The 63,340-nt window shown below is 33.8% G+C and overlaps 3 protein-coding genes and 2 non-coding genes across 11 annotated transcripts; 4 read left to right on the top strand and 1 right to left on the bottom strand.

The window, feature by feature from the left end:
* The first annotated feature begins 11,111 nt into the window (after positions 1-11,111).
* On the top strand, positions 11,112-14,757 carry LOC116015327 (FT-interacting protein 3). Its single transcript, XM_031255364.1, has one exon. It carries the CDS (start codon positions 11,359-11,361, stop codon positions 14,425-14,427), a length of 3,069 nt encoding a protein of 1,022 aa, XP_031111224.1. The 5' UTR covers positions 11,112-11,358; the 3' UTR covers positions 14,428-14,757.
* A 27,062-nt stretch (positions 14,758-41,819) lies between these two features.
* On the top strand, positions 41,820-44,592 carry LOC116015592 (uncharacterized methyltransferase At1g78140, chloroplastic-like). 7 transcript variants are annotated; one of them, XR_004097664.1, is made up of 7 exons: positions 41,820-42,099; positions 42,383-42,510; positions 43,004-43,103; positions 43,277-43,377; positions 43,463-43,603; positions 43,736-43,855; positions 44,433-44,491. XR_004097664.1 is itself a non-coding variant. In XM_031255699.1 (5 exons), exons 2-5 carry the CDS (start codon positions 42,408-42,410, stop codon positions 44,589-44,591), a joined length of 480 nt encoding a protein of 159 aa, XP_031111559.1. In that variant the 5' UTR covers positions 41,820-42,099; positions 42,387-42,407; the 3' UTR covers position 44,592. The 7 variants fall into 7 exon arrangements, 3 of the variants coding, with proteins under 3 accessions (XP_031111559.1, XP_031111558.1, XP_031111560.1); XR_004097662.1 differs by having other exon boundaries at positions 43,221-43,377; XR_004097661.1 differs by having other exon boundaries at positions 43,201-43,377.
* A 3,448-nt stretch (positions 44,593-48,040) lies between these two features.
* TRNAF-GAA lies at positions 48,041-48,113 on the top strand. Its single transcript has one exon. It is a non-coding gene; the product is annotated as a tRNA-Phe (tRNA).
* Positions 48,114-48,191: 78 nt separating this feature from the next.
* Positions 48,192-48,263, top strand: TRNAE-UUC. Its single transcript has one exon. It is a non-coding gene; the product is annotated as a tRNA-Glu (tRNA).
* Positions 48,264-55,567: 7,304 nt separating this feature from the next.
* On the bottom strand, positions 55,568-56,574 carry LOC116016066. Its single transcript, XM_031256232.1, has 2 exons — positions 56,259-56,574; positions 55,568-55,584 (listed from the first exon to the last, which is right to left on the bottom strand). Exons 1-2 carry the CDS (start codon positions 56,572-56,574, stop codon positions 55,568-55,570), a joined length of 333 nt encoding a protein of 110 aa, XP_031112092.1.
* Positions 56,575-63,340: the final 6,766 nt, after the last annotated feature.

Genomic DNA, 63,340 nt, shown 5'->3' with positions numbered 1-63,340 from the left:
TATATTACATGTGCATCATGTTTAATACTCCGTAACTTTTATCCTGTACCATGTTCATAATGTTTGTTCTATATGATCGTAAACTTAAATCTTAATGTACATAAACACTAAACTCCATATACAACATATCTATTTTCATTAATTCTGTAATAAATTCTTAATGTTCCTTCTGTATATATGTTCATAAAAACAGAATTTAATGTGCAAAAATATTACACTAAATTATGTACCTATGAATTTATTTTTTAAAAAATACTGCGTATATCAATATAGATATCATTTAAAAGATCTCAATTAGAGTTTTTTAATAATATATTTTTTATACACTAATTTTATTTGTATTAAAGGAAAAAGAAAAAATAACTGTTGGTTTAAAAAAAATTAAGAAAAAAAAATATGGGGATGCATTAAGTGCATACAACAACATGCAACATGGTCCACGAGCGATATAATTATTGGAAACAATTATCACCAAATCAAATCTTCAATGTTACATCATTTAAGCTTAGCCAGCACAAAGCTAAGCCGGCCTGAATTCTACACCATTATTACTTCATAGCATGTAATTTATTTAGAGAAAAATGCAATTTAGTTTATTTTATTACATACATAAAATACATTTAGAGAACAATGAAATTTTAATTTCTCAACTGTTTTTTTGCTAGCGGTACGGTTTTAGTCTCTAATTTTTTTATTTTTGCAATATACACCATTAATTTTTTTTAAAAAAAATACATTTCTAACCCCTGAAGCAACAAAACTATTAAATTTTATTAAAATTTCACTTAATACATAGATATTTTAAAATTTTATTATCTTTGTTCTTTATAACATTATCTTTGGTATCTAATCTGCAAAATAGAAAATTGATAACCATATTTCTTAATTTGTTCCTTTCCAATTGTGGCACATCATCCCTATTTCCCCTACACAACCCTGTTAAAATCATGTTATTTATTTTACAAATGAAGTATTAAGACTAAACAAGATTATAATTATAGAAAAATATTTAAAATGTACTAAAATACACATATACTAAGTAAAATTTTAATAGAGTTTAATAGTTTTGTTGTTCTAGGGAATTTAAATTATAACTTTTTTAAAAAGTTAGAGGTGCATATAACATGCAACAGTCAAAAGTTAGAGACTAAAACAACTAGTAAAAGAATAATTGAGGGACTAAAATTACATTTTTCCCATACATTTATCTTCTGTGTCTCTCTGTTTTTTTTTTTTTTTGTTTTTTTAAAGAAGAGAATAAATATATTATTTTTATCGTGTATAAGTCTAAGTGATATAAGTAAAAAAAAAAAAAAAAAAGTTTACCTTCTTCATTTTTAGAATGCATGAAATATGAAAAGCACAGTATTACAGTCCTTCAATTCATAGCCCTAATCCCATTTATTATTTCCTAGGGTTGGTGGGGGTCAGTCAGTTTAGAATAAAATACCAAATAAAAGAGGCCAAAAGTAGGCACATGTGACATGACAATGAATATGAAATAGCACTAATATCTTTTTAGGTTTCCTACCTTGATCGGATTAAAAAAAAAAAAGAAAAAAAAAAAAGACAAGCGTAATTTTAAGTTAAAAATTACATACTGTATATTTTAATTTTATTAAAAGAAGAAAAAATATAATTCATTTTCTTAAATTAATTCAAACACGTCACATTATCATTGTGTAAAAAATGAAAATATGTGTATTATTGCTCAATTAGAAAATTAAACGATCATCTATCTCTTATAATGAAAATTGTTAAATTTATAAAATATTTCATAATAATGGTATAAAATGAAAAAATAATAATAATTTACAATAAGTGTTAAAATTTTATGTATATATTAAATATACTTTAAATTTGACAAATTTATACACATAATTAACCAAATTAAATCATAGAAAGAATACAAAAATTAATAATAGCATTTTTCTGGTAATATAAGGATACAGTTGCTGTGAGCCTTCCTACCCATGACTGTGGAATTAGGACATTTTTCAGTGTCTTACCGCCCGTTTGGTTCGTTGAAAATATTAAAAAGGAATGAAATTGAAATTTCATGGAAAATAAATTTCAAGGAAATGGATTTCCTTGTTTGGTTGGTGAAAAAGAAATTACCGAGAATATGAATGTCATTGTTTGGTTGGGTTTGAACTACATCCATTTCCAATGTAAAATGTTTTCCATCCGATCAAACAACATAAAACAAAAATTTTCTCCACTTTTAAGAAAATATTTTCCAGCGAACCAAACACCGTACCCCCTTATAGTTAGTTTTAAAAAAAAATGTTTCTCTTTTATTAAAACAAAAAGATTTGGTAGCTTTCTAGCTACCTTGTAATTCATAGGATCATGTTAATTATGGTGTCTTTGCTACTATGATTACAAATGTTGTTTAAGTCCATATTGTGTAGGTGGTTTGTCCATATTGGTCTCATTATTTCTTCATGTTAATCATCATTCACTTATGACCTACACAACCTCTATTTCCATAAAGCTATATATTATGTCCGAAATTATTTTATTTTTAAAAAAAAAAACTTGAGAAAAAATGATAAAAAATACAGATCAGATCAACTTATAAGGCAGACAAATTCACAATGATTGTTAAATGCAGCTATATGTACAGTTCCATATGGTCTTTGCTGTTACTCCAATTGAAATATCCTTATGGATTTTGGAGTTGTTCTTCGTAATTAAGGATTATTTTAGTTTTTTAGTTTTGCCATTATTGATACGAGTATATTCCAAATGAGTTTAATTTACTGCATGGACTCTTAATTTTTTTTCCCGAAAAATAGTGTGTTTTCATTTTCTATTCTCAACTTTTATTCTCACGCACAAAATCTTAATGTAGACATTTGTATTGTGACCTACATGAAAAAAGTAACTTATTGGTTCTTGCCATATCAGTGAGCTCAAGTAAAATTTAGGAAGTAAGATTTGGGAGGCGATGTAATAGAACTTTTTGCTCCCTCACTTTTATTTCTTGACGTGACAACCATTAATAAGTTGTCTTCATTCTATGGGAATGTCTACATTACAAGTTTACGTGAGGAAGTAAAAATTGAGAGTAGAATTAGGGAGTTGAATTACTAATTTTCCATTCCAATAGCAAGTTGCATTATTTCATCATAGTTTCATAAAGAGTACATTTTTTATTTAAAAATTATTGTTGGATGTATTCTATGTTGAATACACAGTTGAAATATGTGTTATTTTTTACTAACAAAAAGAATTGCACAAAAATGGCCGCATACTTTTCTAGCATCTCATGTTTTATTTCTAAATGAGTTGATTATGATCCATTGACTATAGCAAAATTATTAACTTAGTTCTTGACTATTTTTTTACCAATTAAGTTCCTCAACTTTACAAATTTTAATCAATTTGATCATCCGTTTGTTTTGTAGTTAGACATCCGTTAACTTGGGACCAAATTGGTAATTTCGCTATAGTTAAGGGGCCATTTCAGTAATTAACTTTTGAGAGAAAATGGTGCATACGATAACCGAAATAGTCCCTTGACTATATCAAAATTACCAAGTTGATCCCGAGTTAACGGATGTCTAACAGCAAAACAAACGAAGGACCAAATTGGTTAAGATTTTTAAGGTTGAGAGACTTAATTGATCACAAAAAAATAGTCAACGACCAAATTAATAATTTCGCTATAGTCAAGGGACCATTTCCAAAATTATCTCTTTCTAAAATTTATATAAAAAATCTAAAATGGGTGAAAAATGATTGAAAAATTCATCTAACTATATGGTTGGATAGAACTTTTGGGCAAATGTTATACCATGCCACCATGGACCACCTTCCACCTTGAATTGTAAATTTTACTTTAAAAATTATGCGCATGTAGTTAACATATTATGTGCTTAAGTTAATAAATTATGTGTTGGTAATAAATTGAAAGCAAAAAATAGATTAACTACAAACATATAATAAGTTAACTGCATGCCATTAAAATATTATGTATGTAATTAATATATTATGTGTCTGTAATTAACATATTATGTACCTTTAATTTATTTACAAATACATAATTCGTTAATTGCATACACATAATATTTTAACTGCAAACATATAATATAAATATTAATTTGGACCAAGGTTCATAATGTAAGGTGAATCGTAGTGTATAGTATAATTGGCCACTTTTGCGAATTAAAAAAAGAAAAAAAGAAATAGTGGGATTATGAAAACTTGAAATGGATAAATTTTTTTGGGTAGGTTTGGTTGCTTTATACGGAGTATATAAGAACGAAGAGGATAAGAAGGACATCAATTTTTGACCGTAAAGAACAGGAGAAAGAGGAGGTGGAGCCGTGGAGGGAGGGGGCAATAAATTTTCTTTCTTTTAATGTAAAAGTGTTCAAATTTTTATTAGTAAAATTTGGAACGTCATTTCGAAATGTAGCACAAGAGAAAGTAAACCAAATAGAAATAGGAAGAAGAGATTGAGAGACTGTATATATTGTATCATATGATGTAAAAGTGAACAACAAAAGTTTGTAATATTTATTGCCTAAAAAAAGTTTGTAATATTTATGAAAGTATTATTGTATTTTTTTTCTTTTATTTTTTAATTGTTGATCTATTCAAATAACCGGATGTGTTCATTGCACATTTTTTATAAGAAGGTCTTATTCTCATATAATTTTAATCATAGGTCTAGGATCAGGTGTAAAGAACTCCCCAAGTGAAAATGTGTACAAATCTCAGTCATTAAATTTATTCAGATTTATTGCTCTTTAAAAAACAATTATACTTCGAATTAACAAAATTTATACACTTGAAAGCACAAAAATATGCACTTAAGGCACAAAAATGTGCACTTACGGTCAAAATTCTGCACTCAAATGCATAAAGATGCGCAACCGAAGTAATTTATGGTACCAAAAAGAGAAATTATTCAACTTAAGTGTTATTGAAGCAATTACCCTTTAAAATGGTTTGTAAATCTAACAAATTTCTATTAAAAATTTAGTTATACGTTGTTGAAAAGAATACGAAAAATATAACAAATACTGACCCAAAATTGTGCACTTGAAGACACAAAAATGTGCACTTGAAGGCCACAATTTTACACTCGAAGGCAAAAAGATGTGCAATCGATGCAATTTTTTGTACAAAAATGGAAGTTCTTCAACTTAAGTGTTATTTAAGCAATTATCCATACAAATCATTTGTAAATCTCACAAATTTTGTTAGAATTTTACTTATGCATTATTGAAAAGAACACACATATAATAAACACTGGCCCATAAATATGCACTTGAATGCACAAAAATGTGCACTTGAACGCAGAGAAATGTGCACTTGAAGACCAAAATGGTTCACTTAAAAGCAGTAAGGTAAGGAGAAACTATGCACTGAGATAAAACACATGCACTCGAAGAAGAGAAAATATGCACAGTAAGAAGGAAAATGTACACTTGAGGAAGGAAAAATGTACACTTGAGGAAGGAAAAATGTGCACTCAAAGACAAAGCACATTTGAACTAACTTACACATATTTACCATAATGCCACCACATTTTTTTAATTGTCTTCATTCTTGACCCTTTATCTTGACTAGATCAATGTATGAGATTAAATCTTTTTTTTTTTTACCTAAAGAAACATTCGCATATGATCCGTAATATATATATATATATATATATATATATATATATATATATATATATATATATATATATATATATATATATATATATATATATACACACATATGCGCGCACACACTACATTTGTAAATTTGTAATTAATAATTTAATCATACACAACTTTAACAATTAAATTGTTCATAAATAAAGAAATTAAAATATTTATTTGATAATCACATTCAATCTATCATGTAATAATGAGGACAAATAAGAAATCAAATTAAAGTTACCATTGTCGATTTGTAGTAGCTAGCAACCCTTCCAATACAATATCTTATTGTAGAGGTGATGTAGATTGTAGAACACTTTAATTAACCTAAGGTCATAATATAATGTACCTTACCTATGAAGTTTTATAGAGTAAAAAAACAGGACAGTTAAGAAACATATATAAATCAAATAATGGCTCCATGTTTGCCCAGTCCCCCACACCCCACGCCCACCTTTCACCTTTCTCCTTTAGGCTGTCCTATTAAATTAGTCTCTTTGTTTGATTGCATTATTATAAACCCAATATTTGGGCAATGGGTCCCTTCAACTTTTGAAAAGTTGGTAAATAGCTAATGCAACTATCTGTGGGTAAAGTTGAAGCCAGAGTATCTATTTGAATCCCATTCTAAAGTACAAGTGGTGACAAAGTGGCATTCTGCAATTCATGAATCATCATCCAATCACATTCCTAATACTCGATCTGCCTTCTTCGTTGGGGAAATGGTAGGGATTTTCCCAAAAAATAATTTTTACAATAGCCAAAGGTTTTAAAACAGCGCACCTTAAAAGAATAAAAATCACGCATCTAAAGTTTTAAAATAGCGCACCTTAAATTTCAACAATTCACGCACCTTAAACATACAAATTATGCACCTTAAAGAAGGAAAACAACGCACGAGGAAACCACGCACCTTAAGTTTTAGGTTCACTTACCATAAGTTTCAACACTGACGCACCTTAAGCATACAAGTCACGCACCTTAAGAAGAAAAATTACACACCTAAAGCAACCACACAACTGCACATGAAAAGGTCAATCGCATGGGAACTCATTTATATATATATATATATATATATATATATATATATATATATATTGGTTCAGATGCGGCCGTGCTCTCCCGTGCGGCCGTGCAGTCACACACCACTCAATGTTACGAAACTCAATGTTAAGAAACACACCACAATGAAACACAATGAAACACACCATAATGTTAAGAAACACACCACAGTGCATATTTGTGTGGTGTGTTTCTTAACATTGAGTTTCGTAACATTGAGTGGTGTGTGACCGTACGGCCGCACGGGAGAGCATGGCCGCACAGGAAAGCACGGCCGCACCTGATCATGACTATATATATATATATATATAATGCAATATGTTGCATTATCATATTTATCCATACTGTCATGCGGATGTTGTCACATCTCAAAGAAGAAAAAGAAGAACAGAAGAAAAAGAAATAGAAAATTGACTCTATAATATTAGCAAAGGTCGGCTGTAAATTAAACTCTTCTACTTTTTTTTTTTTTTTTTTTTTTAAATAAGTTAAACTCTTCTACTATGTTCCCAATTCAGCCAGTCAGGTGCACTATTCTTTTGAATGAGGAGCGTTAAGTTTCTGGTTTAAGAATACTGTTGATGTTATTTATTGGTTTGTGATGTTTGACCATTAACTGATAATTAATTGATTTAATTGATAGTTGGTAGTTTATTATGTTAATTATTTGAATTAATATCGTTTTTGGTTCCACGATTTTTGAGTTTTATTAATTTTTGTGTACAAAACTTTAAATTTTTTTCATTTTGATGTCTAACTTAGTTATTTTTATCAATTTTGATCTTTCTGGCCAAATTGACGGCGAAATGTTGCCGGATTTTATATTTTTAAATGTAAAATCATCACCTCAAGGAAGAATCTTCAATATCTAAACAAAATCACTATAAAATCATATAATGAAGAAGACAGACAGAAACTATACAGAGATCTATGAACTTTATAACATCGGCAATGGACAAACCTTTCCTTTTTTTTTTTTTCTTAATATGAATTTTTATTTTGTTTAGATATTGAAGATTTTTTTTTTGGATAATGATTTTGCCATTAAAATATAAAATTTGGCAACAATTCGTCGTCAATTTGGCTAGAAGGACCAAAATTGATAAAAATAACAAAATTATGCACCAAAATTGAAAAAATTTAAATGTTGTGCACCAAAAGTGATAAGGCCTCAAAAGTTGTGGGACCAAAAGTGATATTAATTCTAATTATTTTAATAAGTGAATAGTATTAGCAGGTTATATAGATGTGTTTAGTAACAAAATTTTTTTAGTACTGCTGGCTCTGTTATAATGCAGTATTTGAAGTATTATATAATGAATCACATTTAGGCCTTGTTTGGTAAATGATTGTTAGCTGCTAGCTTCTGATTGTAGAAAGGTTTTTGGTAAATTAGTTGTTAGTGGATGCCTGTTTGGTATAATTTCTTTTCTTAAAAAGCTAATTGAAAAAAGTTGTTTTGAGTAGCTTTTGGAATTTTAGCATTTTGAAGATATCAAAAACTTATTAACTAAACACTTAATATTGATTTTTAACCAAGTCAAACAACTAATAATTATCAAATAAGCTAAAATTGGCTGATAAGCCAATTATTTTACCAAACAGGACTTTAATGATTTAAGGTCCTTTTTAATTATTTTGGTTCAAACTTCCAAGTTCCAACCAGACACATTGAGGTGTTTGGGTGGCATGAATTACAGTTCAATGTCAATGCAATTCCATAAAAGGGAGAAACTACATTGTTTAGTTGGAAGGAATTACAATTCGCTCAGTTTAATGAATTGCAATTCATAGGTTCCCCATATAAATTGCAATTCATCAATACAAAGTAAAGGGAAAAGGAAGAAAATGACTTATTTACCCTTAAATATTACTACGTATTATTAATATTATTACACAAGGGCATACCAATTTATACAAGGAGATTCCAACTAATATAGCTAACCTCATGGTAAGCTACAGGAACGGGTCAAGACTCGTGCACGTGGGCTGCAGGGTTAGGCCAAATCCAGCCATTTAGGACCCAGAGATGGGCTCCGAGGAGTCTGGGGCTAGCCATAGAGGCTGGGCCTTGCACCTAGACTATTGGACACTTGCTTCTGGATACAACTGCCTGGGTAGCTTCATTCGGGATGTCTCTTACTTGCCTTGGACATCCCGATTTCTTTCACTCAACTTGGATCCTCCATCTTTCTTAAACCGGTTTTAATATCTCCATAAAAAAGCTATCCATTATTGTATTGATATTTATTTGATGAAAAACTTGTGTTAGACTTCTAGATACATTAACACTAGCAAGTAGATTAGCTTATCCACTAATTCATTTAATTTATTACAAAAAGTCAACACTATTGTTATTGTTAACCCATTTTACACACTATTGTAGAATTTTCTTTTGCAAAAAGTTTAAATATATATGTATAGCTGCCAAAACCTTGTGGTCAAGTGGCACCCGATGTCTCGATTAACACTCTCACATGAATGATGGGAGTGGGTTCGAGCCTTAATGGAGGCAACTGTTCACTTGTTGTGCTTCAGCAGTAGTACTAAATATATATGTGTGTACCTTATTGAAATATATTACTCACTTTATCTCTCATTTTATTTGTTTACCTCAATTAACAAAATTTTACTTAAATTATTCACAATCAAAATTTTTGTAATATTATTAGTTTAATATTTGTTTATATATTTATAAACTATTTCAAAATACTACTAAATACAAAAATTCAAAATATAAGAATACTTATAGAAAATTCAGAAATAGAGTGTAATATTATTTTTAAAAAATCTTAATAAACATTAAATCTTAAATTTGTAAACTGAGTTTCCGGAACAAAAGTCACAACATTAAAGTGCTCAAAAATTTCTTCTACTTTAATCCAAAGGCAACCACACAGTTTGACGTAGTAGTAAAATCATACCGACATACGTGTAATCTTGGAGGATAAAGTTTGACGATTTTAGCACAAAGTTTATGGTGCTGTTGACCTTTGCGTCCTCAATATCCATTTAATTATCCTCAAATTCAAATAAATAATATTTATTTTCCTTTTCATAATATTTATCTAACATGATTTATTATCATCCCCTAACTACCAATGCCACATAGCTTGTATTTTATGTTTTCTTTATATAAAAAAAAATGTATAAATTGACGCGCCCATCACAGTTGAAAACGACATTCCTCTTACTAGGAATGATATATGACTTTCTCCTTAGGTTCCACGAATATACCCGAGTAACATCTATAACGCTCCTATTTTAATTATTTACACTAATTAAAATCAAAATAATAAATAATCAAGATAAAAAATAAAGCAGAAAATAATTAATATTAATAATTAAAAAAATTCAATGTGTCAATTAGTAAGGTGTCTCTCGCGCCAATAACAATCAAACAACGAATGAGTAAGATTTTGAGTTTGTATCTGATACGTTAGAAACATTATAGTACTCAGTACAAATTTAAAACTTCTTTCTAAGGTTTTTGAATGATACATGATGCAAAATACATTAGAATCTGTATAGTAAACTTTCCGTTAATAATTATTATTGTCCAATATTAAGAATTATGTTCTTTGAAGAATGAGGATGTATCTTGTCTGAAAACAATGAACTCAAGAGAAGATGTATTAAATAAAAATAAGTAATGTAAAAAATGTAATAATGATTTTCTATAATTAGGAGACTGGTTTATAATTTTACCAAATTGAAAAACATTGGAAAATTTAAAAATGATAATAATAATTAGAAATCATCAAATACATAAAGAATTATATAATATGCTAATGTCATTAACAATTTAGAAGAGAAAACGAAAAAAAGAAATGTAAAATTTTTAAAAATTATAAAATTATAAAAAAAAAATACATATAGTATACAAGTTATTATTACAATTAATTACACCTCTCAATAATTTCTTTTTGTTAGAATCATACTCTTATAAAATATATTCTAGTAAATATGAATTACATTATTCTGAATACTTTTAATTTTGATTTATTTTTGTGATGGACCGACAAGGCGACATTTAAATTATGAGTCTTTTATTTAGACAATTAGCTATTTATAGTTCAGAAAATGCTATTTTTACCTCCAAATTTTTCCTTCTATACATTTCTCTCAATGAGGTGACTTTCATTCATTGAACGTTCATGAATTGACTGACCCCATTACTAATTGAAACATAAATGTAGCTATTAATCAGATGATGTCACTTAAAAGGGAAGTTTTTAGGAAAATACAGTGGGGATTTATAGTTCATAACGAAAAATTTCAATTAATTTGTGAATAAATTAGACAATTTTAAAGATCTGAATTTAATTGGCTGGGCGCCCCACCCCCATAGAATTAAGGAGAAAAGGAAACGTTAATTGAGTTTAGGTTGTTTAATTGAATTTCCTTCTCCTCTTTCCTCTTACCTAGTTACCTCAACAGAATCAAAGAGATATACGACTGGAATATTGCGGGGGACCATTCCCCAATTCAGTTTCTTTCTAACAAAAGTAGACAAATCCATACCCAAAAAACCACCATAGCCACCTAACAACGCCGCCCCGCCGTGGCGCCACCGAACGTTACGTTTCGTGCGCTCTATCTCTCTTCCATAACGCACAGTAACTAGTTTTAGATGGCGAGGCTTGTAGTTGAGGTGCTGGATGCGAGTGATCTTATGCCCAAGGATGGGCAGGGCTCCGCGGATCCCTTTGTGGAGGTGAGCTTTGATGGGCAGCGCCAGAGGACCCAGACCAAGAACAAGGATCTCTACCCCCAGTGGAACGAGAAGCTGGTTTTCAACGTTTCGGATCCCGCCGACCTGCACGCCAAGACCATTGATGTCACGGTTTATAGCGAGGGGAAACATGGTCACCATAGTAAGTTTCTTGGGAGAGTTAAGCTTTCTGGGTTCTCTGTTCCCTTTTCCGAGTCCGAAGCTGAAATTCAGAGATACCCGCTTGATAAAAGGGGCCTGTTTTCGCATATTAAAGGCGATATTGCTTTGAAACTCTACTCTTTGCCGGGTCTGGGTAACCCCAATCTTGGCCACCAGGCTCCGGCGGCGGCTGCGCCGCCGCCGGAGGTGCCCCAAGATTTTAAACCCGAGCCGATGAATACTGGAATTGGCGCTGACCCTAGAGAAATCCCGACCCCTCCACCTCCGCTCCAAGAAATCAACCCTAATTTGTTCGAGGAGGAGCCTAAGATAGAGAGCGAGACCAAGAAGAAGAAAAAGGAGCCGGAAGTACGGACTTTTTTCTCTGTCGGCGCCGGCGGCGGTCCTCCGCCGCCGCCGCCGGAGAAGCCGGTTACCGTCGAGCCCCGGAGCGATTTCATGAAGGCGGGACCGATGCCTCCTGGGTTAATGCGTATGCAAATGCCGGGTGGGCAAAGGCCGGAGTTTGGCTTAGTTGAGACTAGGCCTCCTCTAGCCGCAAGAACCGGGTATTGGGGTCGAGACAAGACCGCAAGCACATATGATTTGGTGGAACAAATGTATTTCCTCTTCGTTCACGTCGTGAAGGCCAAAGATCTCCCCGTGATGGATATCACCGGGAGTCTTGATCCCTATGTGGAAGTTAGGGTTGGGAATTACAAAGCCTCCACTAGGCACTTTGAGAAGAACCAAAACCCGGTGTGGAACGAGGTTTTCGCCTTCGCGAAAGAGAATATGCAGTCTAATATGATTGAGGTAATCGTGAAGGATAAGGATTTTGTGAAGGATGATTTTGTGGGGAGAGTTGGATTTGATATCCTTGAAGTTCCTCTTAGAGTTCCCCCGGATAGCCCCTTGGCTCCTCAATGGTATAGATTGGTGGGTAAGAAAGGGGAAAGGATCCACCAAGGAGAAATTATGTTGGCGGTTTGGATGGGAACACAAGCAGATGAAGCCTTCCCTGATGCCTTGCATTCAGATGCTTATGGTGTTAGCCCTCACAGCATGGCTCATACGCGATCCAAGGTCTATTTCTCTCCCAGATTGTATTATCTAAGAGTTCATGTCATTGAGGCTCAAGATCTTGTTCCTGCGGATAAAGGGCGAATGCCCGAGGCTTATGTGAGGCTACAGCTTGGCCATCAGGCCAGGACTACTAGGCCTGCTCAGAGGCACATTAATCCAATGTGGAACGAGGAGATTATACTCGTCGCCTCTGAGCCTTTTGAGGATTATTTGATTATAGATGTTGTTGATAGAGTTGGGCCTGGTAAGGATGAAGTGATTGGGAGAATGATGGTTCCGATAAGAGAGATTCCACCGAGGATAGGGGAAACCAGCAAGCTTCCCCCTCCTAAGTGGTTTAATCTCCTCAGGCCTTCTGTAGCAGACGAGGACGAGAAGAAGAAGGAAGTGAAGTTCTCTAGCAAAATTCACGTCATTCTCTGTATGGATGCCGGTTACCATGTTCTTGACGAGTCCACGCATTTCAGCAGTGATCTTCAACCTTCATCCAAGCTCTTGAGGAAGCCCAGTGTTGGGATTCTTGAATTGGGGATTCTGAATGCCCAGAATCTGCAGCCAATGAAGGGGAAAGATGGTAGGCTTACCGACGCTTATTGCATAGCCAAGTATGGGAACAAATGGGTTAGAACAAGAACGGTGCTCAACAACCTGAATCCCCGATGGAACGAGCAGTATACATGGGAAGTGTTCGATCCCTGCACTGTGATAACCATTGGTGTTTTCGATAATTGCCACATCCATGGCAAAGAGGACGCGAGAGATCAGAGGATTGGTAAGGTGAGAATTAGGCTCTCAACTTTGGAAACTGACAGAATTTATACCCATTTTTACCCATTGCTAGTGCTTCATCCATCTGGTCTTAAGAAACACGGCGAGCTTCATTTAGCTATACGGTTTACTTGCACCGCTTGGGTGAATATGGTGGCACAGTATGGGAGGCCACTGCTTCCCAAGATGCATTACGTGCACCCTATCTCGGTTAGGCACATTGATTGGCTTCGCCATCAGGCAATGGTCTTAGTTGCTGCGAGGTTGACTAGGGCCGAGCCGCCTCTCAGAAGGGAGGTGGTCGAGTATATGTTGGATGTGGATTACCATTTGTTTAGCCTTAGGAGAAGCAAGGCGAACTTCAATCGCATACTGGCGCTTTTCTCCGGGATTAGCGCTGTCTACCGATGGTACTATGGAATCTGCTACTGGAAAAACCCGTTCACGACCATCCTCGTGCACGTGCTGTTCTTGATCCTGGTTTGCTACCCGGAGCTGATCCTCCCCACGGTTTTCCTCTACCTGTTCGTGATTGGCGTGTGGAACTACCGCTTCAGGCCTAGGAACCCACCAGCCATGGACGCACGCCTTTCTCTGGCGGATAGTGTCCATCCCGATGAGCTGGACGAGGAATTCGACTCGTTCCCATCCAGCAGGCCTAACGAGATCGTGAGAATGAGGTATGACAGGCTGAGGTCTGTGGCGGGCAGGGTGCAGAGCGTTTTGGGAGACCTGGCAACGCAAGGGGAACGAGCTCTGGCCATTTTAAGCTGGAGGGACCCTAGGGCTACAGCCATATTCATCGTCTTTGCACTGATCTGGGCCGTGTTTCTTTACGTTACTCCTTTCCAAGTGATAGCGGTTCTCGTGGGGCTGTTCATGCTTCGCCATCCCCGGTTCAGGAGCAAGCTGCCCTCGGTGCCCGTCAACTTCTTCAAGAGACTGCCAGCAAAATCAGACATGCTGTTGTGAGATTTTAAGGTTGTAATTAGCAATCAATTTTTCTGGTTCAAGTGTAACATATATGTATGTATGTATGTATGGTTGAGTAAATAAATGGAAGGAATAAACTTGGCAGCAGAAGAAGAGACATATGGGGATAGCATAGCAGTGAAAGTGAGTCCCCTTTCTTTTCTCTCCCTCCAGAATCTACTTCTTGTGTAGTGTTCATATGCAGCAGGGGAGGGATTACAATTCCTTTTCTTTCCTATTCCATTGTAGATTAGATGATATTCAATATTGTATTGATTATTGGATTATGAGGCCATCAAATAAATTCATATCTCTTATTTCTTAACTTAATTCTTATCAGATTCTCCTCTTCCTGCTGATGATGATACAGTTCTCCACTTGAAACATGCTTAGTTTTTTGTCTCTGTTGTTAGATGAGGAGGCTGAATCCTTTATAATTTCACTTCCAAAACTGACCATATACCCACTTGTGTAATCTTCTCAGTGGCTGATGGCAAATTATACCATGGACCAAGGTATGGACTGTGATAGCTACTTCATGGTCCATGTTGAGATGTATTTAGAATGATACCTACTGCATGGACCGTGCTTCACAGAAAAATTTGGCTCTATATTCGATTTGAGTAGGGTAAAAGTGGATTCAAATTCTCTTAGTTGAGATGATGAATTTGATATATTATATATATTCAAAATCAATAAAGGATGAATGGAGAATTGATTTTCTAAGTGTAATTATTGAGTTGAAAGAAATGGAGTTAGAAAGTTCTTTTTTTTTTTTTTTTAGAACGGATTAGAAAGTTATGTACCCTTTGCCCCACATAGAAATTGGATGTCAGTTTGTAAATCAAAACTCAAAATAAGCTTTCCAAAGAGTTCAAATTGCGTAGTTAATTGACTTTTTCTCACTTCGCCCCGGGTTGCACGTCAAAATTCAAAATGAGCTCCAAAAGCTAGAAGCAAACCAAATTCTGTTTTTCACTTTGACAATTGTTAGAGAGTAAAATAGAGAACTTACAGTTTGAACCTTAAATAGAATTTAACTTATTGGTAGAATCCATTATTTTAGATCAACCAACCTCAAATGGAATTTAACTTATTGAGTGAAATTCATTATTTTAAATCAATTTGCAGTATAAATCACTTAGAACTTTTGAGCTGGTCGCAGTCGTGATACCGTGGACCATGACTGATACTGCAGTTGTGTTGAACTGATACTGCAGTTGTGTTGAAAGAAAACTGCAGTTGCGCGGAACAGAGGCCGTGTCATTCGTCTGGAACTGCAATTGTGTTGAACTGATACTACAACTGTGTTGAATGGATGAATGGTCTCTGTTCCGTGCAACTGCAGTTTTCTTTCAACACAACTGCAGTATATTTTCAACACAACTGCACTATCCGTTCAACACAACTGTAGTATCAGCAATGATTATGGTCCACAATGCATTGTGGACCATGGTCCACAATATAATTTGCTTCCAGGTCGAGGGCATTAACTCCAACGACAAAATGATAGACAAAGTTGTTAGATTCAAAACGTTTAAACTGCATTTAACAGGAACAAATAATGGGATACAATAGTAGTTGAGTGATGAAATAAAGTCAAGTTGAGTCAACTGCATACTGAAAGGGACTGAGGAGGGAAGGGGATTTATGATCACAATTATCTCATCAACCAAACACAACCACCACCATTATTACTATTGAGACAGATGAGATTCCGACAACATAAATACAGTTTCAATTCGTAGATACTAATGATGTTTGGTTTTTGAGAAAAAGTCAACTAACAATTAAAATAGCACATGCACTGATAGCCCTCTCGAAGCTTGGCTAAGCAAACTCCATTCCCATTCTTCACTTGGAAGCAACGCAGCTTGCAGGAAGAAAGATTACATCCATCTGATTCCATCACTGCCATGCACCTCCCTTCATCTTCACTCATTATTACACTCTCCCCTGAAAAAAATCAATGAATAACAAACTTAATTCACAAATTTATTAAAGAAGCTAAGTAAATATAAGCCACTTTAATTTTCTCTTTCTTGTTTGTGATTTATTTGTGTTGAATTATGGCAACATAATAATATAACACATACAAGAAATTCTATAATATAATGTTTGCATTGCAAGAATCTTTTTCTAATAATATAATACCAGAGATGATAATAATTGAATTTGTATATTTTAACTTTAATCTAATTAAAGTTGCACCCCCACGTGGGAGGGGTGGGTTTAAACCTTAGTGGAAGCGATATTGGCTCTCTGTGCTTCATTTGGTTGAAAAAGTAGCTATGAACAAATACTACATTGTAACGGAATCAATAGTACTCAAAAAAAAAATTACAAGAATATAATATGGTTAGGATCAAGCGGGCCACATTTTCACAAGGTGGCTCTAATACCACTTGTTTAGATCAAACGCTTATTATTACGCCAAAAATTATATTTTGTAGCGAAATGCGCAATTTTATTTCCTTATATACCATCACATTTTCGAGAGGCAGGGTACTGGACTTGGATTTGGCCTTGGCCTCCGCCCAACAATCTCCTTAGCTACCAATTATTGGACTTGACCCTTCACCGGCCTCTGCCCAACATATATACTGCTAGTCTAAAAGTCAGTTTCGCTACTAAGACGACATTTAAGTTATTTTGTGTGTGTAAGTGGAATCATAGACTAAGCAGATTTGCATGAATAAAGTTTGAAAATGTTTATAATCACTCACCTTGGTGTGCTATTTAATTAGTGGCTAAAAATGAAAATAGAAGGATTTTTAAACCTGAAGAGACAAGGATAGCCATTGATAAAACAGAAAAAAGGAGGAAATGTTGGAGCTTCATCTTCAACTTCTAAACTGTTGTATGAAGTGCGCCCTGATTTCTACAATTCTTACTTGTCTGTAAACCTACTTAGCTTGCAACTCGATCCAAAGTGTGTTGTACTAAGGTGCTATATATATGCACCAAAAACTCACACAAGTTGGAGTTTATATATGTTGAAATCCATTGTATAGTTATCATATGAAAAAAGTGAGATTAAAAATGTGTTATTTTCATTATCTTTAGACAAGAAGAAGAATATTTTAGATTTCCTGATATTAGCAAAATTATTGTTGGGCCACATCCTTTATGGTTGATTATGGTATGTATGACTCTGGGGAGAAAACACTTTTTTAGAAATTTATAAGTGTCTTTTAAGAGTAAAACTCCCACTACATATTTAAATTTTGTTAAAAAAAATGAATAAAACTTGTGATCCGCTTATTTTTCTTAACGGATCAGAGCATGCTATGTCAGTAATAGATGAAAATATGTAAAAAGTGAAAGCATGTATAGGAAAGTGTTACTCCACTTTTTGGGAATCAAGATTGGCAAGTGGGATTGTGGAGCTGGTAAAGCTTCAAAAAGAGATGTCCATGAATACCTTTTTGGCAAGTGGGAGTAGCTAAAATAACATTCAATTTGCCATTAATTAAGTGGCTGAATTTATTGGAGAGAGGGATTAGCTAATATAGGATAATTAGTTGATAAGCACCCATCAAACCTGGAGTGGCTTATTAACATTGAATTGGTTGTGAAATTGAAAGGACAATATATATCCTAAATCATTTCATGACTCTTGCTAATACTTAAGAACCATTACCAATATACTGTATGTCCAAATATATATAATGCATTTAATTTCTTGTTAATCTACCTAATGACCATGATACTGATTTGATTTGTCTTTTTTTTTAATTTTATCAGTACTTTTAATGTTACTCTTCACAATTATATACTTATACACTTAGCATTAAGAAGAAACCAAATCAAAAAAACAATAAGGGAACCAGTATCTCAAGCTCCTGACCAGTTTGAGAGTCCGTAGTCATAACAAAAGTATGAGCTATGAAGTTCACTCCAAGTGGCCAAATTACTCTCCGATCCACAATTATATACTTGATACTATCTAGTATATTTTGTATGATCGACTTTGAGGACAAAATGATCTTAATGGGCTAATCATCGAATCATAGTGAACAAGTAAGGAGGGCATGCAGTATAAGAGGCACTATCAAGCTTTAAGCAATATTTACAACTCAAGAACCAGAGTTCAACCCAAGTCGATCACCAAATTGTCACAAGGCATAAAAACTCAGCATGATGAGTTTCAATTACCGAAGAAAGAACTAGCAATTCACAACTTAATCATGGAAAATGATAAAGACTAATTTTATTTTGATCCTCTATCTTATGATTTTGTCATTTTTAGTCTCATCGTAGTACTATAAAATTCATTATTTTTAGTCCTAAATTATCTAATTTTAGCCATGTTGATCTCGGATAAGCTACAAGTTTAAAAGGAGGTTGAATAGACTATTAAACGTTTTTTGAATTTTTAAAAAAGAAGTTCAAGAGTATGTCTTTTACTTGTCTTGTTTATGCAAAATTAACAACTTGGTTTGTAAATTTTGTTTGCACATAAGTGTTTTTTTCAAAGGACAATTGTTTAAAGTTATAGATCCAAATAAACTTAACATCAAACGTAAAATGGCCTGTAAGAACCAAGTAATCAAACGAAATTGTGTTTCAAGAAACTCCTCCAACAAAGTACTACTCCCCATCAATGAATACTTCTCCCCCTTTTTGTCAGAATAATAGAAAAATTAAGATGCTGAGGGTTCCTCCTCATTGTCCTGTTCAGCAGTAGCATATGGTTCAACATCTGCCAGACTCAGTCGAAGTAAAACAGTAGCAAGATCAGTGCAAGCAATATCCAATTGTTGATTGATAATTCGACTGGCTACTTCTAGATCATTCACTGTTCGCTTTAGTTTGACAGAAATACGTAGGTCACGAACATAAGGGGTGAGATTTTCTTCATCAACATTCGATGGCGTTGGGACAAGGGATGGGGTTAGTGGTTCAACATCTTTAACATGCTTTCCACCTATCAGTCTTTAATCAACTCGATACTGTGTTGTATTTTTCAGTGTAATCTCATGGGGATACAACAGTAGTCCCTGAGCAGTTAGTATTCTAAGCCTGTCTCGCCAAAGCCCGTGAATTAGGCAGGACGGGCTAAAAAGCTCACCAAAATACGGGCGCAAAATATCAAAGCCTGCACTGCCCTTTTCGAGGGGCGGGGTGGGCTAAGCCCGTTTTGTCGGCACGAAATTTAGACGTCGGTTCTAACAACGTCTAATGCTATAGTTTAAAAAATAAAATAAAAAAAATTACATTTAGCCTATCCAAAAATATTCAATACAAACAATTGTCAGTAACAATTCATCCAAAAGTACCTATATTCTCTACATTCACCACTTGCAAAGGAGATAAAGTTTATACTCTTTCAAGACAAACGGATCCGAGTGTATCAACCTAAGAAGGAGTTCGTACGAGGACAAATAAAAGAGTTGTTATACACAAGCCAACTTGTTTGACACCAACTAGCTACAAGAAAAAATGATGATAAGTAGAAGAAGTCTTTTTGAACCAAGTTGTGCTTATATAATATTAGGAAAATGGTTCATGGTAGCACATATCAAGGAATTGGCATAGAATTTTTGGAGATTGTGGTAGGTTTTGGTTGGCTACCACTTGCTGAGTGACAATAGGAAAATTTGAGTTTCAAGTTGGCGCTCTACCCTTTTCATATATAAATGGAGAACCCCAAGCTTAGAAGAAAATTCTGGTTGAAAGATTTATGAGAGAGTTCATTAAAGCTTTACCAAATATTTTAAGACAAAAAAGAATCATCTTGATTTTGAAAGTCCAAGATCTAAACATCAATAATCTTTCTCAATTGAAAGAAGTTAGAAGATCATCCTAGGAATGCGACTTGGTGGCTAACCTTGGCTAGAGTTTGATTAGGCAGTGAATATTAAGTCAACGCGGTGTTCATAGCTTATTCCAAGAACTGGTAGCAATACATGGTGAAATTATCCTTGGGTTAGAATGGGAAGAGTGAAATATAAATGTTTTCTTGAACTACTATAAATCTCTTACATTACTTTATATCTTATCTTGCAACTAGCTAACCTTCGTACTCAATTTCATACGTACACTCACAACAAAACTAAGCTACAAACATTTTCTTTAAACTTGGCAAGTTTATTAAGACTTCCATTGCAAGGAAATTTATTTCCTTTTAACTCATTTTAAAAATTGTTTAAAGTCTATTCAACCTCCCTCGGGTTGTTATGTCGTGGACCCAGGTCCACCTTGCAAGGTGGACCTGGGTCTACATTCATATACACTATACTCTACATTCACACTTTGTAAACTCCACATTCACACATTACAGGATTATATATTTAGTAATTATATTACCACTGTTATGCATTCACACATTCAAAACTCTATATTCACAGGTCCTATACTCCATATTCACAACTTGAGAACTCCACATTCACACACTACAGGGCTACAAGTTGCTAGAACTTCTTAACTCTATTACAGATTCACACGTGCATAACTCTACATTCACGATTTCTATACTCCATATTCACAATTTGAAACCTCCACGTTCATACATTTCTGGGCAACTCTACATTCACACAATCATAAATCTACATTCAAGATTTTTATACTCTACATTCACACTTTGAAACCTCTACATTCACACATTTTTGGACAACTCTATATTCAGCAATATGTTTTTTAAAAAAAAAAAAAGAGAGACAAAAACGACATAGTTTTGGACCCAGGTCCACCTTGCAAGGTGGACCTGGGTCCACAGCATAACTTGCCACCTCCCTCTCCTCCCTACCGCCACCCTTCTAGCGCAAATTATATTGTGGACCATGGTCCACAATGCATGGTGGACCATGATCATAGCTGATACTGTAGTTGTGTTGAAAAGATACTGCAGTTGTGTTGAAAGGAAACTGCAGTATCTGTTCAACACAACTGCAGTTCCAGATGGATGACACGACCTCTGTTTCGCGCAACTGCAGTTTCCTTTCAACACAACTGTAGTATCCTTTCAACACAACTGTAGTATCAGTCCAACACAACCGCAGTATCAACTATGACCCATGGTCCACAATGCATTATGGACCATATAATGACTGCCCTTCTAGACTTTAACTTGCTCGGGATCGGACCAACATGCAAGTATATATAATAGTATGTGAAATTGTATTGTGGGTCTTGAATGTACAATTTAGCTAAAGGTTCCAACTTTATTTTAAAGGAAATATTTATCTGAAAGAATTAAAATATAAAAACAGATAAATAAACAACAAGAAAATAAAGCGATAAAAATGGAACCAGACACCAAAAAGACTGGAAGCTGACGGAGTGCCCAGAAGATTTGTAGTCACAACCAAAAAGAGTTGTACCCTGTTTGACACTATATGGGACTGTATCAGCCAAACTTGATATAACCTAGGACTGTATCAGCCACACTTGATATAACCAACCATCAATCTGATAAAAGAGACATCCAAAAGAAAACCACTGCAGAAGCTTTTTCTCAGAACCACAACCAAAAACCTTAACTCATCATGGACTGGTTGACAACACATAACATCACATAGTACATAACATATTTTCACATAAGAAGTCATATAGCCATAGAGACACATATAAAAACACATAAGTGACTTAAAGGCAAATAAGGCAAATTCAAGTCAACCAGAACATAATGAGCTGACCAAATAAGCAGCCAAAACACCAAAGAGAGCTGCTCCCCCTAACTTTATTCTCCCCCTTTTTTTTTGACACAAAAATTGCCAAAGTGATCATCAATCTAGTGGACTGAGGAGCCTGACGGAGTGCCCTCATCACCCTGTGTAGGGTCTTCATCCCTTGCAACTTGAGAAAAAACACGCTCCTCCAAATGGTTGATCTAACATTTTGTCTACTCCCCCTCTCTTGTAGTCATGTTGGAGTAGATATTGAGTCAGCCTTTCATACCATGCCCTTGGGGCCTGTTTAAGTCCGTATAGTGCATTGTCAAGCTCGTATAAGTAGTCCGGATGAGTTGGATCTTCAAATCCTTTGTGCTGAGCGACGTAAATGTCTTCATTTAGATATCCGTTCAGAAATGCCGTTTTGACGTCCATTTGATATAGCTTGATTTGTAGTGCACAAGCAATTGATAGTAAGAGACATATAAGGCGAGCTACAGGAGCAAAAAGTTTCATCGGAGTCGATGCCTTCAATTTGGGAGTATCCTTGTGCTACCAGCCTGGCTTTGTTCCGAGCAATGTTACCTACTGAGTTTGTCTTGTTTCGAAATATCCATTTTGTACCTACAACATTAACTGTCTTGTTTCGAAATATCCATTTTGTACCTACAACATTAACACCGTGAGGTTTAGGGACAAGTTTTGTACCTACAACATTAACACCGTGAGGTTTAGGGACAAGATTCCATACCTTATTTCTTTCATATTGGCCGAGTTCTTCCTGCATGGCCTTGATCCAGTCTGTCTTGTTTCGAAATATCCATTTTGTACCTACAACATTAACTGTCTTGTTTCGAAATATCCATTTTGTACCTACAACATTAACACCGTGAGGTTTAGGGACAAGTTTTGTACCTACAACATTAACACCGTGAGGTTTAGGGACAAGATTCCATACCTTATTTCTTTCATATTGGCCGAGTTCTTCCTGCATGGCCTTGATCTAGGGTTCGACCTTTAGTACTTCTTTTACATTCTTTGGTTCGATTTTTGATGTGTAGCATGCGTATCCTGTAAGTTCAACATAATCTCGTTTTCTCCCTCAAATTCTAACTCCAGAGCTGGGATCTCTAATGATGTTCTATATTTGATGATTCCTTTGTATACGTGTTGGAGTGTCTATAGGTGAACCTGGAGTTGTAGCTGGATTATAGACCTAGATCGCACCCGTATTAGGTGTAGAGGGTTTTGACGCTGTTTCTAGAGAGTCTGGCCCACTTGGTAAGGAGTCTGGAGTACCGGGTGGAGATTCTGGATTACTTGTATATGCTGAATTATCTGTGGGAGTTGCTGGAGCATTTGCAGGAGGTTTTGGATTATTTGTGAAGTAGTCCAGTCGAGATCGGGGTATTTCGAAAACATCTTTCGGTTGATCATCCACCACAACATTTGCAGATTCCTTGATGACTTTTGTGATTTTGTTGTAAACATGGTAAGCACGGCTATTGTATGAATAACCTAAGAATATGCCTTCGTCGCTTTTTGGTTCAAATTTTGCCGTGGGAGCTCTATCTTTCAAAATAAAACATCGTGAACCAAATATATTAAAGTATTTGAGATTAGTCTTCTTACCTTTCCAAATTTCATACGGAGTTTTGTTTGTGCCAGGACGAAGATAAACTCTGTTGATAGTGTGACAAGAGGTATGAACTGCTTCGGCCCAAAATTTCCTTGAAGTTGTCACATGAACCTGCATAAGTAAAATAGAAACGAGAAACCCAGAACTAGAAGACAATTCAGCAATTAATATAAAACAAACACTTATAGCCACAAATGCAAACAAAATTAATAGGGTCAAACAAAGCAGGAAGATTAGCACATAAATCAGTAAACACGTTCAGATAAAGCACATTTAAGCACAAAATCATAACGGATATCACAGAAAGCACATACACAAAGTCACATACGGTCATGACCGGACCAAACAGGTAACACAAAGTCACAAAAAGAATATTAAAATCAGATTCAAACATCAATTCAGAGAAACACATAGATTAACTCTAGAACAGATACAAGCAAACCAAGCAAAGTAGGTTCAGTAACAGATAAAGCGAGCACAGTCCAGAGAAAATAAAAAAACACAGATAGAATCAAGGAAAAAAAACAACTTAGGCACATTTTAAGAAAGCATACATAGCACACGAGAAACGTAAAAACAAACCAGGAAGAGAACAAAAAGAAAAAACTTACACATAGGTATTGAGAAAATACCAACTAAAGAATAAGGAGTAGAAGGTACCAATACTTCATAAGAGATTTTCTTTCTGCTTTTAACGAATCACTGAGTTCGAATAAACCTTAGAGATTTCACATCCGAACACAATTCTTGATCTGAAAAGAGAGTAAACTCTTATTAGGCAAAAAAATTGCTTATTGAAACATAAAATACCTGGTTTTATTTCGACGATGATCCTTCAATGTAGATTCTCTAATCCAATCTCTTCATCTTCCACTAGTTCTCGAGAATCATTTTTCCCTTGTGCTGCATGTGGTATAAACTGAGATATAAAATCTGCTTTCCTGACCCAAACTTGTTTTACAAATGGTGCAATCCGCTTGTGAATGTATTTCTCGGCCCTTTGATTCTTGTAAAAGTAGTAGCACTCAGGTCTGGTGTGTCCTCGAATCCTGCAATAGTGACAAATAGGGTTATAAGGTTTAGAAATACGTCTATACTTCAAGACCATATTGCGACGATGCCTTGTTGAGTTCATATGCCTTGCTGTACTAGCTTCTAGAGTATCTTCTGGAGCTGGTCCAGTAGCTTTGACAAAGATAGTTTGCCCATTGTTTTTGTCTCCGGTGAAGCCGAGACCATATTTGGTAGTTGATTGCCGACCTGTGTCAAGAATTTCATCAAGTGTCGATGTGGTGTCCATCATCTGGATTTGCTTCTTGAGTGAACTTAATTCCTGTGTAAGCTTGACCACATCCTGGTTCAGCTTGGCTTCTCGTTCAGAAGCTGCTTTGAGTTGTAGATCTCTTTCACTTATTTGATCTTTGTATACATTGATGGCTTTTTCTGATATCCCTACTTGACTACACAAGTTACGATTTGCCTTAAGTAAACATTCCCATTTTGAATACAACTTTTTATACTCGGTTTCATAAGAAAAAACAGGGGCTTCAAGATCTTCTGCCGAGTTGTAGTCACAACCTTCCGAGTCAGCTGGATCTTCATCTTCATCTTCTGGATCAGTTGTAATCCTGGCCGTGAAAGCAACGAAATTGCCAGTAACCTCTTCTGTATTAGCTTCAACTTCTGGGTCAGCTTCATCATCGCTCCATGTTAGCGCAACCATTGATTTTTTTCTTCGCAAGTAGGTGGGACATTCAGCCTGAACATGTCCGTAGCCTTCGCACTCATAGCATCGTATGTTTTTGCCACTTGTTCTTTCTCGAGGTTGGGTTGTACGAGATGCAGTGGGCTTGTAATTTGATCCACTCGTTGAATTAGATTTTGATCCGTTGAAGTTTTGAGGTCTGTTACCGCGGAAGCTATTCTTTTGTTTGACCTGTTTCAAGATTTTATTGAAATGTTTGGTTAACAAAACAACTAGATCATCATCCTCGATTTCGTCTGGATCTGGTACAGTACTCTGTTCGTCAGTTGTGAAGGCAACATTCTTTTGTTTTCTAGAATCGTCAGTCAATATTTCCATCTCATAAGTTTTGAGGTTACCCATAAGTTGAGCCAAGCTTTGGTCTTCCCACCCGGAATGTTATTGTATAGCAGTTACCTTCATCCTGAACCGAGGCGGGAGAGAACGGAGAACCTTTTTGATCAATTTTTGTTGTGAAAATGGTTCACCCAGAGTGACAGCACGGTTGGCAATCTCTTGAACTCGTTCGTTGAAGCTTACTATGTTTTCATCCTCATTCATACGTAAGTCTTCAAAATCACTCTGGACTAGTTAAAGTTTGGACTACTTGACCGAAGTCGTGCCTTCATAAGTGGTCTCTAAAATTTCCCAAGCTTCTTTAGCAGTGTCACAGCCTGTAATCAAGTTAAATTGACTTTCATGTATTAAAGAAAATATAATATCTAAGGTTTTAGCGTTGAAGCTTGCTGTAATAGTCTCTGTAGCATCCCATTCAACTTCTGGTTTTAACACCTTTGGATCTCCTTCTTTTTCACCGTCTTTGGTAGGATGAACCCATCCGGATAGCACTGTTTTCCATACACCTTGGGCCCTCAGATGTGTTCTGGTGCGAGCTTTCCAGTACGCATAGTTTTCTCCGGTTAGTTCTGGAGGAGGTCGGTGCTTATCCATCCTAGAGTACTTAACACACAGTGAGATGAATAAAAAGGCGTATAACCAAAACAATAAAGCACTGTGAAACTGTAAGTTCAAGAAACACAATTTCTTAGCCATATCGGTTAGACTAATAACTTAAGTCCCCGGGCTCTGATACCAATTGAAATTGTATTGTAGATCTTGAATGTACAATTTAGCTAAAGGTTCCAACTTTATTTTAAAGGAAATATTTATCTGAAAGAATTAAAATATAAAAACAGATAAATAAACAACAAGAAAATAAAGCGATAAAAATGGAACCAGACACCAGAATTGATCACGCAGTTCGGAGCTCCACTCCTACGTCTGCGGGGCACTTCACGTCAGCCCAATCCACTAGATGATCACAAGGGTTACAAGGAGTCTAACAACAACCATCCTACACTAATGGTTACAAAAAAATACTCCTAGCTAAGCCTTCCTCATCTTGGAGCTGACACTGTGCAATACATCACGATTCAACAACACGGCTGAATCTTCAAGCAACCAGAATAAGAACACGTGAAGAACTGTAGAAAAACCAGTATGAAATCCTCTTATAGAATCTGATTCAAAAGAATAATAGAAGTGGGATTTAGAATCGTAATTGGCGTGTTAGAATCCCATGTGATAGAGCTATATTTATAGCCAAGCCATTAACCAATCATCCCTTAATATTTGCAGCTGAAAACCACTCCAAATAAGGATCAGCCATAAGTTTAGATCTGAGTAAAATGAGGATCATGATGACTGAATTCTGATTTGAATAAATTCCGTCCACTGGACTGCTCGCTGACGCTGCTCCGGAACTGTTCCAGCGAACTGACAAAACCACCTAATAAAATAACCTATGTTTTTGACTAATAATTAAGCCAATTAAAGGTGGTCCAAATGTGTATCATTTGTACACTTACAGTATGTCTTAAGGGCTAAATCGAGTCAAAGGCCCAATCTAATTTGGACATAAACTCTTGTTGGACTGGATTTATTATTTATTTATTTGTAGTCTAGTTACTGTTAATGTTATGGATCAATTTGTATCTTTATCCAATTTTATGGTAGGATCGGTCAATTAAAAATCATCAGTTTTAATATGTATTATGTATATTATTTTTTATTCATAATCAAAACTTAATTCTATTCTAAAACATTTAAGAACATTGAAACTGGGCATTTATCAGGAACTGATTACATTTATTAAGAAAAAGAAATACAACGTAACATAGTACACACATTTGGGCTTCAAACATTTATTACACCACTTCTGATCTGTTATTATATAGATAGATAGATTATATTGATAAGAAACCCAAATTAATTGGTGTCCATGGGCACATATATCAGCCATCCAACATCAATGAATCCTGGATTTTTCTTCAAATGAGGGTTCAACTTCAGAATATCACCAACTTGAGTAGAAAGCAAAGCAGCAATACTCGGCAGTGTATCTTGTGGCTGAACCGTGTAAGTCGTCACCAAAGGTGAACTCCCACCATTATTTCCCACGCATCCGCACAGGAGATTCATAGTCACAGTTTCTCCAGCCTTATACGACGTTTCTTCTCCCCCAACCTTCCACGCTTGGCCGCTGTAAGAGTTAACGGAAACGGATTCGAATGTGTCTTTCGGTTGCAACGTGTAAGGGGTTTCGTAGAAGTACGCAACAGTGCCATTAACATCCTGGCAAGAACATGGTGCTAGTACGAGGTAGTCTTGTTTGGCATTTTTGTTGCGCGAAATGGGGTAGATGTCTGTGGGGTCCACAGAGTAGAGAGTGGAAATGGAGTCTCGGTCAAGCCCATTGTGCTGGTAAAGTAGAGAAAGGCATGATGGGATGGCAGTAGAGCAGGCAAAAGGATTTATGTTAGAAATTTGAGCTGGAAGCCCGTGGACAGTATTGGAAACCAGGCACAGTAAAAGAATGAAGAAACTCAAAGTAGGGAGTTTTGCCATTTCTATCTTATACTGTGAAAGAACTTACTACAAGGGGAAGGGTTAACAAATGGGGTATATATAATGTATGAGGAAATTCATGAGATGATAACTTTTTCTCAATGGACAAGTTCTTCATAAATTTTATCTTCTAATCAAATTTTTTTTACTCCTTCCTCGATACTATCTAATCTTGTGAGGAATGGAGTTTCATCTTTCTTGTGAAGGTGAAATCAAGGCTTTTATTATTAAATAGGTGGAATAAGCGATTAAAGAGTTGTTTTCTTTTTTAAATTTTAAATAAATGATTGAAAGCCATTTCCTGGAGCGAGCCTGCTGTCAAGTGTCAATAAATTTCTACTAAAAGGAATGCATTAAAGGTTAGCTATAATACTTGATGTGGTAACCCAATGGGATAGCTCAAGTGGCAAATGAGTTCGAACCTGAGTTCGATTCCCACAAGCGACAATTCCCCCGTGGACCCGGACCGTTAGACGGATGGAGAAAGACCCAGTGAATTTACCAAAAAAAATAATACTTGATGTGGTTCTATATATACTTTAATTTAACTTGTAGTCGAATAAAGTATATATTTTGATACATATACACACATATATATATGGAAGGGTTCATTCTTATAAGCTTTATAGATATACCAATTAGAAAAGAGACTACTCAATCTTAATATTCACTAAGTTGATATAAGAAATTTATTTTCTTTGAATAAAAGATCTATACTAATGAGGGTAGATAAAAGAAAATAACACAGGGGAGTTGTGAAATCCTTAGATTAGTGTTACTTTGTGATCAAAGCACTAAGCCTTGTTCATAAGAGGAAAGGAACAAAGGAGTAGTTGTGAAATCTTGAGATTATTAGTATTGGCTTTGTGACCAAAGCACTAAGAGTTATTAATTGTATCTTGTACTGAAGTGATGGATATAGTAAATTTCTCCTGGAGATAGGAGTAGAGTAAAATAGAAGGGTTACAACACCTTCAAGCTACTATAAATCTATTGCCTATTACTTTTATTTTTATTGAATCAAAGTCCTGCTTATTTTATTTCATCATTAATTTTTAAGTGTTCAATCACATCTTATCTTATACAAATTAATTCCTCTGTGCACTGTAGCTAAATTTCAAGTTTCAAATAAGTATTAGAAATACTCTAATCTATACTTATTTTCTTAAATGGAGCTCAACTGGAGTAGGATTTAAAAAGTTGTAAAAGTCCGTTCACTCTCTAGACTTTTATCCTATCAACCGGGACCCACAATTTTGTACGTATTGATTTTGGATTAATAAAACTTATACTAAAAAAAGTTATTTCCCCAACTGATTCGGCATTTAACTTTTGTTATATGAGTACAGTATCATGAACTTATAATGGGGGATATTTTTCTCTAAGACAGAATATCTTATTGTAATTAACATACCTGACCTGTCCATTCTTAGCCTTGCTGGCCTGTCCTAAATGCTCATGGTAATCATCACAAACAAATAGTTAAGGTTGATTTAGTCTTCTCGTTTATGTATAGTGTTTGTCTGTTATCCTTTGGACATGTTGTCTTGATTGTAACATACATATAGATAACGTTAATTTTATCAATATGGTTTTGCTATCACAGGTGTGATTAACGAACCGGTTGTCTTCTTCCTTTTGTGGTTTTGTGGGACAGCTATTACAACGTTACATTAATAGATTTAAAATTTATCTAGGCAACCTCACATATAATATCATGTTGGAAAATAGCATAAAAATGGCAATTTAAGTGGCTATTTTGTGGTACAAATTTATGGGGTCTACTTCCGATTTGGGTCGGATCAAAGTGGATTCGGGTTCTTCGTAGTTAGACGAAGAGATTAATATATTGTACGCACAAACGGATAATGGGTGAATGAGAAAATTGGCTCTCAAAGTTGACTCATTTGAGTTGGAAAAATGGTGGGAAAGCTTTAGAATAAGGCTTTGTCCCACATTGGTTTGGGAAGTGGGTTTGCACCACTATTTATATAAGCGCCTTTCTTAGGCTTAGTGAATTGTATAGCATAGATGCTCTCTCTCGCGCGCAGGATTGCAAATCAAGAGCCTCGTCCAGATGGTAGAAGTAGCTCATTTACACACAACGAAATATACAATTCTCTCTCGAAAATCTAGGCTACAACGCACTACACACAACGAAATATACAGTTCTCTCTCTCGGAAATCTAGGCTACAACGCTCTTAGCACCTTGAGAGGTAGCTCATTTACACACAACGACGGGTGCTAGAGAGGTAGCTCATTTACACACAACGAAATAGGCTACAAATATACAGTTCTCTCTCTCGGAAATCTAGGCTACAACGCTCTTAGCACCTTGAGAGGTAGCTCATTTACACACAACGAAATAGGCTACAACGCTCCTAGCACCTTGGGAGGTAGCTCATTTACACACAACGAAATATATAGTTCTCTCTCGAAAATCTAGGCTACAATGCTCCTAGCACCTTGGGAGTGTACAAATTAAATAAGGTTTTCTTGAAAATCTAGGCTACAATGCTCCTAGCACCTTCGGAGTGTACAAATTAAATAAGGTTTTAAGGACAGTGTAGTAAGTACACGACTCAAGCTTACCTTTGTCCAGAAATTCCTTTCGTATTTTTTGTGCTTGTTATTTTCTGAAAATATTTATTTTCATAATCTTATTTCCTAACATATCACTAATAACTAATCAAATTGTTGGTCCCAAGTAAGCAAAATGTTTATAAATTGGGGGAGGGGTTGAATAGACTATTTAAAACTTTATTAAATGTAAATGCGGTCAAGATTTTTCACAATCGAAGGATGAAGTTTGCATCACTTGATTTGTAGCTAAATTGAACGTACTTTTTGCAGTGGTTAGTAAATATTGCATGAATGGTTGATGTCAAGCGATTAATATAAATAAAGATTATGGGATAGAGAAATTGATGCGATGTTTTTATAATGGTTCGAAAATTATCTACTCCAATCTTCTCCTCAACACGAGAAGGCTTTACTAGAATGAAGAAAACATCCGCAAAGTAGTCTTTGCTATCACAAGCCCTTATTATGCGTAACAAGAACTCGTGAGGGAAACTTCTAAAAGCCCTTCTAGCTCCATGCATTACATGTAACCATTGAGTTACGTGGATCCATGCATTACATGTAACCATTGTCCGTGAGGTAGTTTCTGCTAGTATGAGCTATCATCACACGTAACCGTTATATTGTTTGTGAGGGCAACATCCGAGACACTATGGCTTGAGAAAAAACCTCCAATTTTGTAGAACCCTACATTTTTCCAATTACAATTACAATTGCACTTTCATTTCAAGTTCTAATTATATTAAATTTCCTTTTCTTATGCTATAGATGGGTGCTTGCTCGACTTGGCCTCCCCCTCCTAGCACCAACCAATTTTTATATGTTATTGTTGGGAACCGAATCCGTGACCTGGCTCTTATACCACTTGTTAGGATCAAGTGCTTAGCGAATACGCAACTTTATTTTCTTATAGACTGCCATCACATTGTTCGAGACACTGGGTGTTGGACTTTGCCCTATGGCCCTTTACTGACTTCCGCCCAACAAATTCCTTGTTATTTTCCTTATAATCATGAGTGAGTAATCTCCTTAGAGAGAGATAGGGATGTAAATTAGGTTTATGGAGATGTAACCTTGAATTGGTTAAGTAGGGGAGAAGAGACTTGCCTTTGATGATGTTGTTTAACATGACTGAGTTCCGATTAGGAACTAATTACCTAATCTAGACTCATGGGCTTAATTGACTTTACTTTACATTTGAGAAAATGAGAGTTTGGGATGTCAATATCAAGGTGTTTGATGAAATGCCTCTTAGCCACTTATGAGTCATAAAAATGTCCTTAAATTCTCTAAGAGTGTAGAATGATCTTTAGAAAGACTTCCTTCTAGTTAAAAGGCATCCGTTATCAAGCAAATTTACTCTTTTCCTTATTTCCAGTTTGGCTTCATTAATTAGACCTAATTCTGATTCCTATTCCTCAGCTCATTTCCTATCATTGTGATTATGCATGACTTTACTTCGTGTTATTATATGGACCTTACTCAAAGATATAACTATAGCGTTGTTGTTTTATGTAATAGCTGTTGAGCAAGAAGTTGAAAGACAAAGTAATGCATTGTGTTTGGTTTTCACGCCGCATTAAATGCCTAGTCAATTAAAATGTTGGGATATCCACAAACCTGCAAAAACTCAATACTTTGCAGGAGGTTTGATTTTTTTTCTCTCTACATTCTCACTCCTCCACATCACATTACATTTCCTAAAAATCGTATAAAAACTTTACAAAATCTACTAATCTAGATGCTAGCAAAGGGTTTGGTGTAGTATTTTATGTAATTGATTAGTTTGCATGTTCTTCAAATGAAATCGATTAGCCCATGCATGGACGTAATAATCGTGGCTATGTTTTAATGGGTTGGAAGATGCAATAATCACTATACAAAGCAATAACGGGGACATGATTAACTATCGTTACACAATGGTTTCTGTTTGTTAGTTTTAAAATAAAAGTAAATTTTGGTTGTGGGGATAGCTCAGTTGGGAGAGCGTCAGACTGAAGATCTAAAGGCCACATGTTCAATCCACTTTCATTGCAATACATGCTTTAAAAGTCCACACTGAAAATTAACGGTTAAGCTTTAAAAGTAAGGTTAAATTAGGTAATCTTAAACATAAATATAGATCTAAATAATCTGGACCATTTATTTGCTTAAATAATTTGACCGTCAAATTAGGTATGACCGTTATTTTTTTAGCCATTTTAGGCCTAACTCTCTTTGGCTTTTATTAGTATAGTAGATTTTTCTCTCACTTTAAAAAATGTCCCACTTTCAATAAATAAGTATATATATATATATATATATATATATATATATATATATATATATATATATATATATATTTATGGTAATTTTATATATAAAACATAGCCATGCGAAAGCTCTCACAGGTGAAACATGCGGATTAATCATAACCATTGATCTTCCAAAAATTAACAGTTTAGAATGAAGATAAATTAAAAAAAAATGCGGTGACATTTTGGTAATGTTGCGTATTGTTGAAAGCTTAAGGTGCGTTATTTTAACACTTAACGTGCACCATTTTAATACTTAAGGTGCGTTTGTTCTACACTTATAGTGCATAAATTCTACAATTAAGGTGTGCCATTTTAACACTTAAGATGCGTTAGTTATGCACTTAAAGTGCATAAGTTTTACACTTAAGATGCGCGATTAAAACACTTAAGGTGGGACATTTTAACACTTAAGGTGCGGCAATTCAACACTTAAGGGACTTAGGGGCGTTAGTTTGACACTTAAGGTGCATCAGTTTAACACTTAAGGTGCTTCAGTTTGAAACTTAAGGTGTATAATTTTGAACCTTAAGGTGCATAATTTGCATTAGTTCAACAATGGTAGGAGAAGAATGCATCCCGTTTCTAGGGAGCGCGCTTTTTCTTTTTTCTCTTGATTTGAGCCGTTGATCTAGATTAGATCAACGACTCAGATCTTACCCCATCTTTCACTTGGGGGACTCTTCGTACGTGAATCATCCTCTATATATATATAATAACAAAAGGAAAAATACAAAATAAAAAAACTGCCAAATGGCCACTTTGGCAGCAAGAAGTGACTTTTAGCAAACTTGCAAAAACATCCAGCTTGCTAGCCACCATGTAATTAAAGGAAAAAAAGGAGAATATTCTTTTTGCTTTTTACCTCACCTAGCAAGTGCTAAAATTGAGTAACACAACCTAGCCTTATAGCTAATCCTATTTGTCACCCTACGTCTCTTCACATGAGTAGTTTGAGCATCAACACCAATACCAACAAGCAAAGATTGAGTAAGCGAAGAAGTATTCTTAAACCCCTCGCGACTGCATACAATATGCTTCAACGCAACAACATCATCCCTCCTTGTCCGAGTTGCGTTGTGCCTAGAATAATTGGAATGCGTGATTAAATGAACGTTTAGTGAGGAAAAAAATTAAATAGAGAAACGATAAGGGAGTAAGAATAATAAAAAGGGAAAATGGTCACATATGCTTATGAAATTTATACCAAAAACTAATTAGACCTATGAATTTTAACGATTGCTTTTAAATACTTAAATTCAGTGAAAGCCTGCAATCAAATCCTGTTTAGTTGTAACCATTAGGTTACCAGTAAAAAGGCAATGACAAGGCTACATTTTTAAAAAAATTATAAGAATATTATTTTTGACAAGAAATAGCACACAACAACCATGACCGCCAGTCGCCATCTTCAAATCGCTGAAGAAGGAGACCAATGGTTGCCTTTAATTAATATCAAAGCCTATTCAAAGGTCGCATTCTATAGGTCAAAATAGAAGGTGTGGTTACTCTTTTAGGTTGACAAAGAAGGCAACCAACATATATATAAGAAGATGGCGACCAGTGAAACAGTCGCTGGTTACTTACATGTATATATGGGTGGTTATTTTTTTCTGGTAAGAACAAGTTAGCTGCCAAACTGTTGTTTATCGGAGGTTAACCGGTTGTTAAGACTAAATTCACTAAAATTAGGAATTGATTTGTTTAAGTGTAAATTTTTATTAAAATAATTTAATTTCCATATATTGATTTTGTTGGAATCTAATTGCCGAACGACACTAAATACCTTGCTATACATACACAGTATACACTGTAGTTAAAACGTAACTTTATATAACAACTTCGATTTCTACTCTATTTCATTGCAAGAAATCATTTTCTTCATTAATGAAATATGGTAGAAATCATTCAAAACATCTATATAAATAACATGGCAACATTTTTTTTTCCATGTCAGCAAATTAGATGGATTACTTGTTAGAAATACGTTAAAAATATTAGATGAAAAATAATTAGGAGTATAATAGCCTAGATGGATTATATTTTAATTCATGATTTTGATGAACAACCAGTGTTAGTATATAGGCCTATTTGAGCCTTTTGCGAAATTTAAGTTAACTCCAATAATTTTATTATCCATTGGAAGTTGAACTGCCTAATTAACTTCTCTCTCTAACTTCCTTATCTTGGATTTCTATTAATAGATGACGAATTGGATGTGTGAGCTAATGGCGGATTATGCCAAACCAAACCTATCCATAATATATCTTCAACACAAATTATGCAAACCCTCATTGAAATGGCCGGAACTCGAACCTCAGGCCTTCTTCAAGAAAAGCAACATGTTGGATAATCGGTTTAAACTTATAAAATTTTATAACCCCTCATGGTATGTGTTACACTAACTTGTTACAACTCATGTCTACAAAATCCTTGATTTTGATTCATGGGCACGTAAATGACCCAACCAACATCAACCAATCCTTGAGTTAGATTCAAATAAGGGTTCAACCTTAGAATGTCACCAACTTGAGAAGAAAGCAAACCAGCAATACTTTGCAGTGTATCTTCTGGTTGAACGGTGTAAGTCGTCACCAAAGGCGAAGTCTCACTATTTCCCACGCACCCACACAGGAGAAACATAGTCACATTTTCTCCTCCAACCTTCCATGCTTTGCCGCTGTAAGTGTCAACGGAAACAGTTGCGAATGAGTCATCATTCGTCTGCAATTTGTAGAAGTATCCAATGGTTCCATTAACATCCTTGCAAGAACATGGTACTTCTACGAGGTAGTCTTGTTTGGTATCGTTAACGTTGTTACGCGAAATGGGGTAGATGTCTGAGGGGCTGACATTGTAGTGGGTGGAAATGAATTCTTTGTCAAGGGCATTGTGGTGGTAAAGCACAGAAGTGCAGGATTTGATGGTGTTAGAACAGGCAAAAGGATTTATACGAGAAATTTGTTCTTCGGCAATTATGCTTTTTGTGAATGTGGAGGGGGTAATGAGAACCAGGCATAGTAAAGGAATGAAATTCAAAGAAGTTGGGAGGTTTGCCATTTCTTTCTTTAACTGTGAAAGCACTCCAAGAGGGAAAGGTCAGCAAATGGGATATATATATATAGATGTATGACGAAACTCATGCGATACAAAATTTTTCTTAATGGACAAATTCTTTATAACTTCAATCTTATATACCCAATTTTGGCTCAGCCCTCGATACTATCGAATTTTGATGATTGAGGTTTTATCTTTCTTGTGAAGGTGAAGTCAATGCTTTTGTTATTAAATAGTTGGAATGCGTGATTAAATGAATGTTTAGTGAGGAAAAAATAGGATAAGGGATTAAAAATAATAAAAAGGGTCGCACGAGCTTCGGAACTTTATACCAAAAACTAAATAAACCTATGATTAATTTTAAATGATTGCTATTAATTATCTACTATACTAATAAGAAACAAAGATAGTTAGGCCTAAAATCTACTTTTTTATATATATATATATATATATATATATATATATATATATATATATATATATATCTACTATACTAATAAGAGCCAAAGAGAGTTAGGCCTAAAATGGATANCAAAGAGAGTTAGGCCTAAAATGGGTAGAAAAAATGGCGGTCAAATTATTTAATCAAATGGATGGTTCAGATGAATTATTTAATCAAATAGATGGTTAAGATAATTCAGATTAATATTATTAATAGAGATTACCTAATTTAACCTTACTTTTATGATTATCCATTAAGTTTTCCGTTAAATATTCTCTTCTCCGTTAATATTCCGTTAACTTTTAACTTACCCATTAATTTCTATAAGAAAGGTCTTAGGTTCGAACCTCATCTCAATCAAATTTGACATAATTAAGTTTCTCACTCTATTTCTCTTATTAAATTAAATAAATTAGTAGCTACAACAAAAAATGATACATATGTATTTCTTTAATTTAGAATTATATGTCTACAATACCTTTATTTGAAAAAATTATTCATTATCAAAAAATTAAATTAAATAAGAGAAATAATTTCATTAGTTATATTGTCTTTATTTTCTCTCATGCAAAGATTCTTTACATTCAAATTTATCGATTGATATTCATTACATTGTTCATTATCTTATTTTTACAATATCTTGTAATTAAATATCAAAGTTATAGTACAAAATAATGTTATATATTTATTTACCAAGTATTTTATTAATACTATGAAACAAAAGTTTAAAATAATTTGAAGCTAATTAATTATATTAACTACTTGGGGATTGGTTGACAAAGAGAGTACTCAAATAACCCAACAAATTGAAGTGGAATCACTCTATTTTACTCTTATTGAATTAAATAAATTAGTAGTTACACCAATAAATGATACATATGTATTTTTTTTAATACCATGAAAAAAGTAAAAAATAATAGTTTGAAACCAATCATATTAACTACTTGGGGGATCGGACTTGTTGACAATGAAAGTACTCAAATAACTCATTACCCAGCAAATTGAAGCAAGAAACTACCTTTTAATATATTTGGAATACATAATATTTTAAATTTCCAAAATTTTATTAATTTATTTAATCTTTTTTCTTAAACTAAGGATTTCTTTATCCACAATAACTCATTCAATAATAATGGTTGAACCAAATGAACCCCAAGCATAACATCTAAAGGAAAATTCATAGCTCCTATATGATAATCTCATTGCATGACGTTGTCATCTATGCTACCAATAATAACCGAATTGCAAATAACACACTACCGACGAAAAGGAAGATAACAAATAGTAAAGATGAAGACAATGATAATGTTACTCAAAAGAGAATTAAGAACACTTAGAAAAATTCAAATTAAAAGTAGTATTTATTTAGACTATCATTTTTAGACCAAATATTTAGACTATCGATTTTACAAAGTTGCAAACATTTATTTTAAGAATAATTATAATGAATTTTCTATATGATCTTGGATTCATATACTTTGAGTTAGATATTTAAATAAAAAAATTCGACTTTCAATTACCCATGTATAAACTTCTCCTATATAGTCTTGCATTGATATACTTTCAAATATTTATTTAAATATAAACATTGGACATTAACTCATTCGCGTAATGCGCGTATAAAACTAGTAACTCTATACACGCCAAGAGGATAGTGTAGGCTTACACAACTATAAGTCTATAATGTATTCATTAAGACAAAATAATTTATGCAAATTAAAAAAAATTATGCACAAAATAACTTTTCCGCAAAAACTATTAAGTAGTCTACTTCAATATACTAGGGAGACTCTATACACTATGTATGACCAAGAAGATGTTGGACAGAATCGAAAAATAATGCTTCATCCATTTAGTCACACTTTTCAAAGTTTGAACTAAAACGTTCATGGTAATCATCACAAACAAATAGTTACGGTTGATTTATTCATATGTTTTATGTATAGTATTGTGTATTTACTTGTTGTCTTGATTGTACATAACATNGTTAGGCCTAAAATGGATAGAAAAAATGGCGGTCAAATTATTTAATCAAATGGATGGTTCAGATGAATTATTTAATCAAATAGATGGTTAAGATAATTCAGATTAATATTATTAATAGAGATTACCTAATTTAACCTTACTTTTATGATTATCCATTAAGTTTTCCGTTAAATATTCTCTTCTCCGTTAATATTCCGTTAACTTTTAACTTACCCATTAATTTCTATAAGAAAGGTCTTAGGTTCGAACCTCATCTCAATCAAATTTGACATAATTAAGTTTCTCACTCTATTTCTCTTATTAAATTAAATAAATTAGTAGCTACAACAAAAAATGATACATATGTATTTCTTTAATTTAGAATTATATGTCTACAATACCTTTATTTGAAAAAATTATTCATTATCAAAAAATTAAATTAAATAAGAGAAATAATTTCATTAGTTATATTGTCTTTATTTTCTCTCATGCAAAGATTCTTTACATTCAAATTTATCGATTGATATTCATTACATTGTTCATTATCTTATTTTTACAATATCTTGTAATTAAATATCAAAGTTATAGTACAAAATAATGTTATATATTTATTTACCAAGTATTTTATTAATACTATGAAACAAAAGTTTAAAATAATTTGAAGCTAATTAATTATATTAACTACTTGGGGATTGGTTGACAAAGAGAGTACTCAAATAACCCAACAAATTGAAGTGGAATCACTCTATTTTACTCTTATTGAATTAAATAAATTAGTAGTTACACCAATAAATGATACATATGTATTTTTTTTAATACCATGAAAAAAGTAAAAAATAATAGTTTGAAACCAATCATATTAACTACTTGGGGGATCGGACTTGTTGACAATGAAAGTACTCAAATAACTCATTACCCAGCAAATTGAAGCAAGAAACTACCTTTTAATATATTTGGAATACATAATATTTTAAATTTCCAAAATTTTATTAATTTATTTAATCTTTTTTCTTAAACTAAGGATTTCTTTATCCACAATAACTCATTCAATAATAATGGTTGAACCAAATGAACCCCAAGCATAACATCTAAAGGAAAATTCATAGCTCCTATATGATAATCTCATTGCATGACGTTGTCATCTATGCTACCAATAATAACCGAATTGCAAATAACACACTACCGACGAAAAGGAAGATAACAAATAGTAAAGATGAAGACAATGATAATGTTACTCAAAAGAGAATTAAGAACACTTAGAAAAATTCAAATTAAAAGTAGTATTTATTTAGACTATCATTTTTAGACCAAATATTTAGACTATCGATTTTACAAAGTTGCAAACATTTATTTTAAGAATAATTATAATGAATTTTCTATATGATCTTGGATTCATATACTTTGAGTTAGATATTTAAATAAAAAAATTCGACTTTCAATTACCCATGTATAAACTTCTCCTATATAGTCTTGCATTGATATACTTTCAAATATTTATTTAAATATAAACATTGGACATTAACTCATTCGCGTAATGCGCGTATAAAACTAGTAACTCTATACACGCCAAGAGGATAGTGTAGGCTTACACAACTATAAGTCTATAATGTATTCATTAAGACAAAATAATTTATGCAAATTAAAAAAAATTATGCACAAAATAACTTTTCCGCAAAAACTATTAAGTAGTCTACTTCAATATACTAGGGAGACTCTATACACTATGTATGACCAAGAAGATGTTGGACAGAATCGAAAAATAATGCTTCATCCATTTAGTCACACTTTTCAAAGTTTGAACTAAAACGTTCATGGTAATCATCACAAACAAATAGTTACGGTTGATTTATTCATATGTTTTATGTATAGTATTGTGTATTTACTTGTTGTCTTGATTGTACATAACATATAGATAATGTCCATTTTATCAATATGGTTTTGCTTTCACAAGTGTGACCAATTAACGACCCGAGGTTGTCTTCAATTTGTAGATTTATGGGACAGCTATTACAATGGTACATTAATAGATTTAAAATTTGTCTAACAATTTGGCAAATTATATCGTCTATCAAGATCTATATTGCATGGTAGATCTTGGTCTGAAATGACATCGCTTTATATATATATATATATATACATATATATATATATATAAAATATCACTTTATATTAAGTGTTAACTTGTACATCATGTTTAATAACATTATCGTTTACCATATATGCTCATAATATTTGTTCTACATGTTAATAAACCTAAACGTTAATTGCACAAATAGTAAACTAAATTTTATCATATTTATTTATATTCATTCTATAGTATGTTCATAATGTTTCTTCTATATATTCACAAAAACAAAGCTTAATACACACAAATATTAAACAATCATCATGTTTAACCAAAGGTCAAGGGTTCGATCCTTGGCTTTATCACTACAAAAAAATGCGAAAATACCGACGGATTTAGCGACGGATTGCTTCCGTTGCTAATTTAACGACGGACGGGCGATGGATTCGTGACAGATTTATTTTAAAAAAAAAAAATTGGCATTTAGCGACGGATCTGCGACGGATTTGCGACAGACTTTGCGACGGAATAATTTTGTCGTTAAATACGTAGCTAATATTAGCAGGAACCCGGCGCGCAAAAAATTAAGGTATTTTAGCGACGGATTTTTTGCGATTTTTTTAATTAATTTGAATAGCGACGGATTAGCGACGGAAATTATAATTTGTCGCTAGTTTGTCCAAAGATGATTTATTTTTTATAAAATAGCGGCGGATTAGCGACGGAAAATATCATCTGTTGTTACTTTTCTCCTTAGCGACGAATAACTATCCGTTGCTAACAATAATATATATATATATTATTTTATAATATAGCGACGGAGAGTAAAATCCGTCGCTAGAGCTAAATTTGCCGCATTTATTTTGCTCTAAAAAAGAGTGCGGGATTTTTTTTAGCGACGGAAAATTGAATCCGTCGCTATATATAGGGACGGATACACGGTCCGTCGCTAGAAAATATAGAGCAAATTTTTTTTCACGGAGTCTAGCTACGGAATTTAAGTCCGTCGCTAGTTCTAGCGACAGATACAAATTCCGTTGCTAACTTCAATTAAAATATTTCACGGAGTAATGTTCTAATGCAGCCCTAAGGGGAAATATACACCCAGCCGCCACAAAGACATCAGCAGCCAGCACTGCCCATCGCCGCTGCTCGCCTCGCCCACCGCCGATCGCCGCTGCTCGCCTCGCCCACCGCCTCGCCCACCGCTGCTGCTCGCCTCGCCCTCCACCGCTGTTCGGCTCTGCTCTCATCGTCGAACGTAGAACGCAGACACCTCGCCGACCCCTTCTCCGCAGATCGACGCCGCTCCGCTGTGCCCATCGCCGCCGCTCCGCCGCAGACTGACGCAGCTGCCTGGTATGATTTCCAGCTTCATTTTTTGGTTTCATTCTTTCACTTTCACTTATTTATGCCAATGATTTATAATTTATTTATTATTCACTGCAATATTTGTTATTGTATTAAAATCCCTATCTATCTAAATGCCTAATTTCTGCATAATTTGTGTATAATTTACAACAGTAGCTTGTTATATTATTTGGTTTGAATGCATGTTCATCTGTCTAACAAATTTATTATTGAAAATTAATTTTATATCATTCTCTTCCTTAATTAATTTTATTCTTAATGATGGACCTAGCTAGCAAATTATATCACTAAAGCTTATGGATATTACAATATGTGCTTGGGACATTCTCCTGGTGAAGCAAGGCCATGGTGCAAGGCGAAGCTTCCCTTACTCTATGACTATATCCAAAGTCATTATTGGTATGTTGATCTATTTCCTCTTGTCAATATTCCTTAATCCTTGTTATTCTTTCTTCATTGAATCCTATTCTGAAAGGTAGCATTGCATCTCTGTCATTTTATGGTCAAGAAGTCTCGTGATTACTTTTTATTAGAAAATAAAAGCTATGACATGCTTCATGCTCTTCTTCCTAACCCTGATAATGTGATAATTTCTTGTTTCAGTGGACTGGGATTCTTGAGATATTTTCAAATAAAACAGATCCCAAACTTTCTACTTGCTTCCCCAATTTTGTCTCTTGCACTCTTCTCAATTATACATTATGTGAAGCTACAACCAAAAGTTTTCCTCTCACTAAGCTTCCAAACTTTTTCCATGATTAAAGGGCAGACCGTTTCACCCTTTTCTAAGGGGACAAATGTAGGACAAAACAGTGCTGACTTTTCTGTGAAAGATACCTCTAGCAAATTGCAAGATACGATTAACCAAACTGTTGTTTAATTTAGCTTCTAGACATTCTGATATTGTTGCGAGCGCAAGAGTCGGTGACTTTTTTCCCCTTCATCTCGCAGTACTCACTACTAAATACAGAATAGAGTGAATTGATCCTAAGGTGAATTGAATATTGTAATTTTTTCTGAATTTTCAACTCTTCAGAGTGTAATGTGTTGTTTCATGATTATGCTCACCCTATTGCTTATTAATTTAAGGCTCAAATTATATGGTATAGTGAAACCTTGGTTGCGGTCTTGATCATATGCAACTGTTTCATTATTGCTCATTCAGGAGTCAAGTACTCAAGCTCAAACAAGTACAGATGTTGAATTGTTTGCATGCCCAGTTTGTTATGAACCACTAATAAGCAAAGGTCCTTTCGGTTTTAATTTGTAAGTTCAGACATGAAATGCATTATAATGATATTCGCGTATATGCATGAGTGGTTGTTTGGCTTCAAATCCTTAACTCCTACAGACCAGCAATCTATAGGTCTGGATTCAAATGCAAGAAGTGTAACAAGACATATTCGAGTAAAAATATCTATGTCGATCTGACTGTTACTGCTGGAACAAAGGAGTTCAATGAATTTAAACCCGCTAGAACTGAGCTATTCAGGTACAAAAATGTTCTCTGCTATCATATTATGTTTTGATTAAATGAATGACAGTTCTAAGTACGAGTTCTTTCACTCTACCACTGGATATTTAAACTAAAATAATATATTTTTTTTAAATCCCCACCTCCCAGTATAACTGGCCAAAGACTGGTGGCCTTGCCTTCTATAGGAGTCTGCTTGTTTCCTTCTTGTATGAGAGAGGCTGGCGTCAAAATTTTAACCGAAGCAGTTTTCTCGGTCCTGATGAAGAGGTAAAAGTTCTTTGATTGTACTTCTGGTCTTGGTAAATCCTTCGCAAGTTTAACCATTTCATTCATTAAAGAAATGAAAAACTCACCTTGAGGTGATTGAGATTCCTTTTCTCTTGCCAAACACTTGTAGAAACATGGAAACATGCTAAGGATGGTTTCTAAATAAATACCCATATAAAATTCTGTCTGTTAGATTTAATTTGGTGTTCGAGCTCGCTGTGGAGAGATGTAAAACCCAGTCATGTCTACAAATGCAATTATTTCTCTAAAATGATTCACGTGGCTTCTCTCCAGTTTCAAATGGCTCAGGAATACTTTGATTAATGGTGGTTAAATGTTTAACAATGGTGATTAGAGGTTATTTATGAATTAGTAGTCTTGAACTCTTGAGTAGATGTTTGATGTTTGATGTTGATGATGATTGACTAATGAACTCTTGAGCTTAAAATTTACTTGTGCCTATTTATTTGAACTTTTGAGTTTAAAACTTAGTTCCAATGAAAGGCAAAAAAAGGATTTTGATGTTTGATGCTTGATGCTTGAGTATGATGTTTGATACTTGATGCTTGAATTGCAGGTGGGTGGAGGAGATCACGTTGATGGTTTCAAGACTTTGATTTTGTTAGACTTCCAAAATCAATTAAAAAAACTACTTTCAAGACTTTTGTTATGTAATTGTAATTTTGATTTTATAGTATTGTGTTTTAGTGATATTTATTATTGTATTAAAGTGTGATTTAAAGTATTGTGTTAGTATATTTTCAAAAAAGTATTGTGTTAGTATAAAGATTGATAATAGTTTAATTTTATAATCATATATAAAGTTTGATGGTAATTTGATAGCATTAGGTAGTGTTGATGATAATAGTGTTAGATATAGTGTGTTGATATGGATTTTAAGCTTTAAAAGATAAATTAAAAAAATAGGGGTTTTAATTAAAATAAATAAAATAATTTTTTTTTTAAAAAAAATATAATTAGCGACGGAAATAACCGTTGCTATTTCCTTTCAAATTCGTCACAAGATCTTTAAATTAGAATATTAGCGACGGATTTTTTCTTGAACTAGTGACGGATTTTTCGTTGCTAGATTTAGCGACGGGTTTTGTTGTCGTTATTCCCTTGCAAATTTCACCATAATTTTGTCGCCGGAAAGAATTTAGCGACGGATTTATTTTACATAGCAACGGATGTTTCCGTCGCTAGAATCTAGCGACGGAAAAAATTTTGTCGCTAAATTCTAGCGAGAAGGGTTTTTGTGACGGACAGATTTCGTCACTAATCCGTCGCTAAATCCTTTTAGCGACGGATTTTGCCCTTTTAGCGACAGATTTTGTCCGTCGCTAAAAACGCGTTTTTTTGTAGTGTTAGGTATGGAGCAGTCTTAAATTTTCAGACCAGCTGTCCCACCTAATAGAGGTGCCTACAATCCAGCGAGGGGATTAGTCACTGTGTTCGACGGTGGAAACCTAGGCTACACCAAAAAAAAAAATCATGTTTAATAACATTTATCATGTACATACTATGTTCATTATATTTTTTTTTATCTATATGATCCTAAAGCTAAACGTTAATGTAAATAAACACAAAACTAAATGTGTAGCATATGTATTTCTAATAATTCTGTAGTAGGTTCATAAGATTTCTTCTATATGTTCGTAAAAATAAAATTTTATCACTACAAAAAAATGCGTTTTTAGCGACGCGTTTGCTGTTAAATTATGATCGCCAGTTGCCATCTTCAAATCCAGTCGGCGGGCTCCAGATACCAGGACCCTTAGGGTCGAGTACCCCAGTCGGGGGTATCCATCAGTATGTTCATAATATTTTTTTTTTTATCTATATGATCCTAAATCTAAATGCTAATGTAAATAAACACAAAACTAAATGTGTAGCATATGCATTTCTAATCACTCTGTAGTAGGTTCATAAGATTTCTTCTATATGTTCATAAAAAAAAAAGCTTTATGTACATAAAATTACATTACATATGCATCATCATGTACATTCAGTTAACGGATTATGTACCTATAAATAAATTGAAGGTACATAACATGTAAACTGATGCAGGTATATTATTTATTAAATACATATATATAATATGTTAACTGCAAGTACATAATGTTTTAATTATAGTAGTTGTAATAGATACATAATTTATCAACGAGAGTCTGGAGTTACATAATATGATAACTAGAGATGCATAATATGTTATTTGTAGACACATAATATGCTAATTGTAATAAATACCTAATTTTTTAATTAAAGATACACAATATGTTAATTATAGATACATAATCTAAATATTAGTTTAGACTACGATCTACGATGCAAGATGACCTTTGATTCATGGTATAACAATTGGTTATATGCACGCTGGTCCACTTAGGATATAAGTGTTGAGGCCATCCCACATAGTATATGACTAACTAATCAATTAAACACTTTAGCCCATAAGGTTGGGTTTTCACGTTGTCAAATTATAGTGTGAATTAGGATTTGGATGAGGACAAGTAACAAAAACAACTAACAAATGAAATAAATAACAAGAATAGGAAAGGTGGAGGGAAATAGGAAATTGGACTACGTTAAGGCAACGTGATCAAATTGGGAGTAAGAGAAATAGTTAATTGACATGATGACTAATGACATTTATCTAGGAAGAAGCAGTTTTTCAAGATCATTACACACTCTTGGATTGGAATACTATAAGACATTTTCATGATTCATGAGTGTTTAAGAGGCGTTTCATCAAACACCTTGGTCTTGACATCCCGTACTTCCTTTTTTTTTCAAAGGTAAAGTAAGGTTACTTAACCTATTGAGTCTAGATTAGGTAATCATTTCCTAATTTGAAGTCAAATATGTTAATCAACAACGTGAAAGCTAAGTCTCATATCTCCTACTCAATTCAACCAACTCAAAAGTCACATTTCCATGAACCTAATCTACCTAGCTCTCTATTTCCCTCATAAGAGAATTACTCATACATGATTACGCTAGAAATGAAAATAGATTCAAGATAAAAAGAACAATCCATAGAAATCACAAAAGAGTAAATCAAATCATAAAGACAATTAGCACAAATATAATGAAATGAAATTTGAGGACTTATCTATGAAAAGATGTTATTGTAAATGAATGTCTTCAATCATTGCTTCAAAATTAGAAATGAAACTTGAATCTAGCTATGATTGGTGGGGAAGGTGTCCTAACGTTTCTTAATTAACATTCATTGCCAAGAGACTCCCTATTGTGATACTTTGGGTTATGGGGAAATTTCACTCACTGCATGGGTAGGAAATGGCCTTTATGGGATCTGTTTCCCCCAACTTGGCTTTTATTATGAAAAAGGCCGACACTTTTAGTTGTGAAAGAGTAACTATTGTATCACGTTGCTGTAAGCTGGTCTTACTATGTAGTATAATGACACATTTATTACTATTATAAATGAGTGGTCACATGATCGAATCCGGTGAAAGAATCATGAATGTTTTAAAAATATATAGAATAATAAATTTAATTTTTAAAAAGAATTTAGAGAGAGAAGTTAGAGATAATTTGATATATATATTCTTTTGATGAAAAATGCTAGTGTGGCAGTTTGTGTATGGCCAAATATATCTTTTTTGAAAAAAAAAATTAATGTTATTATTTTAAACCTCAATCTAATGTGCCAACAAGTAGTGATTAATAAGGCTTTATAGCACTACTTTGTTGTGATTATGCATGACTTTAGTTCGTGTTACTTATGGACCTCATTCAAAGATATAATTATAGTGTTGTTTTTTGTAATAGTTGTTGAGCAAGAAGTTGAAACACAAAGTAATGCATTGTCTTTGGACTTCACGTCACATTAAATGCCTAGTTAATTAAAATGTTGGGACCTAAAAACCTTCAAAAATTCAATGCTTTGTAGGAGGCCTTTTTTTTTTTTTTTCTACATTCTCACCCCTCCACATCACATTACATTTCTTAAAAAACATATTCAAATTTTGCAAAATCTACTAATGTAGATGCTTTAAAGTGTTTGGTGTAGTATTTTTTGTAATTGATTACAGCCCTTGAACGTAATAATAGTGGCTATGTTTTAATCGGTTAGAAGATGCAATAATGGGTGGACATTATTAACTATCATTACATAATAGTATCTTGTTAAGTTCAAATAAAGAGTATTTGTCAATTGCGAGGATAGCTCAGTTGGGAGAGCGTTAGACTGAAGATCTGAAGGTCACGTGTTCGATCCACGTTCACCGCAATTCAGCTTCTATAGCTTTTGATTGTAAACCATACGTTTATGAGGTAATAAATTTCAACAGATAAAAAAAGCAAGCGTTCCGTTGTCGTCCAGCGGTTAGGATATCTGGCTTTCACCCAGGAGACCCGGGTTCGATTCCCGGCAACGGAAGAATTGTTTTGTTTATTTTTCAAATGGGAAAACTGCAATATTTCTGTTTAGTGAAGATTTGTTTGGATTGCACAGGAAAGTAAATGAGCTAATATAGTATAGAGATTTTTATACTAGTTAACTGCGCGGGTTAGTAATTTTTATAGTCCACTCTTCTATTTTTTATTATTAGGAAGAAATTTATCAAGTAATTTTTTCTTTTGAGGTAAGTATACTAACTAATAGAGTAGAGAGATTTTTATACTAGTTAAATGTTGGTTAGTAATTTTTTGTAGTCCACTATTCTATTTTCTATTAGGAAGAAATTTATCAAATAATTCTTTTTTGAAATAAAATTCATCAAGTAATTTTTTTTAAATAAAATTCATCAGGTAATTTGTTACTACACAAAATGTGTTTTTGCAAATGTCGACACATTTTCTGACTTTTAAAAAAAAAATTATTTCTAAGGCTATCCTTATTCCTACAATACCGTCTCAATTTAAAAAAATGGTTTCACTTTCAATAAATAAGTAAATAAATAAATAAATAATTTATTAAATAAACAAATATATATAACATAGCCATGTGAAAGTTCTCCCAGGTGAAACATGCGGATTAATCATAGCCATTTATCTTGTCAAAATCAACAGTCTAGAATGAAGATAAATAAATAATAAATGCGGTGGCATTACGGTTATGTTGCGTATTGTTGAAAGCTTAAGGTGCATATTTTCAAAGTTTAAGGTGTGTCATTTTAACACTTGAGGTGCGTTAGTTATACACTTAAGGTGCATAAGTTCTACAATTAAGGTGCGCTAGTTCTACACTTAAAATGCATAAGTTTACAGTTAAGGTGTGCGATTATAACACTTAAGGTGCGCCATTTTAACACTTAAGGTGCGTCATTTTAACACTTAAAGTGCGCCAATTCAACACTTAAGAGGCGTTAGTTTGATACTTAATGTGCCTCAGTTTGACACTTAATGTGCATCAATACGACACTTATGGTGTGTAAGTTTGAAACTTAAGGTGCATAATTTTAATTCTTAAGGTACATTAGTTTAACAATGGTTGGAGAAGAATGCATCCAGTTCCCAAGAAGCGCTTTTTTTTTTTTTTTTTTAATTATTTGATTTGAGCCGTTGATCTAGATTATCTAGATCAACGACTCAGACCTTACCCCATCTTTCACCCGGGAGACTCTTTGCACGTGAACAATCCCCTATATATGTGTGTGTGCGCGCGCGCTTACAGTGTCAAATGTGTAGAAAATGTGGACATGAGTGTATTATACTAAATTTTTTCAAGGTTGTGGTCAAATAAAAATTTAATGTGTTTTATTTTAGAGAAACTTCTCAAGTATTGTGATTAATATGTAGTTTTTAAAATGACAAATTGGCATGAATTATGAACCAAAATTCTTTTTGTGGAATTTGGTAGCACTTGATCCATTATGGAATTGTTGGTTTGATTAAAATCTATTAAAAATGTAAAAGTGTGATTTTGAGCTATTGAACTTGTTATTATTTTTGGAGCTTAAAGGCTATTGAAAATATTATGAGATAGTTATTTGTGTTATTTCTTTGATTCAAATGGCATTTTCATCAAATTGTGTTTAGTAAATGAATTGTTGAAATAATTGAATTATGGTAAAGTGTGATTATTTGGTTTGTTGTAAGTTGCGCACTACGAATGACCAAGTATGGACTTTTGATAAATTGATTTTTGGAAAAATGATTTTGGAGCCTAAGAGCCACATTCTATTTTATAAAGTATTTTCTAAACTTATGGAATATATGATTGTTGTGGGATATTTGGTCATACTAAATACTAGGGCTATGCCCTGTTGGGAGTGGTTAGGTTGTACCTACCTCCAGAGTCTCGGACCCTGTGTTGTGGACTACTCAGTAGAAACATACCACGGGTACTAGGGCACTTTGTTGTCCTGTTGGTTTGTGGAGTGGTTAGGATGTCCTACCACTAGGGTCTATGTATCCTGATTTGAAGGGTAGTCAGTAGAAACATATCCTGGCTACTTGGACTTAGTAACTTCCCGGTGAGGCTTGGAATCCTCACTTGGGGTGTGCACACTTAAGGTTAGAGTCCAGATTCCACTGAAAATGGGAATTTGTGGAGTGTTCAAATGTGATTCTGTTCGCTAGGGCCTAATTGTAAAGGACCCTACCCCATTTATGTGATAATGCTCTTCCATATGCATATTTAATTTTTCTCTTATACTTATAAAGTGAATTACAAATGATACTAGTTTTGGAAATGTGATTGATTGCACCCTGAAGGGTTTCATTTTGATACAAAGGTATTGAAAGAAAAAGATTTGGATGATTTTGAACATGAGTCTTATGGCTATTATTTCGAAACTTAAATTTATTTCAAAGGTGCAAGGTATGGCACAAAGTTGAATTTTGAAGAATTGAGTAATGTTTTGTAAGTAAGCCGTGTGGCTAAAGTATTTTATAAATATTTAAAGAACCCAATACTTTTCTATATATATTATTCTGCGGGCAAAGTAGTCTCTTACTTAGCAAGTGTTGCTAACCCCTTTTAATGCATGTAGTTATTTGCTTTGCTTGAATAGTAGGAAGTGAATGAAGGAATTGCCTGAAGAGAGAGTTAGAGTATATTGATGCTTATGTAAGGGGCTAGTTGTGCATTGGTCGTGGTTAAAGATTAAATTTTGGGATCGATGTTTTAAATTAACGACTTTTGTTTTGAGGATTATTAATCTTTTCTATTTTGTAGTTAGCCTTAGCACTTAGGTCTGTTAGTTGCCTAAGTGTGATGGTAATACCCTCATTTAAGTTTTAAAAAGCTTCCGCGTTCTAAACAAATTTTAAATTGAAAAAAAAAAATAAGAAAAATTTGGTCTTTAAAAATGGGGGTGTTACATAACACTTAGAAGTTATAAAACACAATTGTCAAATTATTCCACCAAATAAGAGCTTACCACTTAGATGCACACCTTAAGGGTGCAAAAGCCACAGTTCTAAGTAAATAAACCAAATCACACGTTAGCAACAAACACACGCAAACATCTCACAACCTCACATTGTTCCTTCTGAATTTAGAAACCTAAAAAGAATCTTAAAATCTTAAGTCTCAAACTTAAGTCCTTATCTTCTAAGTCAACTTCCAAGGCTCTTATAATCAACACTTAACAATCCTTAGGGCCTATAACCTAGGACTCTGATACCAACTTGCAACACCCTCGAATTCTAACCACTAAGCCTAGAATAATGATATAGTTAAGATAGATAATAATACTTAAACTTAGCATATTAAGTCTGAAATCATATCCTAAAACGTTCATGGGGATGTTAATGCCATAGTTATCCACGCTAGGATAACTACTCGGCTAAAGGTTCACAAAATATTCTACATCATCAAATCAAGGAAATCATATCCTAAAACATTCATGGCGATGTTACCGCCATAGTTATCCAGGCTAGGATAACTACTCAGCTAAAGGTTCACAAAATATTCTACATCATCAAATCAAGGGTTCAACCGGGGTGTCCATGCACCATGCAAAATATTAAATAGTCAACACTACATCACAACAGAGCCAAGCTCCAAAATGCTAACCATAAAACCGAATGAGGCAAGGGAATGGGATAAGCAAAACTACTAGACTAGCTAATTAAGGAAACACTACAACTAGTGAGTCCATATCTAAGAACACGCTCTTCATCCATCATGCTGAACCTGAAAAGGGTATTAAAAGATTATAAGGAAAACAACCCGTTAGCATAAACATGCTAATTAAATATAAATCATTCAACCCATGTAAAATATTAGTATATATATAAGTCTGAAAGATAAGTAGTTTAGTCAATCACGTCTCAATAGTGAGAGAGTTTCATGTGGAGAAATATTGTTTATAGATTTCATGTGCCAATCCACATCATAACCAACAATGGAAGGCTGCTGGAAGGTTTGTTCTTCTAGAACTTCCCGACGAAGATCAGTACAAAAGCAACTTGCGCATCTGTTGCTTATCCACAAGGTAATTGTCAAGTCGAGAATAATGCTAATAGGACGTTACTAGATGGACTAAATAAAAAGTTACATATTGCTTGATGAATTTGGGTGAGGAACTTTTGTACACCCATGGGTTTACCAGACAACGACTAAGGAAGTGACTAAGGAGACTCTGCTTTCCTCGGTCTATGGTGCCAAATTTGGTCTGCCAGGCCAATTGAGGCATGGTTACCAACTTCCCAGGAATGGCGGTATGACCCTAAAGAGAATGATCAACAAATGGTTGTCGACCTGGACCTCTTGGAAGAAAAGCGACAGCGAGGATAGCAGAGTATTGGTAGCAGACCAAGGTATATTATATATGATCGATGTTTGAGTACGACCACGATACTTCCAGATTAGAATGTGCATTCGCGTGTTGAACGAAAATTCTGACCTACATACTTTCTGTCAAATCATCTTTAGTGACGAAAAGTTGAGATTACCGATCAACATTATTGTTGGACTGAAACAACGAGATTTCTAACCGTGACTAATTATATGGTGGCAAGTTGTCTTAAAATTGGGAGCGCCCGAATGTAATTTCAACCATTATTCGATCTGGAACATACAAATTAGCTAGAGACCACGCCAGGAAAACAAGTTAATTAACTGGATTTGGAATTCTGACCACCTCACATGCAGTAGACTAATTGTTCCATCAAACGTAATAATTGCAACATAAATTTAGAGATGCACAAGTCTTTACCTTTACACAATAATTGCATCATCAAAATCTAACACGAGAAAATGTTGCACAATGGTTCGTAGTAACTTAGCTAGATAGCTTGTTCATTATGAGCTTAGCTGTTCTAGTACGTCTCAGCACTCTTCATCATAGGCTCATGGAAAATTAAGAAATTAAATCATACGTCAACTTCTATTCTAATATGATATATTATATATTTATGTGTCTATTCTATTTTATTAATTAGGTTTGATCATAACTTAAATAATTAAAACTTGTCTATTCTTAGACTTTTTGTATTCTTCTGCCATCGAAGATAACGAGTCTGTCTTTTTGGTTGGAGGATTGAGAGTATCATTTCTCAAGTGAACTTTAAATAAGGACGATACTATATGTTCATTAACGTAAATTTTGCGTGAAATCAGCACTCACATTTTATAAAACGATTATGTTCTTATTTGATCTTACCATTATATAGTGGAAGGTTCTTTCTCTGTAAAATGAATTTCGCTTGATCTTACCATTATTTGATCTTACCGTTAATAAATTTTCAAGTTAACAATAATTATATATAAAATGAATTTCGCTTTTAAAAGTTTTCAATAATTATAAAATTGACCACATGTTCTTTTTTAGTATAACCCTCAACCATTAATGAATGTTGATGGACGACTGAGATCATTCCTCATTTTTTACATAAGGACCATATTTTCATTTGATCATGCTCCTATATAAGAGAGAAATAAAACCAATCTCAGCTTTACATCTGTAAAAATTCGACGAATCTGACCATATTTAATAAAAAATATGGGGGTATTTTTGTAATTATCATCTACTTCACTATGTAAACTTGAACACTTAAATATACAATCTATGCCAAAGACCTTGTGGTTTAGTGGCACTCGGTGTCCCGGAAAACACTATCACATGGATGATGGGAGTGGGTTCAAGCCTCAGTGGAGGTAACTTTACATTGTAACAGAGTCAGTAGTGCTAAATGAGAAAGCTAAATTTTAAATCTAAATCGTAAATGTTAGACTTTAAGCAGTAAAAAGTGAACAAATAAAACCAAAAACTCAGTCATAATCTCTAAAATCGAGACCCTAAGTGCAATGCACTTTTGCATTTTTTTCAAGTGCAATATAATAATCTTTTAATATTAAATATGTAAAATGTTAATTAATACTAAATGTGCACAATGCTAATACTAAATTAAATGTGTATAATGAAAAAGTCTGAGAATTTCAAATTTTAATGTTCAAGTTTGTACAGTAAAATTGGTGATAATTATGAAAATACGATCGTATTTTTTTTAATTTGAGATTGTTTTTCCAATATAAAAAAAAATGAGATCAGACCACACCTTCTGAAGAAAATTAAGAAACAATCTTAGTTTTAAATTTAAAAATATCAAAAGGGTCCTATCAAATTTTAAATAATAAATAAATTGTAGTGGCATTCTTGCAATTATCTCAAATTTTACCATACAACTTTTTAATGCTATATTTTGCACTTCTCATGATTTTCTATACATGCACATTATGTTGTTATAAAATTTAGAGTTTATGACTTTGTTTATTGGTTTTATTTGTTTTAGAGCTTCACTTTTTACTGCTCTGGTTTAGTATTTACCATTTAACTAATTAGCTATAAAATTTAGTGCTTTTGTTAATTTAAAAAATATCCAGAAATGCACATTATGTATTTAAAATGTGTACTGTATAGTGTTAAAAGTTGTACGATAAAATTAAATTAGTGATAATTATAATAATGTCACTGCATTTTTTAAGTTGACAATAACTACAAAAAATGTCACCTTATTTTTTTTAAATTTTATCTTATTTGTCCAATTTTTACGAATGTAAGGCAGAGATTGATTCTCTTAGTTTTCTCATGAAGTGTAGGTACTTTCATGGGAAAAGCCTCTCCCCCTCTCTCTCCCCCCCCCCCCCCCCTCTATATATATATATATAGTCTTATTATTATTATTATTATTTTGAAAATATATAGTCTTATTATTAGTTTAATTAAATATTTAATTAAGATAAAACACTTTTTTTAATTCTTATAATTTTGCTTGTGTTGGCTTCTACACTCCATATTAACATTATTGATTAATCCCGATTCTACTGTTCTTGAGTTGGCTTTGAATTGGTCTTGATTCTTTATGAAATTTCGTTACATTTTTTAGAGAGAGATAAAAAAAAATGCAACAAACATTACCAAATACTTATTGATAAGTCAAATGCATAAAAATAAATTTGGGGTTAAATAAAATAATTTCAGTAACCATACCAATGTATGCGTAATCCAATTGTCGGGGGGGGTGGTGTGTGGGGGGGGGGGACAACCCTTTGTAATCTTATTTAATTTTATAGATGATCATCTTTGGATAATAAGAGCAACATGTAGTTAAAATTTAAATACAGTCTATTTCAAAATATTATAGCAAGTATATATATTACTGAATTCTTTGCTTATTTTCTTCACATGCAGTACACAACATTATGTCCCGTTAGAGTTGTATCATAATATATCGAACCACAATATATCATCATAAATCATTTAAAACCATTTGATAATTGTCTACCCAGGTCTAAGGAGTTGTGATGCCTGCAGACAAAAGGAAGAAAAGCAAGAGTCAGGTTAGCTAGCATACATAAGAATTTCTGTGATCATGATAGGTGACTCTATTTGACACGCCTAACTGAAAACTGAAAGTTGAAAAGCTAGTAGCTTATAAACTAACTAATTGAATTTAAAGTAGTTCGTAAAATTAATTGTTAAATTAGTTGATAAGTGTAAAAAAACATAAAAGGATAAACAAAGATATTATAATTTTGATTAATGAAGGGTAAGGACGGTGTCATTTTTGTAAATTACTCCATAATAAAGATAAAAAAGAAAAAAAATTGTTATAAAATTAGGAGTTTATTTTGAAACACTAATTAAGTTAGCATTTCAAAATAAATTATTATTTTAAACTTTTCATGTTTTACCAAATAGAATTTATAGTTTATTTTTATTTTAAAATAAGATATAAACTCTAAAATAAACCCTACCAAACAGGACAAAAACTTATGTGATACCAAGATCCGTGAGACGGGTCGGGTCTAGATGAAATGTAATATTTATATTAGCAAATGCAATACTAAATCATAAATAAAGTATTATATCTCTTTTTGACCCAAACCATTTCAGGTATAAAGATTTATAAGACGGTCTCACACAAGTGTGACCTGCAAACAGATATTGAATACAAAAAGGGAATTTCTTTTGGAACTTACTTCCACACTTGAAATGACGAGGGACTTGCCTTCCACAACCTTGGATAACCTTGATAGCGTAATTGACATCGATGAGGGCCGCCAGTGTTGGAGTAATGACTGGGCAAACGCACTCAACGTGCGTCACCCTCAGCCTTTCGCAGCAAAACGCCGTGGGCGGCCGCTTCGTGATCACTGCCTTACACGCATTCACCAGAATTCTCCTCTCCTCCTTGCACTCCGCCGGCGTCAATGCATCAGCTCTTCCCCCCTTCCAGCTCCAAAAACCCACCAGGAAAAGACTGAAGAGAACAAACACCACCTTTGCACTGTTCATGTTTTTTTTTTTTTTTCTCACAAGGTTTCTGGTCTCTTGTTTTAATAGTTTTCACTCAATTTGTGTTAATCCCCACCTGAATTTATAGGAAAAATGTATGTTGTGATAAGTATTTAAAAAGTAAGATTCCATTGACTAACTCCACTGCTAAACGCTTATTGTTGTTATGGTCGTCCAAGTCTAATATGTTACTCCCTCGACTCAGTCTCTTTTGCCGTACTTAATTACTATTCATTTATCAAATCAACTCTTTCTTTTTTTGTTCCTTTTACTATTTCTAAATTTAATTTTTTATTTTTATTTTTGTGTTTAGTAGTATTTTAGTGTAGTTTCTAAATATATATAAATTTCGTACACTAATACTAAACTTAAAATTATTATAAATTCGATTAAAAATAATTTCAATCAAGTCTCGTTAATCGAACCAAACACATAAAATGAGACGGGGGAGTATTACACCTATATTATGGAAGATGACATGTGCAAAGCCAAACAAATCTAGAGCAAAATGACCTATCTCCCTGACTCCATCGTTTGAACCCGAACCGAGCTCACTGAGTTGGTCGAGGGTGCCAGGGCAGTGACCCCGTGGTATGATAGTGGTTCAGGAAATCTCCTACTGCCCTCAACAAATGAGGGATTTCACTAGTATTTTACAAAATACAAGTGATCACACTACACAGACAGTAAGAGCAGCTTTCAACACCAAATTACATGTTCTTCACTGCAACACCTCATTCTTCAAGGATCTGCCACCAAGTCACCTTAAAAAAGATGAAGTATCAACTGAATGATTAGTCAAGAAGACTAATTTCTCAGGACAGAATCACAACAATTCATGAAGCATTTTTGCACTTGAATGACGTGAGAATTTGAATTGTTTGTTCGTAACTTGTATATGCATCATCTTTTCACGCTTCAAGAGTTAATTTCTCTATCGGAAGCATAAAACTGAGGGAATTCTTAATTGTGTACATTCTGATGTGTGGGGATGATTTTTTCTAGGAAAGTTTGTGTGCATTTCTTGAAACAGAAATTTGAAGTCTTTGCTAAGTTCAATTTGTAGAAAACTGAGGTGGAGACTCAAATTGGTTGAAAAATCAAGTATATGAGATCTAGCAATGGTACAAATTAAAATACACAAAAATTGAGTTTTAGAAATTTTGTGAGGATCATGGGATTTATAGGCCCTTTATAGTGTGTAAGTGATAAGTGTTTATTTGTTCATATTTTTTCCCCTTTTATTAGATAATTTTTTTTTGTTAATCATTCCAAGTTTCATGAGGATTAGTGCTTATTTGTGTTATTTTGCAAGGAGTAGGAGTTGGAAAGCATTGGAAGCAAAGATGAGCATTTTCATGCATTTTGGTGGTCATTGGAGTCAAATGGATACCAAATATGAAGCTATGGAGATGGATGAAACACTCCTAAGGAAGCCTAAGAGTTGTATTTTCACTGGTGTTGGTCATTTGGGCAAACCAAAACAAAAGAACAGCAAAAGATCTATGTGTTGCAATTCTCGCATTGTACGTCGACGTCTTAGTGATTGGATGATATCTCAGCCTTGAAATATCCAAATTAAATGATTCGTAAGCCATTGGAAAGAAAACTCAAAGGGATACAACTCTTATGAAGACATTAAAGCCTAAAGAGGAAGCCAAATGGGTTAAAATAATCCTTGAAGTTGAAGTTGAAGTTCCTAACTTACAGTTTTCGTCCAAATCTGTCACTATTCGGTTATTTGATCATATCTCAGCGTAGGAATGTCCAAATGAGGTGATTTTTGCTCCATTGAATAGCCAACTTGAAGGAATACAAATTTGTTGAAGACCACAAAGGCCAATGAAATGGTTTCAGGGATGACAAATAGCCTAGAAGTCAAAGTAGTTGCGTAGAAGCGATAAATGCAGTTTCTAGAGAGGAGGCCCACGACCACCTACACGGCCGTGTGAGTGGCCATGTGTTTTTGGCCGATTTACAGTGAAAAAGGGCATTTACATAGGCCACCCACACGGCCGTGTACTTGGCCGTGTGACTCATGCTCTGCTCACTATTTAAGCGCGGTTTGAGCTTTTTCTACTCGGTTTTGACCCATGGTTGAACCCTAGACACGTCCATTCACTTCCTTTTCATATTTTTAGGTTAGATTAGACTTAGATTTATGTTCTTTAACACTTTGAAGCTTGTAATCTTTGATTTGGAGCTTGAATTTCAAGATTCAACCATATATTTCAATAGAGAAGTTTTTTTTCCCGTATCTCTTTCTTTTACAAGATTTATGTTTATTACTTATGTTTTTCTGTTCCTTGTGCTATTTAATCATGAGTAATTAGTTTATGGACTTGAGTTAGGATTGTATTATCTATTTTGATGCTTAATTTGTGATTATTGTGAAAAATGGGAAGAACCCCAACATAGGGTTCGTGTGTTTATGAGGGTATTATGTTTGAATCTTGCTTATGTTTGATGTTCACATTTATTGGCATGTATTTGGAGGATCCCTTGCCTAAATGAGAGTTGGGTGATGAATTCGTGTCACCCCTTGCATAGACATGATTTCTTCCCATGAAAATATGGGAAATTTGGGGTTTAAAATGCTTTAATTTTGTGCTTTAAGAACTATGATTGATATACCATGAGAGTGGGACAATCCTTGCTCTAATCCTTGTTTATTTGCTTACAATTGTGGTTTTAGACTAGGATTTCTACGTGCATTCCCGCTTGATTCCTTGGTTATTTATTCTTCCCAACCCCATAGGTTGTTGAAACATCTAGATGGTAATGCCCCCTAACTTGAGTCCTATTTCTTTATTTTGTATTTACTTATTGTTCATATGTGTTTGTTCCACCTTGTTGTCGTTTGATCGATTAGTTTCTTGTTGATCTCCTTATGTTAGTGCCTAGTTTTGTGATTACGTATTGTGTGCCATAACCCCCAATCCTCAACGAAAAGATATTTCACGCCCGTACACTCACTATCACTCATTTTTGCTACGACCTGTAAGACAACACGACAAAGTGGTGTTGCATAAAGTTTAATTTGAATATGAGTATTATTGAGTGGGTATAGTCTGAGACTAAATGCATGACTCCCCAAGAGGATTTTTTTAATAAACACATTAGTGTCTAACGACCCATAATTTTAAGGCCATGACTTTAATAAGCTGCATATCAAAATTTATTATTCTACCAATTATGTAGTGGAACTTTTAATAATATTCATTATGTGAGAGTATATTAAAATCAATTTTTAGGGTCTTTGTGTGAACTCTTGTGCTACAAGCTCGATTTATATTATACTACCTTATCACCACCTTATAATTCTTGTTTTCCTTTCACACCATTTGTAACCTACGTATAGGATTAATACCTCAATGGTGTACAAAAGGAATATATTAGCGAGTTGAGCTATATATGCCTTTAATTGCTCTCTTTATACATTAATCAATCATGGCGCTTCTGGCACCTATTTCTGGATCCATATTGTCATATAATATGAGAAATTTGAAGGCAATTGTGTTGTCGGCAACTTATAACATTTTCAAGAATTTCTCCCATATATATAAAAGTAATTTTCAAAGTTAACCAAATTATAGTCATTTCCCAAGGATATTTATGTCTAGTTGTTCCACAACCCAGTATTATGATTAGTTCGTGCACCTATAATTTTACTGAGTTTTTCTCGTCGTCTAGACGATCGTCTTAAATATTTAACTTTTTAAGATTTTCAAGAGCTCTTTGATTTTTCAAGAGTGACAAAAATTCTTTACTAGATCTAGTTGTTAGGGATTCTTATATATTAATGAATTTCCTGCACTTCTGGTGTCAAGGAATATTGTTATACATATTGACAGGATAATTGAGCAAGGTATTGGATCCGACTCGGTGCGTCTAACCATTAAAGTAGTGAAACAACGATCAGGAACAGAGAACAAGCAGAACGGTTACAAGAGCTCACGCATTAATAGCACCCCGTCATCAAATATAGGAGTTATGAATTACAGTTGGCATTAGTTAATAGGAGGCTGTTACTATCATTATTGTAATCGTTACAGGTGTATAGTATAAAGGCTGACCCCATGTAACAAGAAGGGGGACACTCTATTTTCTTGTAGACAAACCATATCAATATGAAACACTCTGTTTTAAAAAAAATATATCCGGTAAACATTATTACGGTCACATATATATGGTCCAATTTTGGGATTGTGTATGGGATCTAGTCACTCTTTTTATGAAATAGAATTTCGCATATATGTTTGATTTCTTTCTGAACTTCTAGTTTAGTCTTATTGGTACGTGGATTTAATTTTTGAAGATCATTTTCATTCCATGAAATTTCTCGGCATTCTATTTAAATTTGATCATATCTCCCCCTAATGCCGTGAACCGATCTTAATGCAGTCAGTGTATCCATTGTGTCCGGCAATATTTGAAACTATATATGGAGGTTTAGAGGTATATTATGGTGGTTATGTAATAGATTGAACTGCATCCATAAGCATAGAAACACAGATTTGGGAAATGTTTGCTTGAAAAATCATGTATTAGATGTGAGGGGGATAAGGGTATGCAGTGTGCGAAATTTTTATAATTAAAGTAGCAGCATGAATACTACATTTCCCCATGAATCCGGCACATTGGAGTTTTGAAAAATAATGATTTAGCAAGCAATTTAAATTTAGAGAGTCAGCTAAACTATTTTGGGTGTGGATATAAGGTACATGATGCTTCACCTTAATGCCCAATGCTATGCAATAATTGACGAAAGTAGCAAACTAAATAAATTAACAAGCATGATCCATTCTCACATTTTTAATAGGATAATCGGTAAACCATTATGGTTTCGACGTGAGAACCAATTTAGCTAATGTCTTTAAAGTGAGGAAGTAAAAGTGAAGCTATACTGGAGCTCACAAAGGAAACCTTATCATCTACAATAGTAGCAATATTGCCCTTGCCTATTAAATGTTTGAAAAAGGTCTTCTATCCATTAGGATAATCTGTGTGATTGCATCTTAAATGGATAATCATCAATACAACGCAATGAGGGGAAAGAATTTAGATTTAGAGATGTTAACAAGGTAAATTACTTGCAGTTGTAAGTGAAAAATAGGTGCATTTGTAAGTGAAAATATGTGCACTTATAAGTGTAAGTGAAAATAGATGCACTTATAAGTGAAAGTAGGTGCACTTGTAAGTGAAAGTAGGTGCACTTGTAACTGATTTTACTTGCAAACGTGCACCAGCTAGTTGCACTTATAACACAATTACTTGCACCAAAGTTCAAGTTATTTACAAAAATGTCACTATGTCGTTTTTTTTAAATTACATCTGATTTGTTGATCTGGACACGTGAACGGCTGCGAAGCGATCTCACTTCTCTCTTGAGTGATGGTTCGCACTAGAGCGCGCCCCTATATATTTATATTTAAATATTTGATAGAGAGTATACGCTTTACTATTTCTTTTTTTGAGAATATAATGTTTATGCAATTATGTTTGTTCAAGCTTTTATATACACATTAAAGTATACAAGCTTTTATATGAATGATTGCAATTTAACGTATCATACAAGCATATCCATATTTACTGTATTTTATGTTGTACGTGCGTGTGTGTATATATATATATATATATATATATATATATATATATATATATATATAATGCAATATATTAAAAAACATATTTGACAATATGAAGATATAGTATACCGTTCACCGAAGATGTGTTTCGTACTAATAACATGTTATAATTGTTGTGATTATTACCTTTAGTTCGTAGCCATCTCCGGAGAAACGAATCGTATTTGTAAAGCATAATACAAAAGAAAGGAAGAAGAACACAATTACAAATGTAGAGAGAAAATGAACTTGATTTTTTTTTTTTTGAAAAGAGAAAATGAACATGATAAGAACTTTTATTTCATCAACATCCTCCTTACACAATACACACAACTACAATATATATATATATATATATATATATATATATATATATATATATATATATACACACACAGAATTATATTATTATATACAATCATAATATCCTCCCGTATAAGCAACTCAACTGGTCACATGGATGAAGTTTAGAAAGAATGATCAGAGATCGAGTCAAGACACAATGTAGTCGTTAATCTCCGGACCATTACATAATAAATAGAAATTAATAATGTCCATATTGAATAAGGTTTATTACAATAAAAAAATGTTTTATTTATTTATTTGGTTATTGTTGTTTGCTTTTGTTGGACAAGAATGAAGTATTCTATTTTTGTCCAAGGTGGATATATATATATATATATATATATATATATATATATATAAAAGGAAGGTTCTTGAAAGTAGCAAAAATAAGATTTCATGAAAAAGTTGCAAACAACCATTGGATGCAAACTATACATGTTCGCAAATTATATTGTGGACCATGGTCCACAATGTATTGTGGACCATGTGACCATGATCATAGTTGATACTGTAGTTGTGTTGAAAGGAAACTGCAGTTGTGTTGTAAGGAAACTACAGTTGCACAGAACATAGACCGTTCATCCGTTCAACACAACTGCAGAATCCTTTCAACACAACTGCAGTGTCTTTTCAACACAACTGCAGTATCCGTTCAACACAACTGCAGTTTCAGATGGATGACATGGCCTCTGTTCCGCGCAACTGCAGTTCCCTTTTAACACAACTGCAGTATCCTTTCAACACAACTGCAGCATCAGTTCAACGCAACTGCAGTATCAACCATGACCCATGGT

Source organism: Ipomoea triloba, chromosome 4, assembly GCF_003576645.1.
Source record: "Ipomoea triloba cultivar NCNSP0323 chromosome 4, ASM357664v1".
Lineage (NCBI taxonomy): Eukaryota > Viridiplantae > Streptophyta > Magnoliopsida > Solanales > Convolvulaceae > Ipomoea > Ipomoea triloba.
This window is presented reverse-complemented; position numbering and strand designations above follow the sequence as displayed.

Coding starts and splice junctions, on each gene's coding strand:
- LOC116015327 (XM_031255364.1), top strand. CDS start 11,359: ATGGCGAGGCTTGTAGTTGAGGTGCTGGATGCGAGTGATCTTATGCCC.
- LOC116016066 (XM_031256232.1), bottom strand. CDS start 56,574: ATGAACAGTGCAAAGGTGGTGTTTGTTCTCTTCAGTCTTTTCCTGGTG.
- LOC116015592 (XM_031255699.1), top strand. CDS start 42,408: ATGGATATTACAATATGTGCTTGGGACATTCTCCTGGTGAAGCAAGGC. Junction 42,511..43,467: donor TATATCCAAAGTCATTATTG/GTATGTTGATCT, acceptor CCTACAGACCAG/CAATCTATAGGTCTGGATTC. Junction 43,604..43,773: donor GCTAGAACTGAGCTATTCAG/GTACAAAAATGT, acceptor TGCCTTCTATAG/GAGTCTGCTTGTTTCCTTCT.